At 55.7% G+C, this 70,653-nt stretch overlaps 1 protein-coding gene across 1 annotated transcript; it reads left to right on the forward strand.

Annotated features, from left to right (window-relative positions):
- Window positions 1-31,102: 31,102 nt before the first annotated feature.
- Window positions 31,103-57,626, forward strand: WNT4 (Wnt family member 4). The gene is made up of 5 exons (XM_068969398.1): window positions 31,103-31,179; window positions 46,529-46,764; window positions 56,135-56,266; window positions 56,386-56,528; window positions 57,159-57,626. Exons 1-5 carry the CDS (start codon window positions 31,103-31,105, stop codon window positions 57,624-57,626), a joined length of 1,056 nt encoding a protein of 351 aa, XP_068825499.1.
- Window positions 57,627-70,653: the final 13,027 nt, after the last annotated feature.

The raw sequence follows: 70,653 nt of genomic DNA on the forward strand, positions 1-70,653 counted from the left end.
CTCATCTCCAATCCAACCTCATCATGTCAGGAACACGTTACGCACTCTTGCTTTTCAGAGCCTTCACCTCCAATGCCTTTCCTGCCTTCTCTCCCAGCAAACTCCTATTCATCCTTCATGGCCCTGCTCAAATGCCACCTCCTCTAGGTAACCCTCCTCAGTTTGTCAGGTTGGGTTGAAGTCTTCTTCTTCGCAGTCCCAGAAGCATATTGCTCATCTCCCTATCTGCACACTGAGGCCCAGTCTTCATTCCTTAGGGGTCTGATCCCACTAGACTGGGATCTAACGGGAGGCCTCAAGAGTGAGGTTCTCTCCAGAGCCCCTGAAGCTAGCTTAGGACCTAGTTTCCTGAACTCTCATCCTCTTCATTCACACAGCTTCCCTCCCTTGTGACTCCCCTTTGCACCTCATGGCCTCTCAGCCTCTCTCTCCGTCCTCCAGCTTCAGATCCCTCTCCTGGTTGCCCTGGCCTCTGCTCATCTCAAAGCTCAAGTATGGGATCTGCTCAGGCCAGTTCAGCTCCTCTCATCAAGTCGCAGCGAAAGACTGGCCCTGGATTGGCCGCCTTTGGCTCTGGGTCCATTCTTGTCCAAATCACTGTGGCTGGAGGGTCATGGGGTGAAAACGTGAACTCCGTGAGCAGGGCTGAGGATGGGAGAGCTTCCTCTTCCTGGAGTCACGGACACTGCAGGTGCAGTGATGGCCATGCTGAGTATACATCCCTGCAGGGCATCCGGGTCCCCATCTGCTGACACCCTCAGTGACCCCACTCCCCTCTGCTCTCTTCTCTCCCCCACTTTCAATCTCCCCAGTCGCCTCTCACATTTCCAGGCCCCCCGCCCATCCACTGACAGCTCACCAGCACCATGCCTCTCTCCTCCTCCTCACCTCATGAAAGAATCTGTTCAGAGCAACTTCAGAGGAAGTCTGGGGTAGGTTTGCCAGGTTAAATACAAGATGCTCAGTTAAATTTGAGCTTCAGATACACAACAATTATTTAGTAAAAGTAGGTCCCAAATGGTGCGTCAGTTCAGTTCAGTCATTCAGTCGCGTGCAACTCTTTGCAGCCTCACGAACTGCAGCACACCAGGCCTCCCTGTCCATCACCAACTCCCACAGCTTACTCAAACTCATGTCCATTGAGTCAGGGATGCCATCCAACCATCTCATCCTCTGTCATCTGCTTCTCCTCCCGCCTTCAATCTTTCCCAGCATCAGGGTCTTTTCCAGTGAGTCAGGTCTTCACATCAAGTGGCCAAAGTATTGGAGTTTCAGCTTCAGCATCAGTCCTTCCAATGAATATTCAGGACTGATTTCCTTTAGGATGGACTGGTTGGATCTCCTTGCAGTCCAAGGGACTCTCAAGAGTCTTCTCCAACACCACAGTTCAAAAGCATCAGTTCTTCAGTGCTCAGCTTTCTTTATAGCCCAACTCTCAGATGCATACATGACTACTGGAAAAACCATAGCTTTGACTAGACGGACCTTTGTTGGCAAAGTAATGTCTCTGCTTTTTAATATGCTGTCTAGGTTGGTCATAACTTTTCTTCCAAGGAGCAAGTGTCTTTTAATTTCATGGCTGCAATCACCATCTGCAGTGATTTTGGAGCCCAAAGAAATAAAGTCTGTCACTGTTTCCATTGTTTTCCCATCTATTCGCCATGAAGTGATGGGACCGGATGCCATAATCTTAGTTTTCTGAATGGTGCATGGGATATACTAAAAAAAAGTGGTTGCTGTTAATCTGAAATTCAAACTTAAGGAGCTGTTCTGCATTTTTATGTGTTAAATCTGATAGCTCTAAAATGAGTCCCCTGGGTGAGGAGGGTCCCAGTTGGAATTCTCACTCCTCCAGGAAAGCAAGTCCCTTGATACAGCTCAGTCGAATTACACTGAATGTGCCTTTTTGGAGAAGCTGGTCTCTCTGGGGTGATAGCAACTAGCTGTGTCAGAGTTCCAGAACCACCTCTCCTATGTGTCCATTAGGCCCCTTGAACAGCTTAAGAGAGGGGGAATTCTTTGGCTCCAGTGATTGAGGAATCCACGGATGAGCTGGCTCTATGAGGCCCCAGCAGAGGCTCAAACCCAGTTCTGAGAGCTCCTCTCTCTCCAGCTCAGCTTCCCTCTCCTGAATGCCTGCCCCACTCACATACAAGTTTCCCTTCTGAACACATCACTGCAGACCACTGCGACTTCAAGTTTAAATCCTTCAAGTCATAGTGGGTAGCTCTTTCCCAGACGCCTCAAGGAGATACCCAGTGAATCTCATTGGCTCTAAGGTGGGGGTGGGGGGTCACTGCCATCCCTGAGCCAATCAGTGTTTCCAGGGAAATCCAGTGTTCTGATTGGCCACATCTGAGTCACATGCCATCTCTGGAGTCAGTGGGAGGAGCCAGTCTCCCAGAGCTCTATCAGAGTGCAGTCCTTCAGGAAGAAAAAATGAGGTCAGGAAGGCCAGGTGACCACCAAAGTCCCGCAGTACACAGCCTCTGCTCATCACACCCCCACAACTGCGATTCTAACAGTTTCAAAAAGAGCACGCCACTGCCACGTAAATATTTTTCCAGCTTTTACATTTAGTACTGGTTAGATGATACACCACCTAATGGTTTTTTTAAATGTGATTATACAGAGTGAAGTAAGCCAGAAAGAAAACCACCAATACAGTATACTAACACATATATATGGAATTTAGAAAGATGGTAATGATGACCCTGTATGCGAGACAGCAAAAGAGACACAGATGTGTAGAGCGGACTTTTGGACTCTGAGGGAGAGGGAGAGAGTGGGATGATTTGGGAGAATGGCATTGAAACATGTATACTGTCATGTAAGAAATGAATCGCCAGTCTATGTTTGATGCAGGATACAGGATGCTTGGGGCTGGTGCACGGGGATGATCCAGAGAGATGATATGGGGTGGGAGATGGGAGGGGGGTTCATGTTTGGGAACTCATGTACACCCGTGGTGGATTCATGTCAATGTATGGCAAAACCAATACAGTATTGTAAACTAAAATAAAGTAAAAATAAAAATTAAAAAAAAATGTAAATTCAGAAATGACTTGAAACAAACTTGTATTTTATTAATCATTTCAGCAACATTATCTCCAGTACTCTTGCCTGGAAAATCCCATGGATGGAGAAGCCTGGTAGGCTGCAGTCCATGGGGTCGCTAAGAGTCGGACACGACTGAAGTGACTTAGCAGCAGCAGCACTCAGCCTGCAGACAACGCCTGATGCCTGACAATGCGCTATGACTTTGAGGACACCCTTCACAATTACCAGTGTGCCTTTCCAAGAATGAACCCATACGGCGCATCTACAGAGTCTTGTGGGGACTCACCCAGCTCTGCATTTGACAAGGCTTCTCAATGAATGACAGACACCTCTCCCGCCTTGTTGCCGCCTCTCTGGCAGGTGTATCACTGAGGAGTTTTCGGTGTAGACAGCAGAAATGAATCTTGTTAACTTCAATAAAAGGAAAAAAATATTGGAAGAACAGCTCCTGGGAGCTCATAGCATCCATCGGGGCCAAAGTTCCAGGCTTGGGAACCAAGGATACCGTGGACGTTAGACAGCAAAAGGAACATCACATTCACAACTAGAATACTAAGGAGAGGACCCCAACACAGAGATAGTGGGCCAGCCTTTTCAGCGAAAGATTTGATCTCAGTAAAGGAGCTTGTGTTTAGCCCACCTTTGGCTTGGGAAAAGGTGGGACCCCTGCCGTAATTCCAGGAAAGGAAACCAGAGTGCTGGCCTGCAGGGGAGGAGATGCTGACAGCCAGAAGTGAGGAACACTCCCCCAGGGATGACACACCCTTCAGGTGGCGTGGGTTGGGGTACACCCTCCTCAACCAGGAGTGTGGCAGTCAATTATTTCGCTATTAGAGTTGCCACCACTTTTTTTTTTCTTTTTGGTTATTCTGGAAGCATTCATTTGGATTTTTCCCTGCTCTGGTTTTCTTTATGTTTCCATAATCTTTCGGCTCCTGGGTGGTCTGGTTTCCGACAGGCAGCAGCGTCAGCTGGTTCTCACAGAGTCCATGCGCTCATGGAGGAAGTGTGGCCTGAGCCGATGTCACCACACCCACAGAAAGGAAGTGACAGCTGCACGAGGTGGGGAGATGCATGTGCTGTATCCGTACGGGTGACTTTGGTTACCAGGAACAGAAAACTCAATTCAAACAGCCATAAATAATAAAGGCAATTTATTGGCTCACATTTTTTGAAAAGTCCTTCAGGAAAGGCTTGATCCAGCAGCTTAATAGTGCTAACAAGGACCCAGTTACTTTCTCTTACTCAACTTGCCTTTTTCAAGATTAGCTTCCCTTACAGTCCCAAGACACCTCCCAGCAGTTCTCAAGAAAAAGATTGCCTCATTCGTGATCAGGAGAGTATCAGAGGAGCATCTTTGTTCCAGAATTCCCAGGAAAAGTCCTAAGAGTCACTCTGAAGTGACAGGTCTAGATCACATGCCCAACATTAAACAAGTCACTGAGCCAGGTGTTTGAAATTCACTTATTGACTTAGCCCTGCTCCAGCCTGGCACCAGAAGTGGAATCAGTCTGTGCAATTACATGGCTCCCGAAACCAAAATCAAGGCTATCTGAGAGGGCAGAGGAGTTCTGGGAAAGCCATGCACATGGGCCCACTGCACTGAGCAGCCACATACGTGAAAGTGAGTTGATTAATCATCATAATTGCAGCTCCTGTCATGAACTGCATTAAGCATGCCACACACATGAATTATGTGATTTAACAGATCATCACTGAAGCCTGGGAGGTGGCCTTTTCATTCTATTTTGCAGAGAAGGAAGCAGGTTAAATGAAGTGACTTAAAGCATCATAGCTGTTATGAGTCAGAGACAAGATTGTTGTCGTCGTTGTTGTTGCCGTTGTTCAGTCACTGAGTCATGTCTGACTTTCTGTGACCCCATGAACTGCAGCACACCAGGCTTCCTTGTCCTTCACTATCTCCCAGAGTTTGCTCAAATTCATGTTCACTGAGTCAGTGATGCCATCCTACCATCTCATCTTCCATCGTCCCCTTCTCCTCCTGTCCTCAATCTTTCTCAGCATGAGAGTCTTTTCCAATGAGTCGGTTCTTCCCATCAAATAGCCAAAGTATTGGAGTTTCAGCTTCAGCATCAGTCCTTCCAATGAATACTCAAGATTTATTTTCTTTAGGGTTGAGTGATTTGATCTCCTTGGAGTTCCAGGGACTCTCAAGAGTTTTCTCTAACACCACAGTTCAAAAGCATCAATTTTTCGGCACTCAGCCTTCTTTATGGTCCAACTCTCACATTCGTACATGACTACTGGAAAAATCATAGCTTTGACTAGACGGACCTCTGTCAGCAAAGTGATGTCTCTGCTTTTAAATATGCTATTTGGGTTTGTCATAGCTTTCCTTCCAAAGAGCAAGTGTCTTTTAATTTTATGGCTGCAGTCACTGTCCATAGTGATTTTGAAGCCCAAGAAAATAAAACCTGTCACTGCTTCCACTTTTTCCCCTTCTATTCCACGAAGTGATGGGGCCAGGTGCCATGATCTTAGTTTTCTGAATGTTGAGTTTGAAGCCAGCTTTTCCCTCCCCTCTTTCACTGTCATCAAGAGGCTCTTTAGTTCCTCTTCGCTTTCTTGTATTAGAGTGGTATCATCTGCATATCTGAGGTTATTGATATTTCTCCCAGCTATCTTGATTCCAGTCTGTGCTTCATCCAGCCCAGAGATAAGATATGAACTCAAAAATCTATCTGATCCCAAAATCCATTCTCCTGTACCCCACCCTGCCTTTTAATAATGGTCTGGGCACTTCTGGGGACTCCAAAAAAGGGGTACATTTATTTAACAGGACTTAACTGAGACCTACAATGCATCAGGCATCCTGCCAGACTCTGAGTACTCAGAGGTCAGTGAGGCATGAACCCTACTTTCCTTGTGAGACTCATGGCCTAGAAAGGGACACAGGCACAAACCGATAAACACAACCCAATGAGAAGCACCATATTTTGCTGTGACGAGCACTTCACATACATTATCTCAATGAATCCGTAAATACAGTCTGGGGAAGGTGGTCTTATTGCTTCTGGATTCCTGAGTTAACAGACGGACAGTAAGGTTAAGCCACTCCAGGTCACTCAACTGGCTGGGCAACTCTACCTGGTCTCACTTTCTGGAAGCTGAGGGGTCACCCGCAGAGGTCAGATCAGCAAGAAGACAGCCACATCGGGTACAAGTTCACTGAGAATTCCTGGCCTGGAGGATGGGGGATGTGCTGTGGATTGGGGTGGGCTGGAGAGAAACAAATTTTGCAGAGCAAGGAGAGTCAGGGTACAAACTTGAGGTGTGTGGGCTGGCCACTGGTGCCAGCCACTTCCCCCATGTGCCCTGGGGAGTTGTCTTTGCAATGTTCCTGCCTCAGGGAATCCCCATCCCAGAAACCCAAATAGGAAAGCCTATATGACTCTCTTGATATTGCTCAACCCCCAGGGTTGGCATAAGAATTTTAATAGCAACAGTTTATACCCCTTCTCAGTGCCAAGCCTCCATCTGTCTTCATCTGTCTTGGAATCGCCCTGCAAGGAAGGCATGGGAAGGAGTGTAGACATCATTTTACAAGCAAAGAAACTGAGTCCTAGAGACAGGGCTCAGAAGTCATGGGGGCTGGAATGCAATCCCCAGGCCTGGCTCCAGGGCCCTTGCTCACTCTGAGATCCTGGCAGCCCCCAGGCTGTGCACATCCTGGCTGTCATGGGTGAAGGAGGCTGTGTTCATCCGGAATCGCCTCCTCTAGGCTTCTCTCGGTCTAGCCCTCTGATTTGAGCTCTTGGCTATGGACATTCTAGAAGCGTCAGGCAATTCATTGCAAGTGCTGCACCCGTGGGGAGCTAAGCTCCCCAAGCATCTATAAACCTGCTCCCCATTTCTCAAAACCTTCATGGAAGAGATCATTGCCGAGAAAGACCAGGGAGAAGATGAACACAGGTTTGGAAGACAGGCAGATTTCGAATGCAGGCTTGATAGCTCACGTGCTGTGTGACCTTGGGCAAGTCGTCTTTTTTCTCTGAGCCTCAGTTTCCAGAGCGGTTAAATGAGAGCTGATGATCCCCACTCCAAGGGATTCTGTGTCAGCCAGAAATCTGGAAGCCGTCCTGCAAATGTTTATCTCCTCTCACTCCTCCCCTACTCAGGCGAGTCCCAAACTTTGTTCATCTCCAAAACGTATTGCACATTCATCCTGCCGCCTATGTCGCTTCCTTCATTCGCGCCCCCATCAGCTCCTGCTACAGCCAACCGTCCCCCAGTGCCTGCTTGTCCCCTTCGGTCATTCTCCGCAGTGTAGCCGGAGAGATCTTTACAGAACATGTATTCAGCGATATCACCCCCAGCTAGAACTCTCCAACAGCCTCCTCTTGCTCTCAAGGAAGCACCAAAATTCTCACTGCTGCCTCCATACAGAGGCCGTGTGGGCTGACCCTATCAGCCTACCCTCCCCAGAGCACTCTGCACCCAGCTTCACAGCCTCTTCTCCCTCTGCCTGTGACCCTCTTCCCATTCCCATCTACTTCTGTGTCAAACCCCTATCCAAAGGTTAATTCCTCCGGGGAGCTTTCCTTGGTTTCTCAGACCTGATCAGACTCCCTCCTTTATTGGCCTCACTCTGTACTTCGTGGCACCAATCACCATTACAGCTGAACTGGCCCTTGAATGTCTGTTTTCTCAGTCACGAACAAGGTGTTTCTGCCTCTTCCTTAAGAGAATGCTGCCTCCCCACACACGCCACCAGTGGTCTCAGAAGTGGGCCCAGGAACTTTGCTGGATGCTCAGTGGTTAAGAATCCACCTTCCAATGCAGGGGATGTGGGATCAATCCCTGGTCAGGAAACTAAGGTCCCACGAGCTGCAACTAAAGATCCAGCAGGCCGCAACGAAGATCGCAGGTTCCCTGTGCTGCACCCGGGACCAGGCTCAGCCAGATATATATAGGCTTCCTCTGGGAAGCAGGCCACCGGCCAGGGCAGGGACAGAAGAAACTCGGGTTCCATCCCTGGGTCTGGAAGGTTCCCTGGAGGAGGGCATGGCAACCCACTCCAGTATTCTTGCCTGGAGAATCCCCATGGACAGAGGAGCCTGTCTGGCTACAGTCCATAACGTCGCAAAGAGTCAGACTCGACTGAAGCGGCTTAGCATGCACCCATGCACACACGTGTGTGTGTGTGTGTGAGTGTTAAAAAAGAAAGTGATGTACATAGATAACCAACAAGGGCCTGCTGTGTAGCACAGGAAACTACTCTCAATATATTGTAATTAACCTATAAGGGGAAAGAATCTGAGAACGATTTAAATATATTTATAAAAACTTTATATATGGATATATAAAGTTCCAACTTTATATATATATATATATATGAATCACTGTGCTATCCACCTGAAACTAACACAACATTGTAAATCAACTTGACTTTAATAAAAATTTTTAAAACGAAAAAAGAAAGGTGAGGGTCCTCTTCCTCTCCCATCTCACAGATGCAGCCAGGTTGAGCAGAGAAGCGCCTCCCCGATGTCACAACTCCAGGGCCCTCCTCCCCGGGGGGGGAGACCCTCCCAACCCACTGGGCCAGCCTCTGGGGCAGCAGATTCCCCTTGGGCCCTCCTGCTCGCGCCCGCCCCCTTGCTCTCAGAACCCAAGGCCTCTCACTTCCCTCCTCCAGTTCCCGGAATGTTCCAGAACTGACCTGTCACCCAGGTGCACACCCAAGTAGCCACGGCGACTGTTTACCCTCTGCCCTTAGAAACCATCTCTGGCTTGCGGCAGTGGGCACCCAACACAGCTGCCCTCTGCCCGCAGCCTGGCCGAATAAGCAAAGGTGTTTCCTGCTGAGGTTGGCATTGCCAGGCTGGGTTTCCTATCCATCCACACACCGCCATCCCCCACCCACCACCGCTCCTGCCGCACCAACCCCCCCGCCGGCTCCCCACAGCTCCCAGAGCATCACACACTCAGAGTCTGGCCTGTCTGGGATCCAAGGGGAGAGACAGTCAGAACTCACCTCTTCCTGCTCCTTCGGTCCCACCACCCGAGGCGTCAGCAAACACCAGGCGGACGGCGGAGGCCAAGTCCTTGAGCTCCGGAGGCACAGAGACCTGGGTCCCAATCCTCTCTCCACCTACTGCTCTGTGACCTCGAGCCAGGCGCCCCACCTTCCCAAGCCTCCATTTCTCCCTGTGTAGCACTAGGGTGCTAAGCGCGACCACCCCTTTTGAGCCATTGTGGCAGTGAAATTGGCAAAGTGCCTGGCACGCGACTTAACACTGACGGACTGGAGGGGCCCTGGCCCAGGGCCTCAGCCCTTTCCTGGGGGCACGGTGAGAGTCAGTTCTTTCCTGCAAGGTGGGGGATGCTGTGCTGGGAGAGTCCCGTCTCACCCCGTGGTAAATCCTGCTTCTAGGGGTGGCCACCTAGTTGGAGGAGGGCTTCCCAGGTGGCGCTAGGGGTGAAGAACCTGCCTGCTAGTGCAGGAGACATGAGAGATGCGGGTTCGATCCCTGGGTCGGGAAGATCCCTTGGAGGAGGAAATGGCCACCCACCCCAGTATTCTTGCCTGGAGAACCCCATGGACAGAGGAGCCTGGTGGGCTACAGTCCACAGGGCTACAAAGAGTTGAACACGACTGAAGCGACTTACAACGCATGCACGCACTTGGTTGGAAGGGAACCTGCGAGTTTGAGCTGGAGCCTCATCTGTGTAGCCAGGACCCTGTATTAACTCCACCTGTGTTATCTGGGGGGAGGCTCTGGGACATCAAATGGTGGGATGGGGGTCTGAAGAGCCCCCAGGTTGTCCCAGGACACTGCTGACAGCTGCCTCTGTGACTGGGCCCTGTCCTTGCCCTTTCAGGATCTTCAGAACCATACCCACCTCCTGTCACCACTCCTAAAACACCACACACACACACCCGATTTCCCCAGAGTTCTGCCCTTTCCTAAAAAAATCTGTTCCCCAACCTGTGAACCCTGGCTTTGGAGTCAGCAAGCACGGGTGTTCTACTGTGTGGCCTTGGATGAGTCCCCTCGCCTCTCTGAGCGTCATACGATGGGGAAAACATTACCTAACCCCCTGGACACCCTGAGGATTAAACATGGAAACTTAAAGAAGCTCTGGACACGGCAGGCCCTACATAAACGATGAACATACGTGGCAAGGAAATGACGCATTTTCGTCCCGCCACCCTTCCCTTGCTTGCTGTCTAAGGAGGGTGCAGGCTTAAACCAGAGAAGCCGGGGAGAAGGGAAAAGTGAAGGAAGCAGTGGCCAGGCCCAGAGCAGCCCTGGGACCCAAGTGGGCACAAGATGAAGCGCTGCAACTTGCCCGCCCAGCCTGGCCCCTTCTCTTCCCACCCTGGGCTCAGTGTGGACACCCCAGCCGGTACATCCAAATTCTGCCCACCACTCCCCCCGACCCCGCCACCAGACATCCACTCTGTGGCCATCTCGGCCTAGCAGGGATCATAGCTGCAGTGCAATCCATCCTCGGGAGAACAGGTCCCAGGGAAGGGGCCCCCAGAGACCGCGAGAGCAGGCTCAGGGCTCTTCAAGCCGGGCGGGCATTCCAGCATCGAAAGGACGGTCCACCAAGAGATACAGTATGAGCTCTGAGTGGGCACATTCCCGCTGGTCCCTCGCTCTGTGGGATGGAGTGTGGACGGTAGAGGACCAGAGCAGGGTCCAGGAGCAAGGTCAGGGCTTGGCTAACCTAGGTCTATGGGCGGTTAAAACCTGACTCAAACCCTGCCCTCAGGACACTTATAGTCTAGCAGAGAGAACAGACATTAAGCAAGGAATTATTAGAAAGTGGGATCCGTGGACTTCCCTGGTGGTCCAATGGTTAAGACTCCGTGCTTCCACTGCGAGCGTCACGGGTTCAGTCCCTGGTTGGGGAAGTTCCACGTATTGCATGGAAAAATGCATTGCGGCCAAAAACAAAACAAAAATAAGAAAAGATCCGTGATACAGATGGCTGAGGGGAGAGAGCCTGGCTTCACCTGGAGGGAGAAGGGTCCACCCTCTGCTGCCCCATACTGCTGTGGCTTATTCGCTCAGTCATGTCCGACTCTTTGCGACCCTTTGGACTGTAGCCCACCAGGCTGTTCTGTCCATGGGGATTCTCCAGGCAAGACTACTGGAGTGGGTTGCCATGTCGTTCTCCACGGGATTTTCCCAACCCAGGGATCAAACCAGGTCTCCTGCATTGCAGTCAGATTCTTTACCACTGAGCCATCAGAAAAGCCCCTGCTGCCCATTCTGAGGGTCCAAGGCCGCTCCTGCTACACAGCTGCCTCCCGAGACCGGCCCCCCCCCCCAGGACGGGAAGCACGGGGGGCACACCCACAGCTCAGCACCCATCCTGCCATGCTTTGGGCCCTCTGCTTGGGGCCAGTATTTCCCAAAGCATGGTGCTTCCCAGACCTGCTGCTGCTGCCTGTCCAGACCCACCAAATCCCATTCTCTGGGGCAGGACCCAGGTCATCACGGTGAGGAAGAGCTCTGGAGCTCTGACGCGCCTCGACATTTGGGAACCACTGTTGGGGGGAACACATTCCTACACCGATTCAGAATTCTTTGACAGAGCACCTCCAGGGGGCCCAACACTGCCCTAGGTCCTGAGGATAAATCTGAGAACGGACACAGCCCCTGACCTTGGAGCTGCATCCTGGTGGGAGAGACAGTGAGACGAATCGATGTACGACGAGATCATCCAGATGGTGGCAAATACTGTGAGAACAGTAAAGTGGGCAAGGAAGGCTTCCTGGAGGAGGTGACATCTGCAGTGAGACCTAAAGTCTTTCTGCATCCTCTCCCTCTCCACTTTGCTGCACTGTCTTCCTTGGCTGGTGGGCCTCTCAACTCTGAGAAGCCAGGAAAAGCAAGAACGATGGTGGAAAGAAGAGCACGCTCCACCCCGAGAGACAAACCTTCACAAACTCAGCGTGGAGGGAAGTGGTGATACAATGCCCACCACATATAAATAGGCCCGTCCGCTCCAGAGTCACCCTGGAAACCTGCGGTCAGTTTGGACTTTGCTTAAGGCCGAGCTCGCTTGCCACCAGGAGCCCAAAACGGCTGAACAAACTTCGAGCTTCACATGGGGCCGGCCCCTGGTGAGTTCAAGGCCAGAGCATTTCTCCAAAGTCAAAACCGCAACAGGAAGACACAGAAACGGGCTTCTGAGGAGGCCGGCCTGGCACAAGGGCTCTGGTCAGGTTTCCCAAACGCTGCATGGAGTTACAGAGAGGGCAGCTAGAAAGGTCCCCAAGCCCTAAAGTCTCTGCCCTGCCCAGGTGTGCCACCTTGCCTGAAATCTCACTGTGAGAAGCTGGGGATTTGGGTTAAGCATTGCCCTGCACTCTGACTCCTGGAAGAAGCCGTGCATTTAGCCCCTGAGAGTGAAGGGGGCGGGGGGCAGGGGGGTTACCATGCAAGAGGAGAGGCTTGAGGGTTTAGTTGTGCTGACTCGTGTCTCAGATTTTCCGTGATTATTCTGATGTCATATCATTTGTTCCCATTTTCCATGGGAACTAGCTTGTGATTTGTTCGAATGGTAGGGTCTTCCTGGGGCTTCCCAGGTGGCACAGTGGCAAAGCATCCACCTTCAAATGCAGGGGCCACAAGAGATGCAGGTTCGATCCCTAGGTCAGGAAGATTCCCCTGGGGAAGGAAAAGGCCACCAACTCCAGTATTCTTGCCTCGAAAATCCCGGGGGGTGGCGTGGGGGGAGTTCCACGGGAGGAGGGGCCTGGGCGGGGCTCCTGGAGCCCAGTTCTCTTGACTCGGCCTCTGCCACTGGGGTTAGTCTCTCTTCCTGTCCCTGAGCCTCAGTTTGCTCGCAGTGGGGACCGTGGCCTGAATCAAATGCAGGGGCCCCAGGCTGACTCTCTCCTCTGACCAGGGGGAGGGACATGGGCTCTGGAATGCAGGTGGTGGTGGCCCTGAGCAGAGGGAAGGACCCTGGGAGCAAAGTGTCGGGAAGCAAGAACTGCCCAGCACCACAGCCACCTGCTGCCCAGCCGCCCACTTCCTGTGCCCTTCCTGCCCACAGGCCCTTGGGGAGCTTGACCCAGAGCAGAGCTGAGCCCACATTCCCACCAGGGTGGCCACCAAAGCCAAGCCCCAGGACACGGCAGCCTCCTGTGGGGATAATGAAAGGCTTAGGCAAAGCTGCCAGGGCCATTACATGACCTTGACTGGCAGTGGACAGAGGGACCAGCCCAGAGGCCTGGGTACTGTTTATGCAAGAAGGAGCGCAGGATGGGACTGGGGCTGGAATCGTCTGCCGTCTTCTATTCACTCTGTGGCCTTTACCAGATCTTTGGCCTCAGAGCCTCAGTTGCATCATCTGTAGAGTGGGTCTAGTCCCCTTTAAAGCCCATGCAAGGCTCCCAGGAAGTCAGGCCCCTACTCTGTTTGCCTGGGCGCCCAGCATGCAGGGTGCCTTATTTTCTGGCTGGCGGTGTTGCTCCAGGCGGCTTTCTCTAGTTGCGGCAGGCGGGGCTGCCCTCCAGTTGCGGTGCGCCGGCGTCTCGTTGCAGCGCTTCGCTTGCGGAGCACAGGTTCCGGGCTCTCAGGCTGCAGTAGCTGCAGCTCACAGACTGTCAAGTGCTGACTCAGTAGCTGGGGTTCCTTGGCCTAGTTGCCCTGTGGGATGTGGAATCTTCCTGGACCAGGGATTGAACTCGCATCCCCTGCATTGGCAGGCGGATTCTTAACCACTGGATCACCAGGGAAGTCCAGCAGGAGTTTTAGAAAAGAAACATTCCCTTCTCTTTATAAATAGAAGTTGACTTGTGCCCGTGACCCTGGTCCTTAACATTTAACCCCAGGGACTAAGCTTCCTCCGCAAGAGAAACTGGACTTAGTTCAAAAATACATCGCCACCATCAGCCCCATTTCTGCCAGCAAGGCTCTGCACGTTTGTCACCGAGGAAGGTCCTCTCCGGGCGCCGTCACCAATAGTGACTACCACTTGTGGCCCACCTACCACGTGCCAGGCACTTCCGTCACTGTCCCATCATTTTCAGAACAACCCTTCCCCAAGCCGAGGAAAAGCCCATTTTACAGATGTGAAAGCCTGTTTTATATCTGTTGGATCATAGGAAAAGCAAGCAAATTCAAGGAAAAAACATCTATTTCTGCTTCACTGACTATACTAAAGCCTTTGACTGTGTGGATCACAACAAACTGTGGAAAATTCTTAAAGAGATGGGAATACCAGACCACCTGACCTGATTCCTGAGAAATCTATACGCAGATCAAGAAGCAACAGTTAGACCCAAACATGGAACAACAGACTGGTTCCAAATTTGGAAAGGAGTGCATCAGGATGTATATTGTCACCCTGTGTATTTAACTTACATGAAGAGTACATCATGTGAAATGCCAAGCTGGATGAAGCACAAGCTGGAATCAAGATTGCCGGGAGAAATATCAGTAATCTCAGATATGCAGATGACTCCACCCTTATGGCAGAAAGTGAAGAGGAACTAAAGTGTCTCTTAATGAAGATGAAAGAGGAGAGTGAAAAAGTTGGCTTAAAATTCAACATTCAAAAAACTAAGATCATGGCATCGGGTCCCATCACATCATGGCATATAGATAGGGAAACAATGGAAACAGAAAGACTTTATTTTCTTGGGCTCCAAAATCACTGCAGATGGTGACTGCAGCCATGAAATTAAAAGATGCTTGTTCCTTAGAAGGAAAGCTATGACAAACCTAGACAGCAAATTAGAAAGCAGAGACATTACTTGGCCAACAAAGGTCTGCATACTCAGAGCTGTGGTCTTTTGAGTAGTCATGTATAGATGTGAGAGTTGGACCATAAAGAAGGCTGAGTGCCAAAGAATTGATGGTTTGAACTATGGTATTGGAGAAGACTATTGAGAGTCCTTTGGACTGCAAGGAGATCCAATCAGTCCATCCCAAAGGAGATCAGTCCTGAATATTCATTGGAAGGACTAATGCTGAAGCTGAAACGCCAATACTTTGGCCACCTGATGTGAAGAGCTGACTCATTGGAAAAGACCCTAATACTGGGAAAGATTGAAGGCAGAAGCAGAAGGGGACAATTGAGGATGAGATGGTTGGATGGCATCACCAACCCAATGAACAGGAGTTTGAGCAAGTTCCAGGAGATGGTGAAGGACAGGGCAGCCTGGCGAGCTGCAGTCCACGTCGTCACAAAGAGTCAGATATGACTGAGCGGCTGAACAACAACAACAGATGTGAAAACCGAGGCTCAGAGATGTGACGTTTCTTCTCAGGGACCACAAGGAAAAGGAAAGGAACTCAAATCCCACAGTCCACCTGCAAAGCCCAGGCCTCTACTGCTAGGCTTCTCTGCTTCCCAGGTGGAGGGAAGCCTCCTCTCTCTCATTGCTGCAGCATGAGGAGCTGGGGAAACTCCGCAGGAGACTGCAAGGCCTGAGTGTTTCCCCTAACAAATCAGTGTGTGGCAGTTTCACTAAAAGTCAATTTCTCTCCATCAAGGACTACCCCACACACTTTTTTTTTTTTCCCCTAAAAAATAAAAGGCCTATGTTTCAAGGTGGATCCCAAGCCCACTGAAGCCTGGAGGGGCTGAGAATGGAGCTGTCATGGGGGGCACATTTCTAGAGTGATCACATTTGCCAAATCCAAAATGGACGCAAGCCTGCTGAGGATGGGGGTCCCCCTTCATTCGGGGCCATTGTGGCTCTCGGGGTCCTGGGGCCAGTACAGCCAACTTCCTGGGATGCTTCAGCTGGTCTCTGGGAAAACTCAGTTATGCCTCCAGGCTGCGATTCAGTTGACAACATGTGTGGGCCGGTCATGGTGATCAAGGCCGTGTGGTCACTCCAGCCCCCTGGACACCCTGGCTGGGCCTGGAAGCAGGTCGGGGAAGGCTTATTGGAGGAGGGAGGGTGGACAGAGGATTGGAGCAGGTAGAGAGAAGGGTACATCTCCTCCAAAGGGGCACCCTAGGCCAAAGGACAAGGTCAGTCTTCATGGCCAAGCAGACCTGAGTATCCTTAGATGGACGGATGGACGGGTGAAGGGATGGATGGACTGGATAGACACATGGGTGGATGGATGGGTCGGCGAGTGAACTGGTAGATGGATGGACAGACAGAAGAAGGGCTAGAGAAATAAAGGAAGAAGGACCCATCAGTTCATCTCAAGGCTGCAGTCCCTCGTGCTGTCCCATCGCTTCCCTGCTCCAGAATCCATCCAGCAAGATGCACGGGTTATGTCACGGCAGCAAACAACTCCAAAACATCAGTGACTCCAGACGACGAAGGTTTAGTTCCTGTTCACACTACGTGCTTGTGGGCTGGTGGGAGCTCTGCTCCTTGTGGTCCTCACGCAGGTCGCAAGCCACTTCCGTCCCGCTGGTCGCTGGGGGCTGTCCCATCTCGTTGGCCAAAGCCTGTCACATCATTTTGCCTAACTTTAAAGGAGTGGACAGGGCATTCCCACTACAGATCCAGAAAGAGGGAACCCTGGAGGTTTGTGAACAGCCCTAAGGCCACCACACGTGCCATGCCCTGCTCCAGCTGCCCAGGAACACTGTCCCCAGGGTTAGCGGGATGGAGGCCAGGTAGGGCAGGGGAAAGAGAACAAGGACCCTGGCGGCATCTCCCTGAGCATCTTCATTCCCCAGCCCCTCGGCCCTGCCTACTGTGGGGGGAGACCAGAATCAGCTGTGAGCCCATGTCTGCTTTAGAGGCTGGAGAATAACTCCTTCCTGGTCCAGTTTCAAACAAATGTCCTGGGACCTTAATTCCCAATTATGCCCTTGGGGCCATGGGGCTCCGGGAGAGGGATACAGGGCATCCAAGCTGAAGCTTCAATCCTTTGGCCGCCTGATTCAAAGAGCCAACTCATTGGAAAAGACCCTGATGCTGGGAAAGATAGAAGGTGGGAGGAGAAGGGGTGAGAGAGGATGAGATGGTTGGATGGCATCACCGACTCAATGGACATGAGTTTGAGCAAGCTCCCGGGGATGGTGAAGGACAGGGAAGCTTGGCGTGCTGCCAGATCACAAAAAGTCGGACACAACTGAACAACAAGAAGCTGAAATGTTCCCTGAAAATCAAAGTCAAAGTCACTCAGTCGTGTCCGACCCTTTGTGACCCCATGGACTATAAAGCCCATGAAATTCTCCAGGCCAGAATACTGGAGTGGGTCGCCGTTCCCTTCTCTGGGGGATCTTCCCAATCCAGGGATCAAACCCAGGTCTCCCACATTGCAGGCGGATTCTTTACCAGCTGAGCCGTCGGGGAAGCCCAAGAATACTGGAGTGGGTAGCCTATCCCTTCTCCAGCAGACCATCCCAACCCAGGAATTGAACTGGGGTCTCCTGCATTGCAGGCGGATTCTTTACCAACTGAGCTGCTAGGGAAGCCCTCCTGTTCCCTGGAGGTTATCTAGTCCAACATTTTCATTCACAGAGAGAAACTGAGGCTGAGGGAGGGTGAGCTGGATTCCCATGGCCCAGCATGTAAAGGGAAATGCTGGGTCTCCAGACACTCTCTCCAGAGTTCTCTCCTCCCTCCACCTGCAGGCAGCCATCTTCAAAATGGGATGAAGGAGCAAGGGTGTAATGCCTGCCCTTCCCCAGGTCAGAGTCCCACTGCTGAACTTGCATGCAAACATGGAGTTCAGGCCTCGGAGGGCCTTGAGCCCCCTTCCCATCTGCAAGGAAAGGAACACTGGACTTGAAGCTGGACGGTCCTGGGTTCCAGGTCCTGTGTGGCCACATCTCAAATGAAGGTCCTTGAGCAGGTCCCTTTACCTCCCTGAACCTTCTTTTCCGACTTTGTGAAATGATGAACAGCCCTGCCTAACTCACTGAGCTCTCACAAGTATGGCAATGTCTCTTTCGTCATGACATGTCACACAGATGTGTACAAGGCACTGCTTTCATCCTCACCATCTCCCCAGATGGCCCATCATTCCTGGATCTCCAGCTGCCAGCACAAGTCCTGCCCAGAATAGCGTTCAGGCAACGTTTGCATGAACTGAATTGATTCATTCTTGGTTCGTTTCAGCAGGTACCTGCCGACTCCAGGGCCAGCACTCTGGGTGACTGGACGACAAAGCCCCTCGGTGCTGGGAGGAGTCCAGACACATCCGCTAGAGACGCAGGCGAACAGGAGGGCCCAGGCCATCTCAGATGCTGGAGGCTTATCTGTGCCTCGCTTGTTCACTGATTCACAGCCCATCTCCCCCACCAGGCTCTGAGCTCCATGGACACACAGACCCTCTAAATCTCCAGCACCTCGCATGTGGTTTATCTTTACTGTGTACTGACCAAACAGAGAGGATCTTACGGATCCCAGATCTGTTCCTCCTGGCAGTCTCTTCTCTTGAGCCCCAGGTTCCTCATCTGTAAGATGGGAGTTTGGGGAAACAAACTCAGGAAACATAGACCTTAGTCTGCGAAGTTCCTGCATATCACAAGCCTGCAGTGGGCATGGCTGTTCACATCACCACTATGATTTTTACTAAGGGCTTTACTATGGTGGAGATGAGAGCGATCGCTCCGGGGCTTGGAGGGCTGGGGGGGTGCTCCAGCCCCACGCACGGTTAGCCCTGAGAGACCACTCACGTTGCTGTCTGCTGCTGCACTCACAAGTCCATTTCCACCTCCCAGATCACGGTTATTCTCATCTTTTCAATGAGGCAACAGAGGGCCAGCTCAATGAGAGAATTCTCCTAGGTAGCACCTAAAGAGATCTGGCCCTGGGAGAGGGCATTTCCTGAGGGTCTGCAGGAGGCCGGTCACCGCCAGGAGCAGCGCTTGCCTTTGCCGCGTTTTCTCACCCCATCTTAGCGGGGGAGGAAACGCAGAGGTCCACAGCCAGTGAGCGGCACCTCCCGCCCCTGCGGAGGGCCTCAGCCTCAGCCCTCCACCCGCCCCCTAGGGGACTCGGATCTGAGCCGGGCCCTGGCCACCCTCTGCTGCTCCCGGAAGTGCCCTGTGTCTGCACCTTGATCTCCGCACCCACGATGCCAGGAAACCCCAGTGGGGCGGCCTAGCTGCCGGGTATTTATAGTGGACACGCAGCAGAGCTGCCACCCCCATCTGTTTACCCAACAACGCTCTGCTAGCTGGACACTTTCGGCCCCGCCGGCCACAGACAGACCCTCACCGCCGCCTCATCTATTTTTTGCTCCCCACTTAATTTTGCATCATCCCAGCTTCCAAAATAAACTTCCCCCAAACCAGCCAGGCTCACTCTGGCCCAGAATCCCTCACAGAGAGCCCCCTGCCGCCCCAACCCCCACATCAGCCCTCAGGGCAGAGCCAACCAGACCCAGCCCGGCCCCTCGGCTGCCTCTCTGGCCTTGATTTAGAAGCAGCTGCTCCTGCCCCGGCGGGTTTCCGACTCTCCAGTGCCGGGGTGTCTGCATTTGTAGGGGATGCTGACTGGGCATCCGCGTGCAGGGTTCCTGGCTGGAAGTCACAGGGGCTGCCCCGGCCCCCTTCAACTTCCCCCTTGCAGACTCACACACATACACACACGTGGGTGCCCACAGGCACACACTCACACACGCATAGCACATCCCACAAGCCGCAGTCGCCTCCAGGGCATCCCTCACGTGTAGGGGGGTCTCCTCTTTCAGCTCTCACCCTGACCTACGCTGACCGCCTCCACCTTCCTCGCAGGACCCACTCCTCCACCTCTGCCCACGCGCCATGCTGAGCTGCTTCCATTCTTTAGCCACATCATGCCCTCTCCCCTCCAGACTTCCGCATCCGCTATCCCCTCAGTCTAGAACAGTCATCCTCTCACCCTTGGCTGAGCTAACCTTCCTCGCCCTTCAAGCCTGAACTTAGACATCGTCTCAGCCAGGAGGGGACCAGCGCAGGGGAGCGCACACACAGGCAAACCAGCTCTCTCATCCCCAGGAGAAAAAGTTCCTTCACCTCGGATCTGAGAGAGTCATTTTGTCCAAGCCCTGTGGCAGAAACCAGAGATACCTCAGTCATTACAGAGTTACCATCCAGGGAGTTTTCTGGTGGTCCAGCGGTTCGGACTCCACACTTTCGCTGTCATGGCCTGGGTTCAATTCCTAGTCGAGGTAGTAAAATCCCACGAGCTGCATGGTGGTGGTGAAGTCACTCAGTCATGTCTGACTCTGCAACCACATGAACTGTATGTAACCCACCAGACTCCTCCATCCATGGGATTTTCCAGACAAGAGTACTGGAGTGGGTTGCCATTTCCTTCTCCATGAGATCTTCCTGACCCAGGGATTGAACCCAGGTCTCTTGCATTGCAGAAAGACTCTACCGACTGTACCACCAAGGAATCCTAAGCTGAATAGTAAAGCTGAAAAAAAAAAGAGTACAGAATTACAGTTCCAACTTTATGAAACTGAAGCTGTGGGTTTTTCAGGCAAACAGTTTAAAAGATCATTTATTTCTTCTGAGGTTTTTTTTTTTTTTTTTTTTCATGCCATGAGACCAGAAAAGGAACTGATGTTTGTCTGGTATATCTATTCCCATTTAAAGGGCTTCCCCGGTAGCTCAGTTGGTAAAGAATCTGCCCGCCATGAAGGAGATCCTGGTTTGACTCCTGGGTCTGGAAGATCCACTGGAGAAGGGATAGGCTAGGCTACCCACTCCAGTATTCTTGGGCTTCCCTGGTGGCTCAGATGGTAAAGAATCTGCCTACAATGCAGGAGACCTGGGTTTCCCATTTAAAAGAAAGATAGGGACTTTGCTGATGGTCCAGTGGTTGAGAATCCACCTTGCAATGCAGGGGATGTGGGTTTGAAAAGTAAATAAATAAAAGATATTCATTGGCCCGTTTTTTTTGAATGAAGACACTGAGCCTGGGGGACATGCACTTCATCTATTCATTCAGCACCTACTGACTGAGCTTTCACCATGCGCCAGGCGTACAGTGGCACTAGGAACGTGGCAGGCACGATCCCTATCCTCTTGGAGATCATAATCCGCTGTGAGACACATCACACAGATAATCTTACACAGAACTATTTAATAACCATTGTGATTAGATGGATAGGGCTTCAAAGGAAAAGTCCAAAGGGCTGAGAGAAAATATGTAACCAGGAGACCAAGAAAGCCTTCTCGGACATGACATGTAAGCCGAGACCTGAAAGGAATTAGCCCAGTAACAGGCAAGTTGAGGAGCATTCCAGCCACCAAAATGGCACATGCCACGGCCTGGAGGGGGGATGGAGGGACAGAATAGATGGTTTGCTGGAGGCCACACCGCCAGCAAGGCACAGGCCTAGGTCAGATCCCAGGACGAGTCGGCCCCAGGGCCTTGGCTAATGCCTCCTACAAGCACGAGGGCAGATTGCTGCTGAAGGAAAACAGCACAGGGGCGGCCTCCACCACTGCCTCCTTGTCCAGAACATCAGATTTCAGAGAGAAACATGACAAACAGATTAATATCACTTCTACTACGAGAGACGCTTCCCAGGCGGCACGGTGGTAAAGAGTCCTGCAACGCAGGAGACGCAGTTCCGATCCCTGGATTGGGAAGATCCCTTGGAGGAGGAAATGGCAACCCACTCGCAGTATTCTTACCTAGAAAAGTCCACAGACAGAGCAGCCTGGCGGGCTACCGTCAATAGGGTTGCAAAGGATCAGACACGGCAGAGAGACTGCACACACACACACTTTACTAGAGAAGGTCTGAGAAAATGAAGTCCTCGGTGAAGACATCTTAGCCATCCATTTTGGTCCTAGTGAAAGCAAGCCAGGAAACGTAAACATTCAAGAGCGACTTGGCACCCCATGAAATCATCCTTAGCTGTCGGTGACACCCCGTTACCGTGACCCTAACAGAATGGCTCTTCTAACTTACCTTGGATAATTCTCTACAAATCAGACCTCTTTTTTTCTAAGACTCTACGATTACAGGTGTCAAAGGACTCATTGGTAATCTGAATTGAGAAAAAGTCAAGTTCATATTGCCCACCCCCAAGTTCCCTTCAGGCCAATGAACTGCTTTGAAACTCCACAAGGTGGAAGGGAGGGGTCAGACAGGGCTGTCCCACCCTAGAAGGGTTTGTTTGTTGGGTAGAGTTCTAACAGCAGCTTCCATAACCGGCTCAGATTCAAACTTCTGGCTCAAGGCAGAGTGCTTAACGAAGCTTCCATGTTCCCCAGGTGCCACTTGCTTTCATAAGCGACCAGCATCACTTCTTGCTCATGCCATCTTCCAGAGTCTAGCAGAAGGCTCAGCCACAAGAAGTGTCTTCACCCCAGCCCTGCTCCTGGAAAGAAACAGCAAGCTCCCTGCTGATTCAGTAAGGTGGGGTTGGGGCCCGAAGGAGCAGACCAGAGGTTGAAGGTAGTGAGGAATCAGCTTCCATCAGTCCAGATGGGAAGAGCGGACCAGAGCAAAAGCCCTCCTGGGGACTGGAAACACAACCTAAGGCTGGGCGAGTGGACAGGATCCAAGGTCTACCAGCCAGAGAGTGCAACGGGACCCCAGACTGACGGGCAAAGGAAAACATCCCCTCTCCGGACCCCTGAGGACCCCCTCCTGCAGGTGAGTGGGGAAGGTACGCACAGCTTCTCCTGGGCAGGGGCGGAGGGCACAGCAAAGTTAGAACTGCTCCAGGGTGAAACAACTACCACGTCAGGCATAGGATTTAGATTCCTGGAATCACATGGTGTTTGGGGTTTGTTTTTCTCCTCAGCTTTCAAGAAGATACTTGAGAGCAGAGAGATTAAGAAATTCCAGGGTTCTAAGTAGAGAAAATGGGCCTGACCTAAAGCAGGAGAGACCGCAGTTAGACGTGAGATAGGAATGGCTGACCATCCGAGTGACCCCATCCTGGAATGAACTCCCGACGGCAGTTCTTCACCCCTGAGAGAGGAATGTAGAAAGACCTGCCCAGACCCGTGAGGCCCAATCAGAGGGGCCCAGCTTTCCTGAGTCTGACGACCCCTCCTTCAGAGCCGAAGATTCCATAGTGGGTGTACTCGTCACCTAATTGGTGACAGCAGAGCGAGAAGCTACTATTAATGTTTTAATGCTTTTCCATGACTTTACATTTCATTCATCACAGAATTATCTCTAAAGGATCCACCTGCAATTCAGGAGCCGCAGGAGATGAGGATTCAATCCCTGCATCAGGAAGATCCCCTAGAGGAGGAAATGGCAACCCACTCCAGCATTCTTGCCTGGAGATTTCCATGGACAGAAGAGCCGGGCAGCAGACAGTCCTTAGGGTCACAAAGAGTCAGACACGACTGAAGCAACTTAGCACGCACCATGAATGTTTTAATGCTCTTCTGTGACTTGGCATTTCATTCATCACAAACTTATCTATAAACATCAAACAGTTTATCAAACAGCCCAGCACCATCTATGAAGTCTTCTGGCTTCCTTCCCTCCAAAAGGACAAACGAACCAACCAAAAACTTGAGCTGAATCTCTTAGCACATGAACTGACAGGATATACAGCCAACACAGAATGGGGACCCTCTACAGATCAATCACCCTGATGTCTGTAACAATCAAAGCCATAAAACAAAACCAGAAAACTCAGGTGGGAAATAAAGTGGCAGGCTCTGGACTAAGAAAAATTAAGAAATGTAGCAACTAAATATAGTACATAGAACTTCACTGGTGGAGTACAGTGGCTAAGTACTCCATGCTCCCAACACAGGGTACCTGGATTTGATCTCTGGTCAGAAAAACTAGATCCCACATGTTGCAACTAAGACCCAGTGCAGCCAAATAAATAAATACTTCTAAAAATAATAATAATAAAATAAACATCACAGGTAGATATTTGACCTTGTCTTGAGATGGGGATTGCAGCCATGAAATTAAAAGACGCTTACTCCTTGGAAGGAAAGTTATGACCAACCTAGATAGCATATTAAAAAGCAGAAACATTACTTTGCCAACAAAGGTCCGTCTAGTCAAGGCTATGGTTTTTCCAGTGGTCATGTATGGATGTGAGAGTTGGACTGTGAAGAAAGCTGACTGCCGAAGAATTGATGCTTTTGAACTGTGGTGTTGGAGAAGACTCTTGAGAGTCCATTGGACTGCAAGGAGATCCAACCAGTCCATTCTAAAGGAGATCAGTCCTGGGTATTCTTTGGAAGGAATGATGCTAAAGCTGAAACTCCAGTACTTTGGCCACTTCATGCGAAGAGTTGACTCATTGGAAAAGACTCTGATGCTGGGAGGGATTGGGGGCAGGAGGAGAAGGGGACGACAGAGGATGAGATGGCTGGATGGCATTACCGACTTGATGGCCATGAGTCTGAGTGAACTCCGGGAGTTGGTGATGGACAGGGAGGCCTGGCATGCTGCAATTCATGAGGTCACAAAGAGTTGGACATGAATGAGCGACTGAACTGAACTGAACTGAGTCCTCACTAGATGAACCGTCTGTAAAAAGACATTTTTGAAACTACTGGGGACATGTGGTTAGGATGTGAGTGTTAATTTCATTAGGGAAGATAATAGCGTGGTGATTATGTAAGAAAATGCCTGCGTTGTGTGTTTTCCACAGCGGTATATTGGTACATGTTTAACAACCAACTCCCAGGGGTGGGAGTGAAGGGAACTCTGGTTCATAGCATTTGTCCATTTCCGTGGTGTAAATACTCCTACCCCAGCTGATTTCAAGCAACCAGCTCGACATCACGGAATGCCAAGCCAAGAAGAGGCCACACAATCAGCCAGCCCTCAGCAGCCAGGACCAGCTGGCTCCGACACTCCACTGGTTTTGGAGATCTACGCTGAAGTTATGTGCAGCCTACACGACAAGATATCTGGACTGTGTGTTGAAATAATGCCCTAAAGAAAAAGAGAAAGACAACAGAAAAGAGGGAAACGAAGCAAATGGAACAAAATGTCAACAATGACTGCATCTGGGTGATGGATACGTGGGAGTTTATTCAACTACGACTTTCTTCTACCGTGTATATTTGAATATTATCAAAATAAAACATTTAAAATGAAAGCATCATCTGATATATATATAAGCGAGAGAGCTTTATTCCAAGGCTTCTAGGTATGCACACTGATTCCTGGACTCCTACCCTAACTCCACAGCCCCCAGGGGTCTGAAGATAAAGAATGGGAACCACAGGCATTGACATCACATGCCTAAATCCATCTATCAATCCATCAACAGGTCATAACCAAGATGTCTCCATGGACCCTCGGCTGGGCTGAGGGTGGAAGGGGAGCCCCCGAAAGAGAAGAGTGACAGGGGGTCTGATTGGAAGTCCTGGGTTGTACCATCTGCTGACCGAGTGGGCAACTCATCCCAGCTCTCTGAGCTCCTGCTTCCTCGTTGGCAAAACAAGGGTAGGAATGGCCCATGGCGAGAATTAAATTGCAATTCATAGGCCCAGCTCCTGACACACAGTAGGATGCTCAGGAAATCCTGGCTTCCTCCCTTCCCCCAGGGCTCCGCGGGGCTGCTGCAGGGACACGTGCGAGCCGTTAAAGATGTGTAGAGGTCACTTTCTTTGCCAGAGAATGTGGGTGCCCTATTGCCAAATCTTCCCATTTTTCAAGAGAAGCTGGGGATCCCGCTTCTTATGTGAACTCTCCCGATCTTGAAATGTTGTCAACAAATTCATATATTTAAAAACATTGGGCGGGCCAAGCAAAACACACCTGCAGACCACTGGAGTGTGACTGCTGGTTTAAACCATAGAACAAGCAAAGAGCTAACCTGCATTGACGCTGAGCCCTCTGCGTGTGGAAGAAGGCTTTGCACACAGAAGAGCGCTGACTCCTCGCAGTCTCCCTTACGATCGCCGCTGCACAGATGAGGAAACCGAGGCTCAGACTGGCCAAGAGAGCTGGCAGGGCTGGAAGCAAATACGGGTCTTCTTGAGAACTCAAAGTTCTACTCTCTCCCCCTCTCCAGATTCCTAGAAGTGTCTTTTGGGAACAAATGGCAGATCCAGAGAGAGGCAGGGGGCTGCCCGTGGCCACACAGACACACTGGGCTGGCAGAGACCCAGCAGGCTTCCTGTGGCCTTCTGGAACAGGACCCCAGAGTGCACTGCCCTGGAGAAGGTGACTGTGAGATCCAGGCAGCCAAGCCTGAGACGGTGGCAGAGGAAAGGCACCCTCTCCTTTTTATCTCCTTGAACAATGTATGGATAGGCTTAAGAATGTTCTAGAGCACAAGCCTAAGCCCTCGGTTTCTCCATCTCAAAAATCTGGGAAGTTGGACAGGAGCGCCCGCTCACCAGCTGAGCGTATGCCCTGTTACTCGGTGCATCTAAGACCGGGCTGGAGGTGCAGCCAACCGCATTGCTTTGGACTCATTTACCACGAGCTGGTGATAATTTAGACACACAGTCTGTGATTCTTTCTGATTAAAAACCTGGCCATGTTTCCCATCCTTGGTGAATTTTCACTGTTATGGCAGTGAAGGAGAACTCACTCCAGAAAGGGGGGCCACTCCAGGAGAAAAGGGGACCCTCCTACAGTCTCGGGGGGATTGTAAATCGGTGCAGACACTATGGAAGACAGTATGGAGGTTCCTTTAAAATCTAAAACTAGAGCTACAGTATGATCTGGCAATTCCACCCCTGGGCATATATCTGGAGAAAACTATGATTTGAAAAGATACTCCAATGTTCATAGCAACACTGTGTATAATGGCCAAGACATGGGGCCAACCTAAATGTCCATCGATAGATGAATGGATGAAGAATGGTACATACATACAGTGGAATGCTGCTCAGTATTGTAAAAAAAAAAAAAGAAAGAATGAATGAAATAATGCCATTTGCCGTAACATGGATGGACCTAGAGATGCCCATGCTAAAGTGAAGTGATTCAGAGAGAGGAAGGCAAACATCACAGGAGATGCCTCTATGTGGAATCTAAAATAAACCACAAATGAACTTGTTAACAACGTAGAAACAGACTCCCAGACAGAGAAAGCAAACTCACGGTCACCAAAGGGGAGAGAGGGCAGGGGTAGGATAAATGAGCAGCTTAGCAGATACACACTGCCGTATGTAAAACAGAGACAACAAGGCCCTAACGCACAGCACAGGGAACTATACCCAACAGCCTACAATAAACCATAATCAGAAAAGCAGGAAAAAAGGACGCGCACAGTTACACACATCTGAGTCACCTTGTCATGCAGCAGAAACTAACACACTTTGAATCAACTGCACTTCAATTAAAAGAAGAAAAGAGCACACTCCAAACCTTAAGGAATTGTTTCCTTCAACCAAGGATCAGGAAACAACTAACACTTGTTCAGACTCCGTTAGCGTGGGGCAGTCACCACAGTGGACACAGAGAGGAGATACGGAGGGGGAGACCCCCACCTCAGTCCACGGAGATTTCTAGTAACCGCCAGGAGGAGCCTAGAGAAACCCCATCACCTTCCTCTTCTGGGCCCGGATTTAATCCTTACATGCGGAGGGCTCTTGTCTACTAAACAGTGTAGTGGGTGACTCTGCACCCAGAACAGCTGTGTCCAAACCGTGGCCGTGCTACTTACCTGCAGCGTGAGTTTAAGCAAGCCCTCTGCACCTCAGTTTCTCAGTATGTGAAACAGGAGCAGCAATAGTACCAACGCCAGAGGCTCATGGATCTGCCTCGCAGCACGTTAGAGCAGCACCTGGGTTTCACCGCCTCTAAGTGGGAATAACAGCGGCATCTATGTACTTCCTGGGCTGCCTTAGTGGTTCAGATGGTAAAGAACCCACCTGCAATGCACCTGACCCGGGCTCGATCCTGAGGAAGGGAATGGCCACCCACTCCAGTATTTTTGCCTGGAGAATTTCACAGACAGAGGACCCTGGCGGGTTACAATCCATGGGGTCACAAAGAGTCGGATACGACTCAACAACTAACACACACACACACACACACACTGCCCAGGGCCGTGGCCGGGATGAAATAAGTTCGCGTAAGCAAATCATCTGGACCCGTGGCTGGCACATGGGAAGCCACTCGCGACACAGTTGCCATCACTGTACGTGGTTACAGAGGAGAGAGCTATTGAAGACTGAGCTTTGACTGACTCCTATTTACATCTTCACAGCTGAATCTTGAGAGGTAGCAGAGCATTTTCTCAGGGGCTTTCGCATGAAGACTCTCCACTGGCCCAGGCCGGAGGACTCCTCCCCCGCCCTTACCGCGGCCGGGCGGGCCTTTCTGGCTGGGCCTTTCCCTCCGTCCATCCTCCTGCCCAGCTCACAGGACTCACACCCACCACTTCGTGTGTGTCTTCAGCAGCCCCAGGAGAAGGTGGGCCGGGTAACACTGTCCCCACTTGACGGCCCAGCGGCCCCCCAGACGTCAGGGCCGTGTGCCTCGGTGCAGGAGCCCAGACACCAGAGCCCAGGCCCTGGGCAGCAGCAGCAGGCACCAAGGCTACGGCTCCGCCGTCCCAGGACCACCACTTCTCTTGGGCAAGTCACGCCTCCAACCCTCACGGCCTCATCTGTCAAACGGAAAGAAAAGACCTTCCCAGGTCTCTCGTGAGGAGTGAATGCGTGACAACCCCGAGAACAACACCTAGCACATGAGGGCTCAATACCTCAGCAAAATGAGAGGTGCTAGTTTGCCTAGCACAGTCCTGCTTTATGCCTGACCCCCGGGCAAATCTTCCAGTTGGAGACCCTGGTCACTCTCAAAAATGTCTCAGTTTGGAAAAACATTATATGGCCACTCTAAAATAACTGCCTGTAGCTGTTTAAATTATTATGATTATGATTATTACTATTATTGTTTTCCACCATACCACACTGAGACTCTAAGAATCATATATGTTGACTCAGAACAGTTCAGTAATTCAGTACCTCCCTTGGGTGAACGTGAGCCCTGCCCTGGGGACCTCAAACTGTAGTCCTCCAGCTAAGCTCTCACCGCAGGGAGACGAGACCCTGGGGCCAAGGTGATGTGCCACCTGGAGCCTGTGCCCCCTCTCGATCACTCTGGGTGCCCAGGTGGCCCCAAGCCCAATACCAAGAGGACCTGGGAGGGTCTCTTCTACAGCTCCAACCTCGGAGGTCAGATGGCGCCACTGACATGTCCAGCTCGGGGGCAGAAGGGTGGCCGGGGGCAGCTCTCTCAGGAGTAGAGCAGCGTGCACCCAGCAGGCGTGTGCAGGCTGAGATGTCCACGCACGTGTGCACAGGGACCCCTGCCCTACCAAGCTCCAGCGCAGGCTCTGAGGAGTCCGAGGAGCCCTCATTCAGAGCTGGCCTTCCAGGTTGTTATGAAAGTGTGCTTGTCAAGGTAGGAGAATAGAACATATTTTATTTCACATTTTGTTAGCTTGATTTATAACTTGCAAATATTTAGACATATGGTATGTGAGCCTCCATCTGCACTCTCCCTGGGCCCCACAAATCCCTGCCACCTCCTGCCCACTCTCAACGCCAAATGTTTACTGAGCCCCTCCTCTGCGCTGAGCCCAGGGGACTCCATGGGGTGAAGGGCACCCTCCCGGCACCCAAATGTGACCATCTATGTGGGAGCACACCTGGCAATGCTAAACCAGTGAAGGGCGGCGGGGCGTGGACCTGGTCTATGGCTCTGCCCCAACCCTAGTGAGGCAGGCAGCTTCCTGCCCCTTTCTGGGTCTCAGTCTCCCCGTTTAGACAACAGATTCTATTCGCCCTAAGGGGCCCTGGTACCCAGGCTGAAGCAGGGTGAGGTCGGGCACAGTTAGGTCAGGGGCCTTGGGAGGGCGTGACCTGGCGATGGGCCCCTAACTCTCAGGTTACCAAGGTGTGGAACTGAGCACTTTGCACTAGCAGGTCACAGACCGCAGTCCCTTTCATCTCGTGCATTCACTGCTGGAACACTGCAGCCACCCACGCTGTGCCAGCTAGGGGCTGATCCGCCGGACCTGGGAGGATCAAACAGGCACACAGAAAACCGAAAGGCAAGGCAAGACTGGCGGGTGTGCTGAAAAGAGACCTCCTCTAATCTCCTTCCATAGTCTTCCTCCTCTAATCTCCTTCCACAACCCTCCAGTCTCCTGTCCATTTCTCGGATGAGAAAACGGAGGACCGGAGAGGTAAGGGGCTAGGTCAATACCCTGCAGCTTAGGGCGCGCCCAGATCTTGTGGCCAGCCAGAAGCGAGGTTTCAGATTCCGGCAGTCTCCGGCCACTGTCCCAAGATGCCCGAACCATGCGGAGGCCCCGTCCAGCTCCCGGAAGGCTGGAGGGAGGTGAGGGCAGGGAGGGGCCGGGCCAGAGGACGCGCCGGCCGGGAGGCAGGGAGGGGCCTGGCGGCGGGTGTCGGTGGTGGGGGTAGGGGGGGTGAGTAGGGGTAGTCGGGCGGCACCCACCTCCCGGGTGCGCAGCCTGGGTGCTCGGCCCCGGGCGCCTGGAGCGCCTGCGGCTTAGGTGCGCTCGAGCGACAGCAGCGCTCGGGCGGGTTCGCCGCGGTCGGGCCGGGTCGGGCTCCCAAGCTCCGGCAGAGGGGTGCGGCGGGGGGCGGCGCTGCAGTGCCCGCAGCGACGGGCTGGGGGAGCTGTGCCCGCCTGTCCCCCAGGCTCTGTCGGGGACCGGGCAGCCGGCGCGCCGCTCCCTCGCCCGGCCAAGCCAGGCGACGCGCAGCCAGGCGTGCCTAGAGCGGGCTCCGGCCCCAAGGACTCCCGGGCACCCGGCCGGGGAGGGCCTGGGAGAAGCCAGTCCCGCGGGCCAGGGCGTCCACGGGCGCCGCCGCTCCGGCCCGCCCCCGGGGGTTGGGGGGGGCGGGTGTCCCGGGCCGCTGGGCCCGCCCAGGTAACCCCATCCTCGGCCCGCCCCCGGCCCGCCCCCCCGGCCGCCCGCCTCCGTCGCCGCCGCCGCTGCCGCCGCATCCCGGCTCTGGGGCGGCGCTGACAGTCTGGTCCGCGCCGGGCAGCGGGCGCAGCAGCGGGCAGGGCTGCCGGCAGGCACGGAGGCAGAGCCCCGCCGCGCGCGCCCCGGCCCGCGCCCGGCGCCGCGCCCCAGCCCGCCTGCGGGGCGCCCACCTGCCGCCCGGACGGGAGGCCCCCCCACACCCGCCCCCGCGGCCGCAGCCGCTGCCCGGGGCCGGCGCCCACGGCAGCACCATGAGTCCCCGCTGGTGCCTGCGTTCACTGCGCCTCCTGGTCTTCGCCGTTTTCTCGGCCGCCGCGAGCAACTGGCTGTAAGTCCGGACCCGGCGGGGCCGGGCGGGGGCCGGGGCGGGGCGGGCCCCGGGGGCCGCGGCCGGTGCCAGGCGGCGCGGGGGGCAGCGGGCGCGGGGGCGCCCGGCAGGTGTCTCGGCCGCGGGACGCGAGGCTCGACCGCCCTGTGCGCCGCCGCCGCCACTGCCCCGGCCTCCCTCTGAACACCCCTCTGCCCGTGTCCGGCTCCCAGCTCAGGGGCGGCAGGGGTGGCGGCGACCGCCCGCACCCCGAGGCGGCCTGGGGAGCCCGGGAGCGCAAGGGGCGCGAGCGCGGGACGGCGGCAGGGGCGGGGTGCCGGGTGCGGGGCGCAGCCCCGGCTGGGCTGACAGGTCGCCGAGGAAGCGCATGACGGGCGAGAGCCCTGGCTGCTAATAGCAGGTTAATCCCCCACGACGTCCAGGAGTGAGCTCCCCGCGCCTAGCTGCCCGCGCGGCGCTGCCGGCTGGGCCGGAGGCGTGCAGGGACCTGTCCTGCTTGGGGGCCCAGGAGCCGGGATAGAAGCAGGGAAGAGACCGGCCGGCCTCCGGCAGCTGGCGCTGGCCGGCCTTGGTTCTCCCTGGAGCAGGAAGAAACTCTGTCCAGAGCTTTAAGAAGGCAGCAGCCCCCGGCTCCCTAAGTCTCACCTAAGAAGGGGGGGCAGTGACCACTGGTGACCTGTTTCTCCCTGACTGGGCCTGGCTCCTGGGACTCCCTGGGAAGGGGTCTGAAGGTTCGCTGGGGGCAGTGGGGGATTCTAAAGGGATGAGCTTCCATGAGTGGGTGAACAAGGAAGCAAGAGGGCCCTGGATCCCTTCTTCATCCCCCTTAGTGATGGTTTTCACCCCTGCCCCAGGCTTCACCCTGGTCCCCATTGCTTCTGCCCAGAACTCTGCCCCCATTGGCCGCCGTGGGCAGTCAGTGGGGAGCCAAGCTCCAATATTGATCTGAAAAGCATGAGGTGGGAAGGGGGATAGCCAACAGTGTAGCTGGGGTTTCCATGGAGACAGCGGGAGAGGAAAAAATTCTCTCTGCATCAAGACCAAAGAACAAATATCTCCCATGAAATTGCCCCGAGTGTCCAATGGCTGTTGCTATGAGGTCATTGTGGCCGCTGGGGCCCTGCAGGCTGGAAGGAGTGCGTTTGCTGGGGTCAGAGCCACCCAGGGCTTGGGGGACGGAGGTGATGTGGAATTCTCCCAGCTGTTCTGAGAGCGAGAGTGAGCGACTCCAAGGCAGCCCAAAGTGGCTGCGGAGCTTTTGTTTTTTTTGGAGACTTAATTTGATTAACACTTCAGGGGCAGTGGCAAAGTGTACAGAGACCAGGGTACCACCACCTCTTCCTGCTACCCCTCGGCAGGCCACCCATCCTCCCACCCCGAGTGGGGCCTGGGGGTCACAGAGCCAAGGAGGGGGGCTGATTGGGACTTGGGGAAGTTCATGGTCCCTGGAAAGCATGGGTTCAGAGCCAGGGTCTCCAAAGCTAGCAGGAGTAAGAACTGGGTATGGCCCAGGGCTGAGGGCTACAAAAAGGCAGAAGAAGTGACAGTTCAAGGGTCTGACCCAAGCCTTGGGGAGAGCGAGACATCCACAGTGGAGTTCTTCAAGAGCATCTAGTGTCTGGGCCCATTTTACAGATGAGGAAACTGAGGCCCCAGAAGGGGAAGATACTTGCTCATCTCAGAGCAGAGAACTGATCCCAGATGTTCTGACTTCCAGGCAGTGACATACCTCCTTCCCTGAAGCCGTCCCAAACTTAAGCCAGCATGGCGCAGGTAGTGTCACTACCCACCTTCAGCCACATCCAAGCCCCAAATCCCAACCAGGGAGGCCGCTCCAGCTTTGGGTCATGCAAACCGTGGGGAATTCCAACAGCTCAGTTCTCCTGCTGCGCTGTGGGGGGTGGGGTGAAGAGGGGCGGCCTAGAAGGAGAAGGGAGATTGGCAAACCTGTTCTCTGCAGCCGCGATGGTTCAGGTTGCCACGTAGCAGGTCTCCGGATGACCCAGCTCGCTCCTGCTCCACCCCGGGCTTCAAGCCAAGGGTCTCTCTGCTCGGCCCAAGGCAGGAGAAACAAGGGGCTTCCCAGGACCCCCACCAATCCAGAAAGGTTGTGATGGAGAAGAGATCTCTGAGCATATTCCAAGAATGGGTCCATCACCAGGCAAGGGACTGGGCCAGCTCTGGGGGAAACAGATGTCACAGCCGGGCCTCCAAGGAGCTTGGAGGAAGACGAGGTAAAAGCAGGCCACGGATGCCTGAGAGCGTGAACATGCAGTAGCTGTCGGAGGAAGGAGACGAGTGAGAGCTGGAGCGGTCATGGAGGGGACCTGGCCTGAAGGCTGTAGAGCCCTAACAGTAATCATTAGAATAGATCCTCCTGTGCTGGCTACATCCTGACAGCACCTGAATCCCATTTTACAGAGGAGAAAATTGAGCATCACGGAGGTAACGGCCCCGAGTCACCTGGCTGGTAAATGGCAGAGGCGTCTAACCCAAAAGCTGCCTGTAGAAGGAAAAGTTTCTGGCAGGCAGATGTCCATCCAGGCATGATGGCTGGCACTGTGTCTTTTCCAGCCATGCTGGAGGTCTGGCCCCAAGAGGATGGCTGGCAGCACTCTCAGAGGGGCAAGGCCGGGGTGTCCCTCCCCTTCCAGTACCTAGAATCAGGCTTCAGCCAGGGCCGGCTGGCTGGCCGGTTGCAAGAGCTGATGCTGTCTGTTGTCTCCGTAGGGCGGGTGGCCTGGCGGAGAGGCCAGGTGTCCCGCTGCGTGCAGCTGTTGGGCAGGATGGAGCTTGGAGCTGGGAGGGCTCTGTAGCCTGAGGCCTGGGCAAGCCCAGAGAAGCTAGAAGCTGTTGATTAGACTTGTGTCTGGCACCAGGAGTGAGTTGACAGCTTGTGGCAGCTCCCACCACTGAGGGAGGGAGAGAGGGAGGGATGGATGAAACGGTCCATCAGTGGAAGGCCTGGATCTTCCACAGACCTGGGCTTGTAAATGTCTCTGAGTGTTTCCCCCGGCACTGGGGCCATGCTGGCAGTCAGGAGACTTGGTCCCCAGAGCTGGGTGGCCTGGGATGGCCTCTTTTTCCCTCTGGGCCACAATCCTCAGCAGATTGTTCTGAACCCCAGATGGAAGTATGGGAAGAGTTAGACAGATAAACTAAGATAGAATAGATAAACTAAGGTTTTATCACGGAGGATTTCCTGAAGAAAGGCGGTGACGTGCTGAGCTGGGGCCCCCTCGGAGGCCCAGTAGACACGGCCAGGCGGCCTGTGCTACATTCACAGGTCATCCAGCAGGGTGGCAAGGGCAGATGGCATACAGTTCCATCCCAGGTCTGCCCCTGACCAGAGGGGTGACCTCGGACAAGGTACTTACCTTCTCTGAGCCTCGGGTTCTTCATCTGTGAAATGGGACAGACACGTGAGGGTGCTGAGGCTACAGAGAGCCCGTGCACATGGCATGCTGAGCACAGAGCCAGTGATGGAAAGGGCAGCCGTGGACGAGGCTGCCGGGAATGGTGGCAGCTGTCACTGAGCTATACTCCTGGTTACAGAGACGATGGAGAGAAAGGGCCCTCGGGAAACTGCCATCTACCTCCTGTGACTTTAATCACACAGGGAGGATCCCAGGCTACTGCCTCCCCGGTTTTCAGCCGGGGCCCCTGCAAGAGCCTCACCAAGCCAGGAAGGCCAGCTCGGCTCCTGGGCAAACCCTGCTGGCTGGAGGGGATGCTGCTAGGAGCTCCCTTTGCTGCCCCTGAGGAGGGCATATCACTCCACGCTGGACCCGACTCCTCACAGGCATGCCTCCCCATCGCCCGGCCAAGTTCCCATGGGCCTGCTCACCCAGCAGGCGCTGGAGTGTGGTGCCGCTCCCTTGCCCACGAGTGGAGTGACGCCTGGCGCTCTGGGCCGGGTGCAGCCAGAGCCAGCCAAGATGTGCAGTGCCAGCCCCGCAGCTAAAGGCGTGGTCCGTCTGCCCTAGGAAGTGTCCCCCTAGTCTCTGGCTGAAACCCCCGCTCCCTTCTAAAGAGCAAATGCGCACCCCCGGGGGTCCCCTCCTGCGGCTCTGGGCGTTGGATTACAATCACTGGCACGCCATGGCTCTTCACAGTTTGCACTGGGATTTCTCTCTGTTGGCACTTGGGGCCTGTGCTGTGCGTTGTTGAATGTTTAGCAGCATCCCTGGCCTCTCTGCCCATCAGACACCTGTAGCGCCCTGCCCCCCACCTTCCCCCCACACACACACCCCACCAGCCAGGGAATCACCAGAAATGTGCCCAGACCTTGCCAAATGTCCCTGGAGGGCAGAATCACCCCTGGTTGAGAATCAATGCCTTACGAAGCATTTTCACACCCATTTCCTTATAAGACTTCCCTGGTGGCTCAGATGGTAAAGCGTCTGTCTACAATGCGGGAGACCCGGGTTCGATCCCTGGGTCGGGAAGATTCCCTGGAGAAGGAAATGGCAACCCACTCCAGTACTCTTGCCTGGAAAATCCCATGGACAGAGGAGCCTGGTACAGGCCGGGACCCCTGCGAGTTTGCCAGGAGACGGGGGAGGCAGAGAGGGGCTGGGAGGTGGAGAGGGGGAGCTGGGGGTACAGCTCCTGGTGCAGGCTCCTCTGTCCATGGGGTCGCAAAGCAGACACGACCGAGCGCCTTCCCTTCACTTCCTTATAAGAGCCACATAACCTCTGCCCCTTCCCCTTCAGAGGAGCGAGTCCATGTCCAACCCCACTTCAAAGGCCCAGAGGTGCGGTGGCTTCCCCAAGGGGCATCCTGCATACCAGGAGCAGCATTTGACTCGCTCTCAGATGTCCAGACCTCGTGGTTTTCCATCCTCTCCTTAGAGAACTGTTTCCTATCATATACTGTTGTTGTTTCATCTTTCAGTCGTGTCCCACTCTTTGCAACCCCCATGGACTGTATGTAGGCCACCAGGCTCCTCTGTCCGTGGAATTCTCCAGGCAAGGATATGGGAGTGGGCTGCCATTTCCAAATAACGTGGCTCCTTCTGCAAGGTTAGAAACTTCCAGAGGCCAAGGCTGTGGCATGAACACCTCCCAGCAGCCTCAGTGCCTGGCAGGTGCCGGGCCTGTAGTAGCTTCTCAGTCAACATTTCATGAACAAAGGAAGCACAGGCCTGTTCGCTCCTGAGGGTTTTAAGTTGCTGTCACATCAGGCCCCATCTGATGTGGGCCCTCCCACTCTGAGTGGGAGGGAGGCTCTGCCCTACTGCCCCGAGTCGCAGGTGATGCTCAGGTGTGCCAAAGTGGGTGTCAGGGTACGCGGCTGTCGGCCAGCAGATGCGCGGCTCTAGCCCACCCACAGCTCTGGGCCAGGGCACCCGCTCAGAGCCAGGCTAAGAGCACTTTCTCCCCTCACCCTCCTCTCAGGGCCCTGGGACCAGGCCTGCCTGAGGGGTTTGTTCAAGCAGCAATCATGGCCCAGCTGTCTGCCGTGGCTTGACTTTCTTCCCTCAACCCTGGATTAGCAATTGAGCAACTCAGCATCTGACAAGACAGTGCTCCCCAAACCTGTTGAAACTCGCCCAGCTTGGGCCCTGTGGGTGCCTTGGGAGAGCTGAGCATTTGCACCAAGCCTCATCCTCTTGTCCCCCGCTCTGGGAAGAAGGGCTTGGTCTGAGCCAATCGGGCATGGAGTTGGCCAGGGAGCCACCAATGAGGGGGGCGCGGGGGGTAACATTTGCCCACCCCATCACCCCCACTCCAAACAAGCCTGCAAGAGCCACTCGGTGGACTCAGCTGGGAGGCAGGGCTGTGACCCCATGGTTGCTGTCCAGATTTCCACAGGAGTTGCCAGGTTTTATCTCTGAGTCCTGAGCTGCATCTTCTGTGATCCAGCCAAAGCTGGAAGAAGGCTCGCTCCCTGCCGTGACCCCCAGCTCCCCCTCTCCCCCTCCCAACCCCTCTCTGCCTCCCCCGTCTCCTGGCAAACTCGAAACCAAGCTCCGTTAGTTCCCTGGCCAAGTCAGAACCCCCGCAGCGGAGGGGACCTGGTCTGAGAAAAGAGGCGAAGGGCGGGGGGTGGCGGGGAGTATAAGGAGGGAGGGAACCCCCCCCGACAGCTCTCAGCTCACAAGGGAACTTGGAGAGGCCCCTTAGAAGCAGCATGACACCGCCAATGAGACCAGAGGGGCCTCTTTGCCGCTGTGACTCCAAACGGTCCTCTTAGACCGTTTCTCACTGTGTTCACACACAAGTCACTGTAGACCTGGATCTCAAGAACTCCTCTCCAAGGACTGGAGACCGCACGCAGGGTACCCCCCTTGAGTCAGGGATGCCTGGCTGTCCTGGCACCCCGGGGCTGAGAGGATATCTCAGCCATCAGAGTCAGAGGCTCTTGGAAGTGCTCAAGTCAGCCTCCTCCAGGGACACCGAGCCTCCGAGCAGGAGGGCGAGTGCCTGGCGAGCCCTGTTTGATGACGGCAAGCGCTTCCTTGTCCAGACAGCTTCTCCATCAGGCGCCGTGCTAGGCACCTGGTGGTCACAGGGCACAGCAGTGGTAGACCTGGAACGCCACTCGAGGTCTCTGACTGCTTTCCGGACTTTTCCCTGCAGCAGGTGAAAGCAGGCCTGCAGCCCACCCCCCTTGCCCATCATCCCTGCTGGAGGTGATGAGCGACAAGGGAGGAGCTCAGGTTTTCCCGCCAGCCCTGTTGGGGTGCGAGTGTGGGCTTAGCCGCCAGCTCCCCCAGGCCTGGGCCTTGAGCAAGGGTGCACCAAGGCCAAGGAACTCGCTAGAAACCTAAAGACACAGGGCATGAGCCTCACTCAAGGGAGCCCGCACTGCCCTCTGGACAGCTCAGGCGGCTTCCCCATCCCTCCTGGCACCCCTCCCTAGGACTCCCCCAGCCCAGCTGCGGAGAACCACTCAACAGTTTGATAGCTCCAAGGCAGGCAAGGCACTCCAGGGAGGAGGGTCAGATGGGTCTTTGCAAGGGAGACGCTCTCTGCTGGCAAATTCGGGGGCGAGCCACGGTCAGGAAGTGCCTTAAATTCAACGCCCACTGGGCCCACAGCCACACCTTCCCCCAGAGAGAGAAGGAAACTTCTCCCCGCCTGGCGCAGCTCGGGAAACAGCCAGGTTCAGGTCTGAGCTGCTATTTGCTGGCCCTGAGTCAGCCACCAGCTCCCCCGGGAACAAATCCTGTGAGATGGGAAATAAGAAATGGGGAGTGGGGCGGGATGCCAGGAATGGCAGGTAAGGACGTGGGGGCCACACTGGGCTGGGAGTGAGATGTCGAAATGGAGGAAGAGGCAGACAACTCCGGGACTGTAACACTGCAACGATAACCCATCTTTTGTTCATTGAGGTAGAGGTGAAACATGCACGATACTTCAATGCTGATTCGTCACACATGTTCAGCTAGACCACCCCGTTTTGCGTGCGTGCTATGACCCCTTGCTCAATAGATGTTCTTGAACACATTAAAAAAAATAAGGAGAGAGACAGAAGATCGGGGTGCTGAGGCTACTGAGGATGGGGAGTAAAGGGAGCCAGGGATCCCAGGAGACGGGGAGGGGGGCCGAGCAGACAGCACCCTAGGGTACAAGAGCGGGGCCTTGGGCTGCAGGGAGGCTGTCATTCCGCTCGCAACTGAGGGAAAGCGCTTGGGGCAGAGAGAGCTTGACGTGGGCACTGAGAGCTCTATGGAGCCGCGCTCCGTCTGGGGGAAGAGTGGCATGCAGGCAGCGCCCACCGCCCCGCGGCCCCTGCGGGCATCTCCAGGGCCAGCCCCTCCTCGCTGGCTACCCCTGCAGGGCTTTCCGGCCAACGGCCACAACTCCTCCCACTGCCTGAGAAGCTGCAGAGGTCACGGACTCAGACACTGTCCAGGCGGCCACGTAACCTCCAAGCCATCATCCTCTCCAGCACCCCTCACCCCTGAAAGACGCCTTCACTGTTGGGCAGGAAAGACACAGGGTCTCTAGAAAGAGAATGGAAGAATAAGACTGCCTTCCTCAGACCGGTGCCCACTGATGCCAAACCACCAAGTCCTTTGTGCCCTGGGCCATCGCTGGAGCCTGATGAGCCAGCCCAGGTTGAGAAGCCAGAAGGACCTGTTTTCAAGTCTTGACCACCCCTGAATGGCTGCACAGCCTTGAACACACACCTCTCTGAACCTCGGTTTCCTCATCTGTAAAACAGAGGGGATGATACCCACCTGGAGAATCCTGCATGAATTTATGGCTCTATATCCATGTAAGGTGGCTTACCCGGTGGCTCAGTGGTAAAGAACCCACCTGCAATGCAGGAGCCACAGGCTTGATCCCTGCATCGGGAAGATGCCCTGGACGAGAGCATGGTAACCCTCTGCCGTGTTCTTGCCTGGAGAATCCCATGGACAGAGGAGCCTGGCGGGCTACGGTCCACGGGGTCACAAAGAGTCGGACATGACTTAGCACACACGTGTCCGTGTAAGGATATAGTGGAGCACGCGACTGCTGTTTGAGGAGCAAAGTGACAAGGGGTGTAAGGTCCCTCTTCCTGCCATCTAGTCCCAAGAATGGTTCCCAGGTGTCCTGGGCACACCACTATCCCTGCCACCCTCACGGTGGGGTCCCCAGCTCCGAATCTCTTAACAGCACCATCCCCCGAGTCCCCAGACCACCCGTTCCTAGAGGACCCACCTAACGGGCCAGACCCACTGGGAACACCCCCTCTCTCTCTGAGGACTCCATCAGGAGACTCCGTCAACCATCCACAGTTGGGATCAAGGCTGAAGTGATCCACTGTCCCCAAAGGGCACGTGTCCTGCCCTCTGGGATGCTCAGTTGAAAGAAGGGCTGGGAACCCAGGTGGAAGGGAGCGGATGGAGCCAAGCCAAAGACAAACGAGCTGAACCAGCCTGGGGTCCCCCGGAAGAGGGGGCAGCTCAGGGGACTAAGGAGAGGCTTTGGGAGGGCACGGATCCTGACGCTGCTGATGAACATGCTAATGGTACGGAATAGCGATAATATAATCGTGTTGCCAGCAGGAGAGGAGTGCCTGCTGTGGGCCTGTTTAACCCACCTCAGCCTCCGGAGATCGAATGCTTCTTCGCCCCATCCTAGAGGGGAGGACACGGCCCCTCTCTTGCCGCCAGTAACACGGAGACAGGATGCTGACCCAGTCTGTCCCTCTCTCTTGGGCAGTGCCTCGCACCACCTGCCACGGGAAGGGATGAGAGTCTTGGGACAGGGCCACCAAGGCGACTGAAACTGCGGGTACAGAAGCCCCCCCGAGGCCTGAAAACCGCTGGGGATGTGGACGGCTCCTGGGAAACCACGGACTCCCCACCCGCCAGAAGTGCCGGGGGGCCCCAGATGGGTCGCAGACCCTCTCTCCCTCACCCGGCCGCATCTCCCTGGGCAGGCAGCTCTCTGATCAGCAGGCACCCGGTTCCTTCGGGCTCCTCCTCCCAGTCTCTTGGCCTCCTTCCTTCCTGGTGTCGCCCAGCAGGCATGACCGCTCCTCGGGAGGCTCTAAATGCGGCCTGGGCAGCAGGGAGGCCCGAGGGAGGAGGGGGCAGAGAGAGGCTCAGGCCGGCCTCCCAGCCCCCGCCTGCCCGCCACGGGCCGGGACCCAGGGCACTGACCCGCCCGGCCTCCCAAACGCTCCAGCAATTTCCCGTCCCCGGTCCTCCTGACTGCGCAGAGCCAGAGCCGGGGCAGGAGGCGGAGAGGTGCGGATTTTCCTCTAGGAATTTGTGTGTGTGTGTGTATATATATATATATATATATATTTTTTTTTTTTTTTTTAAGCCAACAAACCTGGAAAAGCTTGGGACAAGCCCAGCTAATTTTAGTTTCTAATGAAAACAGCAGGTGGCTGAGAGGATCTGATCTCCCTGGCAGGGCCAACAGCCCTCCGGCCTCGCAGGCGGCAAGCACGGGCCACAGGGAGGGCCTCCTGGGAGGAGCCTGGCAGACCCCGAGCCCCTGCGGGAGGAGACGGGCACGCGCTGGCTGGCAGTGGGGCAGCCCGGGGTGGGGAGGTGGGGGGGTAACCTGATCGATGGCACGGCTGTGGCTGGAGTCCTAGGTGGCCCTGGGCAGTGGGTGGCAAATGGCTAAGCCTGTGCTCAGCAGCAGCCGGAAGCAGCCTAAACAGGGGCAATGTAACCCCAATGAGGGAAGAGGCAGGGGTGGCCGAGGCCCTCCGCCGGCTGGCCCCACGCTCCGCGTCTTCCCCAGGAATGGCCTGTGCGCTTGACATCTGAGCCAGGCCCAGCCCCAGGTCAGAGAGCAGCACACATGTCTCTGGGGGAAAGGTTGAGCCACCTGAGGGTGTGGGGAGGGCATTCCTGAGGCCCCTGGGGCCAACTGGGCCTTGCCCCCTGGGCTCTCTAAGTCCTCTGCAGGCCCAATGGCCAAGGAGCCCCCAGGTTCTTCAATCACCCCTGCCCTCCCCTCTCCTGAGCACTTTGCAGGAGGGGAGCTGAAGGGACCTCGTGAGCACAGGGCCCTCCATCTATGTCGCAAGCATTCACTGAGCACCTTCTATGGTCACAGCCTGTGCTGGACGTTGGGGAGGCCACAGGCTGGACACACACCGAGCGGGGCGTGACGCCCTGCAGCTGTCAAGCGAGACAGGTCCACAACCGGGGTGCAGGGGAGAAAAGGTCCCAGTGTGAGCTGGGTTTGCATTCCAGCGTTGCTGCTCACTAGCTTTGTGACCCTGGGATGTCACACCCCCCTCTGGGCCCCAGTTTGCTCATCTGTAAAACGAAGCTAGGCATCCTAACTGAAGAAGCAGTGCGGGCCAGGGCCCACGAGGCTTGGGGTCCTAAGCCCCCCGCCCCTTCTCCAGTCCCAGTCCCATTTCCAGTTCTGACTTCCCACCCTTTCCAGGCAAGAGAGAATCGGAGGGGGTTAGGGCTGTGTGGCGTCCCCATGGGAGGGGTCAGCTGAGGGGCCAGACGAAAGCAGGGGCCGAGGGTGGTGGGCATTGGTGCCAGCCTTGGGGGGCAGGGACACTCCTCAGCGGAAGAGCTTTCTCAGCTTCTTCCTGGAAGCCGTCCCAGTGACTCACAGCCGTGGCAGGCCGGCAGCTCACCCCTAAATCCCTTCTACTGTTATTTCAGCCTGTGTCCCTCATTGAGTTCTGAGCGGGGCAGGCGGAGGGCGGGCAGAGGGTAGGGGGCTCCGCTGGTCCATGTCCCCCGCCTTCAATGGCAGGGCCTCCATCTATCAGCCTACATGGGATGGGGCCAGAGGCCTCTGCGGCTTAAACCCCTCCATCCCCGCGGGCTCTGGCCCTTTCGCCTGCAGTAGTACCTTGAAGAGACAGGCTCCAACAGGGCGGGGACTGGTCCAAGGTCGCACTGTAGGTGGGTGGCTCCGCCAGGCCTCCCCTGCTTGCTCGCCCTGCCCAGAGAACCCCCACCTTGGACACAGAAGCCAAGCTTCCGCACCACCTGCCCTCCCCTTCCCCCAGCCCCTCAGCAAGACACGAGAAGCGGGCAGAGCGGAGGCGGGGGCCGGCCAGCTCTGTGCCCCCATGTCACCACCCCCCGACCTTCTCCTAGAAGCCAGCTCTGGCATCTGAGCAGGAAAGGATCCAACTTGTAGACCCAACTCCTAGTCCCCCATCACTGGGTGGCCTCCCAACATGGACCTGGCCCATGGCCAGTAGCCAGGCTCTTGGCGCCCCCTGCAGGCCAAGAGTGCCAAGCAGTGCCAGCTCCACAGCTGGGCCGGGGGTACCGTGGACCCAGACAGAGCCCCCTCCCCTTGCAGAGGCACCGTCCTGCGGACCCTCAGCCATCTTTCCACCCCTGTCTCCCTTCTGAGATGCTCAGGCATCTTGCCCAGGCCTCACAGGGATGCTACCAAGCCTCTGTGCCTCCTCTGGGCAGGACCCAGTAGCAAAGACTGGGAGCCTCCCGGGAGGCAGGCAATGGGGGGTGGGTGGGGGCGGGGGGGAACTGCCTCTCCCCAAGACCACCCACCTCCACCTCCCGAGCTGCCAGGGAAGGGCGAGAGCCTCAGCGTCGCGGCGCATCCAAAAATCAGCTGAGGGCAAGACGCAGCAGCCGCATCGCACCAGCAGCCTGGGGATCAAAATCATCACCTCCACTTCCCGGAACAGGAAAGCCAGATGCAGGGAGGCCCGGCAAGCAGGGGGCCGGTGCAGCCGTGAGGAGAGAGGGCGCCAGAATCAGGTTCCTGGGGGACTGGGGAGGGAACACCACCAGTGGTCACCCATGGGCTTCCCCTAAAACCCCTCCAGCCTGGCTTCACTGCTGCTGCGGGGAATGTGTTCCAAAGCCCACATACCCACCAAGCCCCGCCTGGAGTGGGGCCCAGACACCCACGCTTTCGGCAAAGCCCGCAAATGTTTTGCTGCACAGTCAGATTTGAGAACCATCACTCTGGTCCAGCCCCCACGCCCAACAAAAAGAATCCGGCTGCTGATGGTTTACTGCCAGTGGGGAGAGCTCGGCAACCCACAGGTAGCCCACTGTCTATCTACACCTTGGTCCGTGTCTTTAGGTCCAATGAACCCAGCTCCCAGCAGCCTCTGCCCACCGGTGACATTCAAGTCCTTGAGTCACTTAAAAGAACATCGTCTCTACCAAAGGCTTTGAAGTCAGGCAAAACCAGGGGCAAGTCCTGGCTCTGCCTCTTACTTGCTGTGTGACACTGCACACAAGGCAAAGTAACTGTGCCTCAGTTTTAACCTCTGTAAAATGGGAGCTCATTGGCTTGCTGAGGATTAAATGCAATCACGTAAGTGAAGCGTTAGGCTTTACTGATTAAGGGCCATTGCTGTTGTTGTTTAGTCGCTAAGTCGTGTCTCTTTGCGACCCCAGCAATTTAGGCTTCCCTGTGCTTCACTATCTCTCAGAGTTGGCTCAAACTCATGTCCATTGAGTCGGCGATGCCATCCAACCATCTCATCCTCTGTTGCCCCCTTCTCCTCCTGCCTTCAATCTTTTCCAGCATCAGGGTCTTTTCCAATGAGTCGGCTGTTCGCATCAGGTGGCTAAAGTATTGGAGCTTCGGCTTCAGCATCAGTCCTTCCAATGAATATTCAGGGTTGATTTTCTTTACGATGGACTGGTTTGATCTTCTTGCAGTCCCAGAGACTCTCAAGAGTCTTCTCCAGCACCACCATTCAAAATCATCCATTCTTCGGCACTCACCCTTCAAATCGGTTATTCTTATTGCCATTGTCATAAAAATCTCCCTTGTCTCACTAGGATTTCGGTGTGATTTTCTGTCTGGGTACCGTGCATTTATTCATTCCTTCACTGGGCAAACAGGTGTCAAGCTCACACCCCATCGTCTGAGGCCTGGCTCAGACCATCTTTCACACACAGGATCCCTGTAGTGGCCTGACAACGGTTCCTTGACTTGGCCACAACTGGTGGTCACCCCCTCACCTTACAGGTGGGAAAACTGAGTCCCAGAGCAGTGGCCTTCCCCTTTATCTTTCTTCTGATAGAAGTCTGTCCAGCTTCCCTTTTGAGACGCACCAGCATCTTCACCTCCACCCCGGAGAGCCACCGCTCCTGCCTCAAGGAGGCCTGGGTTGCCGGGCTGGTTCACTGTAGAGTCTGGTGCAGCGGGACACCTCCTCTCTTTATATGCAGAGCCCCTGATCTGTGAGGTTGGGGCTGAGGCTGAGGGTAGGTAGAGCTGGGGTCTGAGTCTCCTGTGGGAAGTTGGTGGGAAGGTCCCTTTCCTTCCCTGAGCTGACCAGTAAGATAAGGAGTCTGGACCAGACCAGCTGTCTCATTCCTGAAGGCTGTGATTCTGTGCGCTCTGTTGTATCTCCAAGAACCTGGGAGGCAGCGCCTGGCAGCCCTGCCCTAAGCGGTGGCGGGGGCACCTCCCAGTGAAGAGGCAGAAAGGGAGGCAGGGGAGGAAAAGGAGACCTTCCAGAGTCACTGCTCAGCTCTCCTTCCACCATCAGGCTGCTACTTGTGCGCCTACTACGTGCACTGGCCTCAGCCAAGGATGCTGGGATGGGTGGGTGGGGACAGGTTCAGGGGCAGAGTTTGGAGCACAAGCCTCGGGGTCATCCAGACCCAGATGCAATGTAGGGCTGCTCTTCCTTACAAATTGGGTGACTCCGATGGCCACCTCCCTGCTTTGAAATACGACCTGACACGTAGCAGGTGTTCAGTGAATGCACACTCTTCCCTTGAGAGAGAAACCCCTTTTCTTCCTCACAGGGTCTTTCCCCAGCTCTGCTCCCACCCCAGTGAGCGTCCTCGTATCTTGCTCCGGGGCCCCTTACATCCAGGCCCACATCACAAAGCCATCGTCATCAGACAGGGCAGAGCCCTCTGGGGTCCTTATGGAGGAGGACAGGCAGGGGAAAGGCCCATGGGGTCAGAGGAGTCTGAAGCTCGGCTCTGTCACTTGCTACCTGGATCCCCGTGGGCATGTCACCCTCTTAGCTTTTATGTTGGAGTCCATGAAATGGGCACAATATTTGTCAACTCATAGATTGGGGGTGAAGTGGGTTTGATCCCTGGTTGGGGAACTAAGATCCTACATCCCATGTGGTGTGGTCAAAAGATTACAAAGTCAAACAGTCATGCTCTGTCTGTTGAAATGGATGCAATGAAGCCCCCTCTCACATGCGCCTGATTGCAGAGTGCCTTGACAGAAAGCTGTGTTATCTGGCCTGGGATCCCCTTCCAACACTGTGAGGTGGGGCAAGTGCTGGTGCCTCATTCCCGGGTGGTAAAGAATCCAGAGGCTGAGCGGGGAGCCCGGCACACTTTGTTTTCAAAGCTCACACTCCTTCATCGCCGTCCCCAGCCCCGAGTCCTCACTGCACGCACTGTCCTAAGTGCCACCACTGTGATGCTGGTCTCTGCCTGGGGGTCTGGGAAATGGCTGGCAATGAGGATATTGGCCGTTGGTTAGCCAGAAGGTGGGCTTAGGTTGCAGGGGTGCCTGCCTGGGGATGAGGGAAAGAGACACAGCAGACCAGACAGTGGCTCCAAGGCTTCCAGACAGAGGGCATCTCGACATGCAGGGACAATATCTGGTGTAACATCAGGGCCCAGATGCCCATGGCCCAGGGGGCCCCCAGGCGGGGAGGCATCCCACGGAGGCTGTCAGCGGCTCTCCTAGGGCTTCCTTTAACTCCAGCCGAGATGGAGGCCTTGTACAAGACAGCCCTTCCCCACTTGCACCCCCCACCGCCCAGGCAGGAGGGCTGTCCCTGGACCCAGAGAGAAGCCAGGGCCTCATCGCTGGGGCACCTGGCTCCCAGAGCCCTGGACAGGGCGGGGGGCCTCCACCTGGGCGTGGAAGGAGGGGGGCAGGCGCTCTGCCTGGCGTCCCACCCCACCCCACCCCACCCCGCTCTCCGCAGGTACCTGGCCAAGCTGTCGTCGGTGGGAAGCATCTCCGAGGAGGAGACCTGCGAGAAGCTCAAGGGCCTGATCCAGAGGCAGGTGCAGATGTGCAAGCGGAACCTGGAGGTGATGGACTCGGTGCGCCGCGGCGCCCAGCTCGCCATTGAGGAGTGCCAGTACCAGTTCCGGAACCGGCGCTGGAACTGCTCCACGCTTGACTCGCTGCCGGTCTTCGGCAAGGTGGTGACGCAAGGTGAGGGCGGGGCTCATGCGGGTGCCGTCTCCTCGGGGGGCCGGAAGGGGAGTCATGTGCTTGGGAGTGGCTTGACCGGTCCATCACTCATCACAGGATGGCAGGTGGAGGCCCGGGAGTGAGCAGGATGCAGCGGAGGCAGGGGTCGGAGGTAGGAGGGCCTTCCTTCACCGACACTAGCGCAATACCCCGGGCAGCATCTTCAATCCCGGGGTCATCATCCTGTTTCAGAGTCAGAATCCAAGACTCGGGCAGGGGAAAGGATGGAGCTGCCTGGAGCTCCTCAGAGGGTGAACAGCAGAATCAGAAATGAGATCCGGGGCCTCCAGACCTCCAGCCCCATGCCGTTCTTACCTTAGCGCTCAGCCTGCCGCGTAGGCAAGACTGCCTCCTTTGTCCGTACCTTTGACAAACCCTATTGGGAACCTGACCATGCCTGGCTCTGAGACCCTGGGAAGACCACTTGGATCCTGTCCTCCCAGGCTCACGGTCAAGGTCAATACTGACAGTCCAGCTGGGGCAGTGGCCCTCACACCCATAGCACCGGCAAGGGACCAACTGTTGAAGTGTTTTAAGTGATACGAACGCATCTGGCCCCTTGAGACAGGCTTCCATCTTGCAAATGAAGAAACTGCAGCACCCAGAGGCTAAGGCACTTGCCTACGGTCACAGAACTAAAAGCTGAGCCAGGCCTTGAGCCCACAAGGTCCAGCTCCAGGTCATGTTCTGTCTTACCCACGGTGAGGGGACACAGGAGCCTCGGGAGCCCAGGGTGGAGCTTGCCCCAGCCAGGGCAGGTGCTCAGGGGGAAAGCTCCCCCAAGGAGGTAGGCCCTCAGCTGACACCAGGAGTATGAGAAGGCCTTCAAGCCAGAGGAAGGTGGGCCAGGGCATAGAGGACGCTCCAGGCAACTGGAAGGCTCCCCAGGAGGGCACCGGGTCAAGCTGCTGTCCTCCAGGGCGCGCTGTGAACCAGCTTCCTCTTTTTCTACTACTTCCTGAGTGTGAAACTGACACTCTGGGCCACCGACTGTCCACGGGCCCCGTGATGTGCCTGGGCAGCAGGAGGGCGATCCTGGGCCAACCTTTGTCTTGGCACCTGTGATCCTGGAAGGCTGCGACTGCCGGGCTTGTGGCAAACCATTTAGATGTTGTTGGAAACCAACTGCGATAGAAATTTGGAAGCCTTTCTCCTGAGAGCTGGCAGGGGCCAAAGAAGGCACGATTGTGCTTGGCCCAGCTGAATGTTGCTGCTTCGTGGAAGAAGCAGAGCCCCAGGGTGCAGCCGGGGAGCTGAGGCCCTCCTAGGACCCGAGTGTCTGTCTGTCTGCTGAGGCCCAGATCCTAGGCTCAGCAGCAGACCCTGGGCCTAGGAAGCCCCTGGCACACAACAGGTGTTCTGGGTTTCAGGTGGGTTGGTGAATAGATGGGCAGGGTTTCACGCGCCAGGTGCTCTCATACCCCCATGCCTTTGCACGTGCTGTTTCCTCCACCCAGACACCCAGTCCTCTTTCTCCGCCAGTCTTTCTCTTTCTCCCTCCTCCAATCTTCTCAGCTCCTGCAGGCAGCGGGGTTGCTTTGTTCCTCGGGGCTCCAGAGCTCTTTGTTCATGCTGGGGTTTTTCCCCCCCTTTTTTGGTAATTGTTTTTTTTTATATAATTTTGAACTTAGAGAAAATTTGCAACAATAGTACAAGGAATTCTCATATACTCTTTTTTTTTAACGACTTTTTTCTGTTATGGGCCATTTTTTAAGTCTTCACTGAATTTATTACAATACTGCTTCTGTTTGGATCTTGGGCTGCCCTGAGGCGTCGGGGATCTTAGCTCTCCGATCAAGGATCGAACCCATGACCCCTGCACTGGAAGCTGAAGCCTTAACCACTGGACCACCAGGGAAGTCCCCCCATGTGCTCTTTATAAAAAGAGGATATGACGGGTTTATTCAGTCAGCTCTCATCTTCCTTTTTTTTTTAAACTGAGGAATAATTGACATGCATTATATTAGTTTCAGGGTATAATATAATGAGCCAATAACGTGTATATATTACAAAGTGATCACTACAGAAAGTCTAGTTAACATCCATCACTACACAGATGTAGACATTTTTTTCTTGTGGCGAAAACTTCTAAGATCTCCTTTCTTATCCACTTTTAAACATGAAGTACAGTATTACTATCTATAGTCACTACGCCGGACAGCACGTCCTCCTGATGCATTTGTTTTTATAACTAGAAGTTGGCACTTTTTGGCCCCCTTTACCCACCCCCTGCTTCTGCCTCTGGCGCCACCAATTTGTTCTCTGAATGTATGAGTTCTGTTTTTCCTATGAAGAATTGCCGTAACCTCTTTACCTAGATTCACCAGCTATTTACATTTTAACCCACTTGACTCATCAAATTCTCTCCCTCTCTCACTCCCTTAACACACACACACACACACACACACTTTTGTCTCAACCTTGTGTGCCCACGTGGCTTTCAGTGCACCTTTCACACTGACCTGTGCTGGCTTTCTCCCCCACCCCACCCCACCCCCACCTCCATCCCTAAACCTTGAACTCTTTCAAGGCAAGACAGATGTCTCATTTACCGGCTTCCCAGCACATGGCCGAGCCTGGCATGGAGGATAAAGTCGATGGATGCCATCCAATGGCAGAGAGCAAGTCAGGGCACGGACTCAAGGGGCAGAGGAGGGGAGGCGCGGATCGGTGCAGCCCGAAGCTGGTGAGGGACCCTGCTGAGAAGTGCTTTCCTCGCCTGTGTCTGCGCCAGGAACCAGGGAGGGGGCTCAGCCCTCCCAAGCAAGCTCAGGGAGACGCCGAGACTCCGACCAGGTTTGGCTGGAGCCTGCTCGGGATTAAAAGTCCAAGTGACTCAGTCAAGCGTCCAGTCTCCTCGGGGCTGAGTCAGGGTGGGCATTCACCGGGCAGCCACACCAGGCCATCACACTGGGCAGCCACACCAGGCCATCACACCAGGCAGCCACACTGGGCCATCACACCGGGCGGCCACACTGGGCAGCCACACCAGGCCATCACACTGGGCCATCACACTGGGCAGTCACACCAGGCAGCCACACCAGGTCATCACACCAGGCAGCCACACTGGGCCATCACATCGGGCGGCCACACCAAGCCATCACACTGGGCGGCCACACCAGGCCATCACACAGGGTGGCCACATTGGGCTACCACACCGGGCCATCACACCAGCTGGCCACACCAGGCCATCACACCAGGCCATCACACCGGCCAGCCACACCAGGCCATCACACCAGGCCGCCACACCGGGCCGCCACACCAGGGCGTCACACCAGGGCGTCACACCAGTGCATCACACCGGGCCATCATACCGGGCAGCCACACCGGGCAGCCACACCGGGCCAGGGCCGTCATGTTCTGGAGGAGTCTGAGCTCTTCCCACCCATCCATCTCCTCACTGTTGCATTTTCCATTTTCTTCCCTAGTAAAATGCCTCCTGGGAAAGCCTTACTGAACAAGAGAAGGGACTCGTCCCTCTCAGGGTGGCTGAGACGCTGGGGAAAGAGCGTGGGCAGTGTGGCCTTGGGGTAGGGACCACCCTCCCAGCCTCGGTGTCCTCACCTGCCAGTGGGACCCTCCCCTGCGCTCACTCATAGCGTCGTCACCAGATACTGTGATTTGGGGCAGCAACTGGCCTGGGCAGGCCTCTCTCACAACTCCCAGGTTTTGGGGTCAGGAGGCTTGGCCGGTTCCCAGATTCATGAGCTGCCTGGCTGGGGTCATGACCTCAGACCTGGAAAGGTAATAGGTCACAGATCCCTCCAGGAGCCAGGCCATTCTTGGAGGAAAAAAATAGCCCCATTTGTGGAGGGCACTGCCTCGCGTCCAACCACCCTCATGACAACTCCAAGTATGTAGTATTATTCCCATGTTACAGCTGAGAAAAGTGGTGCCGCAGGCCAAGGGTGTAACCCACCCAGATCCAGACCTGATCCAGGCAGAGACCCGGGCAAAGTCCATCCCGTGTCCAAGCTTCCGCGGCATATCCCTTGGAAAGGTGGCTAGGGGGCAATCCTTGTCCCCGCATCAGGATTCAGAGATGATGTCTCCAGACCCCTGAATGACTCCCAGAGGTGGGGTCGGCTCTCTTACCGCCAGCGCTGCCCGAGGCAGCACGGCTCTAACCCTGCACCCCCGCTACCCCCCGGGCAGTGGACCCCCTCCGCTCCTGGCCTACAGAGGCAAGACAGACAGTGACCCATGAAGACAGTGTGTAAGTCTGGGCCAAGGCATGTGCTCTGGGCTGAGACTATGCCAGGAGTTTGGTGAAGTCGGCAGGGGGCGGGGGGCGGCAGGAATGGGGCAGGCGGAGGTTCTTGGCGGGGCAGGCGCTCAGGGCCAGATGCGGGATGGCCTCTGTGCGGTCTGGTCACTGCCGGATCCCTGCGCCTGGGGCAGCATCGGCGCACGTAACTGATAAACATTTGTGGAAGGAATGACGAATGACCAGGGCTTGAGCAGGGAGGGAGAGGTCGTGCGGTCCAGTGAAAGTTCAGGGTCACCGTGAACAGGATGGGCGGGGGTCTCTGAGCGGGGCTAGTCCGAGCAGGATGTGGAAAGGTGGGGAAGACACCAGCCCCTCGGGTCCCCGCTCCTTCCCTCTGTGCAGGATGCTGGGGCCCCCCTGCCTCTTCACACCCCACTCTGTGAGCTCCACCCCACCCCTGTCCCGAGAGAGCGGCCTCCCTGAGCTCTGAGGCCCCATCAGGCCCTGCCTGCCACCTGGACAGGACAGGTGATGAGTCGCAGCCAAGTGAAGATTCAGCCCAGGCTGTCTTTCTAGTCCCCGAGTTCGAACATCAGGGCATCTTTTTTTTTTTTTTTGGTTGTGCTAGGTCTTAGCTGCATCACGTGGGATCTAATTCCCTGACCAGGGGTCAAACCCACACTCCCTGCATTGGGAGCTCAGAGTCTTAGCCACTGGACCACCAGGGAAGTCCCGGTGCCTCTTCCTGGTGGCAGCATCAGGCTGGAGGTGGGGAGCAGATGCTTCTCTGGGCTGCGACTCCCTGACACCTGTGCTCTCACCTTCGTCCTCGATGTTGACATCACGTTGGACCAGAGAAGGGGGCCTCTCGAGCCAGCCTTTGGTGCCATCAGATAAGTCACAGGAGGCCTAGGGAGGGGGTACCCCGGAGATACTCCACACTAGGGGTTCCTTGAGGACAGGTTCCTCTGGGCCTCCCTGGTGCTGGCACAGGGCCTGGCTCACAGCAGGTAACCCTCTGGTGAAGGAGGTGTCTCCACCCTAAGGAAGCTTTCAGCCCAATGGACAATATGCGGACAAGCGGCCCTCAGGGTATAACTGCCCTACCAATATTTGTTAGGGAATGAATAAAATGGCATTAATTTCACCCAACAGTAACATTCACAGCAGCGATTGTCTCAAGCTCCTACTCTGGGCCAGTGACTAAACATTTCCTGTGTTTGACGTCAGTAGATTTCCAGACCCACCTGAAGAGGTCAGGACGATGTCAGCCCCATTCTTTGGACACAGAAACCGAAATCTCACATCTAGGAAGTGACCAAGCCGGGACCAGACTGCAGGCCTGCCTGGCTGAGCATCCCCGCTCCTCCCGATAACCTTTCCATTTCCAGGGAGCTGGGAAAGGCCCGTCACTGCCAGCTCTGTCCTGGGAGGAGGTGAGGGATAGCGTGGCCCCTGGAGCTTCCCGTCTGGCTGCAGACCAGCCACACAAGACACTTAGAAGACGAAACAGTCAGAGTAGACAGCCAGCCGGGGAGGGGACCCAGGGTCCCGGGGATCCGTGATGGAGGGTGGGAGGAACTGTCAGGGCCTGGCCTCCCGGGGCAGCGTTATCTTCCCCATGTTAGAACTGGAAAAAGGCACAACACAGCTTTGTCCAGCTCCAGCGCCTTTACTCTTTCCCCTGTCCTACGTTGTGTTGTAAATCCAAAGAGGCTTCCTGGAGAAGGTTTCAAGAAAAACAAACTAACAGCTTTTGCCGACAAGATAGCAAAGGAAACTGGACAGTCAAGCGAGGGGCAGGGATGGGGAGAGACCAAGGTCAGGACTCTCTCAGAGGCCAGCCTGTCCTGCCCCTCCTCCTAGGACTCCTGCTGGGCCCGCTTTGGAAACATGAGCTATGCTCGGAATGCCAGTGCCACCAGGACACCTGCCTGGTGCCCCAGGGCATCCCCGTGCCCACGGTTTCCTTTCCAGCCCAACTCAGCCTTTCTTCCAAACACTCCCTCCTGCTTAAACGCCCTTCCTTCCAACATCTGGGGAGACAGTGCGTGTGATGTGCTCGGGACAGCACAGGCCCCGGTTCCTGCTCGTCCACTGGCTGACTGAGGGACCCTAGGCGAGCCACCAGCCTCATTTTCCCTCCAGGAGCAGAGCTGGAGAGAGCTGGGTGGCTCAGGTCATCATGAGCACGTGGACAGGCCCTGGCATGTGGGAGGCCCTCAGAAAGGGTAGTTATCCCTGGATCCCGAGGACGACTCTGAATTTCCCAGCTGCAGGCAGCCTTCGCACCTTGGAAAAGAGGACAGTGAGGTGGGACCCAGAGGACGCTCAGGATTTAGACCCTTGGAGCCAGGGAAGGAGGTACAGAAAAGAGCAGGAAGGGGCTGGATGTGGAATGGAGCAAATGGCTTTATGGAAACGGCAGGAGCTGCGAGCAGCTGCTAGCACTCTCAAGTGCTCTGCCTTCCCCTCGCTGGCTCTGCCGTCCCAGGAGGACAAAGCCAGGACTGTCCTCCCCCTGCAGCTGGCATGCACAAACCCTGAGACAAGGGAGCCGTCATCTACCAGGCCGCTGGGGAACTCCACTCCGCGGCCCTCACCGCTGCACCGCAGTCCTTTTTCTGGGTCTCAGCGGTCTCTGCCCGGTGTCCCACTGGTGAGAAGCCTCCAGCCGGGACACAGGGGAGAAGCTGGGAGGAGCCACAGAGCTGGAGTCAAGGGATGGGGACTCAGGGCTGCTCAGAAAAGGCCGCCGCCGCTGCCATCAGCTCTCAGCACAGAGGGGCTTGGTCACATTCTCCAGGCCTGGGGGCGGGGGCAGTGGTGGGGGGGGCGCTCCCATGCTGAGCACTGCTCACCATCCCCACAGAAAGAACCCATAAAAGGAACTGGACAGGTCCCACAGCTCAGGGCTTCGTACACAGAGGTGAGAAGAGATGGGCTGTTTATTCCTGGGGACTCTGGGCTCCGGGGGGCAGGACTGTGTCAAGGTTGAAACGCTGGAGCCAGGCTGACCAAGTCTGATTCTGCCTCCCCCGCTTCCTGGCTGGATGTCCTTGGGCCAGTCGCTTCACCCTTCGGTGCCTCAGTTTCCTCATCTGTAAAATGGGGAGTAAAAGTCTCTACTTCACAGGGATGTTGTGTTCAGACACTGCATGACACAGAGTGAGCTCTAAGCTTCAGCTCATGCTATTATCTTCATTCCAGAACCTCTTCTGTTCCACCCAAGCAGAGAGAACCATAGTGCCCTTGCTCCCAAGGCTGCAACAGGGGGGCCTGAAGTTCTGGCAGATGGGTGTTGGCTGGGGATGAGGCGGAGGTCTCCCTGAGCACCTCACGGGGCACCCTGCACCCAAGGCGACCAGCACACAGGGGAGGAGGTAGGCCCGGAGCTTGGGGCAGGCTGGGGGCCGCCTGAGGGCCCAGAGAAGCAGAGGAGCCGGGACTGCGCCCGGCCAGGAGCTAGGGCCATCCTGCCGGTCCCTTCCACCCTATCTCCTGCCATCCCTTCCCCCTTGGTCTTTGGGGCAAAGATTTGTGCTGGTTCAGGCCTGGAAATACCAGGAATACCAGAAACTAAAGTCGTCTCTCTTTGGGCGGCCACAGCACGAAACCAACCAACATGATCCTGCTATTAACCTCGATTAACTTGGAGAGGATTCCGCCTCAGGCTGTCAGCCCCCGCGGCTCTGGCCAAGCCCCTCACGCCGGCCCAGAGTGGCCAGGCCACGGTAGAGGGCAGGCCGCGGGGAGTGGGCGGCGGGCAGGATCCCTCGCTCGAGGGCCGGACCGAGAACAGGGCGTCTTGAGCCACGGGGGCCAGGGCTGCCCCCCACCCCTGCCCACAGACGCGGGCACACAGGAGGTGATTGTTTCCGCCTGACCACGGCGACTGCTCCCCAGGGCAGCCGGGAGCACAGACCTGGGTGTCGCAGAGGTAATTGCCAACCGCGAGGCCAAAGCCTGCCCCCTCCGCTCCTGCGGACACGGACACTCCAACAAGAGACAGAGGGACAGTCACGGGCACACAGAGGCCCTCACAGGGCCCAGGAGAGGTGCAGGGCCCATCCAGTCACACACCCAGCCAGCCGTGCGCACACGCACTACACACACACAGACACACACACACACACACACACAAACATACCCCCTCCCACCATCCACATCCCCAGAAAGAGCCTACACAGCAGCTACACCCCCCGAGGCACAGTTCCTAGGAGGATAAAAACACCCATTCAGGCGAGAGACCGGGCAGACACCAAAATAGAACCACCAAGAAGTCAGGGGGCGGAAGGGAAGAGACAGGGAGCAGAGGCGGACTGACCGGAGCTCGGGTCCTGGTTCTGTCACTTCCTGACGGGCGACTGGGACCCACTTCCCCTGCCCAGACCCGCACCGGGCCGCCTGTGAAATGGTCAGCTCCCCAGAGGTAGAGGGCGCCCCCTCACTGGCAGTGGCCCTGCCTGGTAAGTGGTGGGGCCGTTGCTACTGCCATTTACCCTGAAAGGTCTAAGGAACCAAGGTGGTCTCAGAAATGGGTCCAGCCTCAGCGAGGAGGGGCTAGGGCAGCTTGACAGGGCGAGGGACCCCCTCAGAGACTTCAGAAAAGGCAAGAAGAGCCAGGCAGACAGGCCCGCCCCGGGACTCCTGCAGTCTCGGCACGTTAATGCACCTCTCCCTGCCTGCCCTGTCGCTCACAAAAGGACGCTAGCATCACTCATCTCCCGGAGAGGCCGTGAGAGCAGGATCTGGGGGTAGCTCAGAGCACTGAAGCTGGACCGGCGCCACTCAGCTACGAGCCACGTGGCCTGGGACGAGCTGGCTCATCTCTCTGAAAATGGGGATGACAGTTGTACTTACTGATGGGTGTGGGGCGGACAAATGCCTGGCACGTGTGAAGACTGCGGGGCAGTGCCTGGCGGGTGTCGCTGTGTCCGGTTGTTGGTGTGCTGAGAGTGTCAGCTCAGCATAACCCATGGCTCCACAGAGTCGCTGTCTCGCTGTCTCTCTCCCTGGCCGCCATCGTCCAGGAGGGTCCCATCGACCCCCCTCTATAAAAGAGGGTGCCAGGGGGCAGAAGCGCTGGGACCCAGCCCTGCCCCCCTCTGCCTCCCACAGGGACTCGGGAGGCGGCCTTCGTGTACGCCATCTCTTCGGCAGGTGTGGCTTTTGCGGTGACGCGGGCGTGCAGCAGCGGGGAGCTGGAGAAGTGCGGCTGTGACCGGACTGTACACGGGGTCAGCCCGCAGGGTGAGTGGGGGCGCTGGGGAGGGCGTGAGTGGGTGGCCGGGGGTGCATGGGTGGGGCACCTGGGCCAAGCCCTCACTCACCCGTGGTCTCGGGTGCCCCCCGCCCTGCCACCCACCCAGGCTTCCAGTGGTCAGGATGCTCGGATAACATCGCCTATGGGGTGGCCTTCTCCCAGTCATTCGTGGACGTCCGAGAGAGGAGCAAGGGGGCCTCATCCAGCCGGGCCCTCATGAACCTCCACAACAATGAGGCCGGCAGGAAGGTAGCGTGGGCCCCCCTCCCCGCCGGGAAAGGGCAGGCTCGGCAAGGGCCCCAAACCCTCCCTGCCAGGCCCCTCCTGTGGGGCGGGGTGTGTGGCAAGAGGGCAGACAGGTGAGCAGGCCTCACGGAGTGTGAATGGCCATCCACATGCGTGTGTGCACACAGCTGTGTGTCTCCATCCCTCCGTCACACACACACCACCCACCCCTTGCTCTGCGTCCCTGCTAGGACCGTGGCCTTGACTGTGACACCGTCTGCCATCTCAATACCCACTCCTCGAGGGTCCTTGAGTGGCAGGTGCAATGCAGCCCTGTCCTTCCCCTCACATCAGCTGTCACTGGTTCCAATGACACTGCCCTCTGAAGGGTCCCTCCTCCATCAACCCTGCGCAGCCCCGACACCAAGGACAGTATCTTGGACTGTTCCCCACATAGCTGAGCAGCTCCTGTGGCATACAGAAGGGGCTTAAGACAGAGGAAGCGCCACCCTTTCTCCCATCCTGCGGCATCCCAACCTCGCCCGCCCCCTTCCGTGGTCCACCCCCAACCCCGGCGGCCCCTCCCCAGCCCCGCCCCCCCCGCGCCCCCACCCACAGCTCCTGACGCCCCTCTCACCTCCCCCTCCCCCGCAGGCCATCCTGACACACATGCGGGTGGAGTGCAAGTGCCACGGGGTGTCGGGCTCCTGCGAGGTAAAAACGTGCTGGCGAGCCGTGCCGCCCTTCCGCCAGGTGGGCCACGCCCTGAAGGAGAAGTTCGACGGCGCCACGGAGGTGGAGCCCCGCCGCGTGGGCTCCTCCAGGGCCCTGGTGCCGCGCAACGCGCAGTTCAAGCCGCACACGGATGAGGACCTGGTGTACCTGGAACCCAGCCCGGACTTCTGCGAGCAGGACGTGCGCAGCGGCGTGCTGGGCACGCGGGGCCGCACGTGCAACAAGACGTCCAAGGCCATCGACGGCTGCGAGCTGCTGTGCTGCGGCCGGGGCTTCCACACGGCCCAGGTGGAGCTGGCCGAGCGCTGCAGCTGCAAGTTCCACTGGTGCTGCTTCGTCAAATGCCGGCAGTGCCAGCGGCTGGTGGAGCTGCACACGTGCCGGTGACCGCTGCCCGGCCGGCGCCCAGCGACCACCTCGTGGCCCCCGGGAAGGCCGATAATTTAAACAGTGCCCCCAGCCAGCCACCACGGCCCCAAAAGATACTGGTTATTTTTTGTTTTGGTTTGGTTTTTGGGTCCCTTGTGTTATTTATTGCCCGGACCGGGTGGGCGGTCCCAAGGGCACTGACCGTGGGGCCGCCCTGAAGCCAGGGCCTTTGTGGCTGCCTCTGACCAAAGGGACTTTGCTTGCGCCTCTGGCTGTCCACATGTGGCCGCCGCTGACCACTCACTTCTTGTCTGTACCCGTTTTTCTACTTGCGGACTTCAGGTGGGTAACGGAGAGTGTCCCAGCCACCCATGCCGACTGACCCTGCCGTTCAGGGAGAGGGGTGGCTGGGGAACAGTGCAGTCTTGATGGCAGCCTCGCCCTGATACTTACGCGGGGGCCCCTGGCAGCTTCAGCCTCATCACCCCTCAAGCCCCCTGGAAAAGGAGTGGGTAGACACACCAGGTCTCCATGGGCAGCCAGCGGTTCAATCTCTGCAGGACCCTTTAGGCAAGAGCAGCAGATGAGGCCAGGACCAGCGCAGGCTGCAGCACCCCGACCCTCAGAGAGGGAGACGCGCCCCTTCCCCCAGTTCCCGGTCCCGCCCAGGCAGGAGTGCAGCTGCAGCCTGGATCAGAGACCCCCGCTCAGCCTTCACCGTGACTCTTCACAGGGCTGCTCCTCCGTGAAACTAAGAATGCTAACGTCATACGCGGGAAAGGGCCATGTGCAAAAGCCCTCACCTGACTTTCATTTCACCCTCTTAACCAAATCTGTTGAGCAAACACTGTTCTAGGCCCTGTCCTGGGCCGTCTCACTGGATGACTGCGGCAGTCCTGGGAGGCCAACCAGACAGGGACGCACACTTGCGCTCGTTTCACAGGACAAAGGGCAAAGCTCGGCTGGGTCCAGGACCCATAGATGCCGACACGGAGCCACAAGAGCTCTCCAGCCAAGCCTCCTCTTGGGAGCCTGTTCCCAAAGTCCCAGAGACTGTAGGGCCCCCTTGGGTCGGAGCCTCAGGGACGGGACTCCAGCAGCAGGAGCCGCAGACCACAGGCCGAGCTGGAGCCCACGTGGTTCCCCAACGAGGGCAGAGCCGGCTTGGAGGAAAGCGGGGGCCAGCAGCCAGGCTGACAAAGCGAGGTCTCAGCATGGAGGCACCCCTGCCCCCAGGTACCGTGGGGCCTGAAGCAGCGCCCCCAGAGCCAGCCCCACAGCCTAGGCCTGGCCCTGTGCACCCTTCAGACCATCAGGAGCCCAGCCCAGACATCTGTGGGCAGGACCTGTACACAGCAAGCCCCGGCCTGACCCAGCTGCTTCTCAGGTGGGCTCCTGACCCCCCGGGGACCTCACTCCCAGCCCACTCTCCAAGCTGCCCCAACTTTGAGGCTTTCTCCTCCTGGTTTGAGGTCTTGAGGTTCAGGATCCCCCCTTGCAGGTTCTCAGGACTCCCGGTTGTTGCCTCCAAGATTCAGTATCTGAATTCAAAGCCCCAGATCCACAATACAGGCTCTGGCCTGTTAGACTCGCTTCTCCGGGCCTTGAGGTTTGTACCTCCTGGTGTTGGCTCCCTCACGAAGACAGGGTCAACACCCTTGGCCCCTAGCCAAGCTCTCTGCTCAGTGTCCATCCGAAAAGAAGGCCAAAACCAAGTGAGATGCTGGACCCACATTCAAACGTAGGGATAATCTTGGGGCAGGCAAGCTCTGATGTGGATGAAAGCTGAGCCGATTGAGTGTCCCCACGGTTAGCTGCCCAGCTGGGCTCACTGCTCCTCTGGCGGGCTCTGTTCAGCTGTCTTCTCAGCGCCAGGGAAAAACATTATCCCTCACTGGCATGGGCCAGACCCACACAAAGGAAGCGGTGGAGACCCCTCCCCCACCCCAGGTCCTGTCCCCAGAGGTAGGGGAATAGATTCCGGCTGGATGCTGGTATGATATGGGCACCGCCCCAGGGAGAAGTCAGAGGGCCTGTGCTTGTTCACAGGCTTCATCTTTCCACCTACCAGGGGGCTCCTCAAAGCTGATCCTCCTGTGGCTCTGGAAGGGTGTAGCCTCAGTAAAGCAGACTCGATTCTAGCAACTTCTGCCCAGCCCTACCACTGCTGGGGTGCCACCAGCACCCCAAAGGGCTCCACAGCTGCAGGAAAATGACTGACGCAGTCACCCACTCTGGAGGCTGGCCAGAGGGCCCAAGCCCTGCCCGAAACCCTCCCCACTAGTCTGATCACAAGGCAAGGTGTCCTCTGAGGCCTCGGGCTGGACTAGTCCCAGCTCTGGATGCTGCTACCCCCTGCTGCCCCCACCCCATGCCCTGACTTTTATACTAGGCTCCTTGCCTTTGTGACATCCTCATGAAATAGTCTGGTGCACAATAAAATGATTATTTCTTAATCTTGCAATTATGGCAGTGATTTTTTTTTTTTAGAAGAGGGAGCAGAGACTTGGTGAAGGACGTGGGAAAAGCAGATACACAGTAGCCAATTCTAGATATGGGGACCCTCTTTGCTCCCTCTCCTGGGTAAGTGGTTGGATGGCTCTAAGGACCTACCTGCCTGCTATCTGGAATTTTTAACATCCAGAGGCTGTATCTGCATTTCACTGAGCCACAATCGACTGTTCAAACCTTGGCCTGATCCAAGGTATCAGAACCCTTCTTGGGCATTGATGTGAAAAGGAGGGACAGATACGAGGGTCAGAGGAGGGTTTGGTGAAGTGGTGGGGACTGAGGAGGTGGGGGACAAATGGAAAAAAAGTTAGTTCCTGCCTAAGGACACAAGTATTCAAGGCCTGTGGCTAAAAGTAAATTCCAAGATTGGAGCCCAGTCAGGGTGAGGAGTCTGGATGGAAAACTCCACAGAACTCTGTCACAGCTATGGGCGAGGCCCAAGGTGGCCTCTCAGGAACCTGAGTCCAGTGGATGAAGTCTTCATCCTTCCCAAGGGGGCCATGGTCCCCCACCCCCACCCCCACCCTGGACTTGGGCAGCAAATCCACACCAGCCTGGAAAACAGTGAGGCTGCTATGTGCTTGGCTTTCCAAACATCTAGTGGGGTATAAAAGGGCCAAAGTCAAGTGCTTTCAGGATGGCAGGGCTACACACAAATTGGGGAAGGACTGGGGGAAGGGACTGGGCCCAGAACAGGACACATCCTCAAATCAGGGTGAAATCCTTGGTGATACAGAGGGTCCAAGACGGTGGAGCAGAGCGGTGGAGATGTCCCTGCCCAACCACTCTCCAGAAGCGGGAAAAGGACCCAGGCTTTGCCATCCAAGTGACCTGGGTTGGAATCCCAGCACTGCCACTTTTTCACTACATGGAGCCTTGAGCAACGCATTGCCCCTCTCTGGAACTCATTTTCTTCATTTGTGATATGGGGCTGTTCCCCTGCCCCAACTTCATTCATCATATAGGATGAAATAATGATAGAATCTATTTACTGGGGATGTCCAATAAACCATGTAAAGTTCAACAAATGGCAGTGACTACCATAAATCTTGCTCCCTTCTCAGGAATGCCATGGGCAGTTAAGGCAGCTCTAAGATTGAGGGTCAGACAGAGGATGAGACGACGACGAGAGCAGACTGTGGGCTAGGCCCGGCGCTGAAGGCAGGCGTCCCAGGGTCCTGGTCCTGCTTTGACCCTGCCCCTCAGAGCTCAGAAGCCGGCTCAGGGCAGAGATCCCCAGGAAGGAAAGCAGGATCGAGACAGCCTGGAGCAGTCAAGCAGTGGTAAAGCTGCCCCTGGGCCCCAGGAGGAGAGGCTAAACTGAGGTCCCAACGAGGGTGAGAAGCGGGACTAGAACAGGGAGGAGGGTGGAGGAGGGCGGTCAGGAGTGGAGGGGGCCACGCCGGAGCTGCAGGAAGCTTAGGCAGTGGGGCCCAGCAGCTCAGCCTCTGAGGATGGAAGGTTTCCAGGACTCCTAGGCCCGGTCAGCTCACAGAGAGGCCATGTCCAGATCCATCCTTGATGACATCCTCAGACTCAGGCCTGAAGGGTTCTGGAAAGCGTGTGATTAAAGCAGACTTCCTTCTCAGCTCTTTCTCGACAGCCAGTGGCCCAAGGAAGTCTTGGAGAGACCAGAGGCAGGGTTTAAAGTGGATCTTGGGTCAAGAAAGAGGCAGAGAACACAGGGAAATGAAGAGGAGAAGGAAGGATACAGTTCTGAGCAACTGAGAGGAGCTGAGGAAGGCTGAGTGAGGAAAAGGCAGAGGGTGGGCGGGCAGACACGGAAACAGAAGACACCAGGAGACAGGAAGACGCTGAGGGACCAGAAGGCATGGGCAGAGGAGTCCGGCAGCTTCCTAAGAGAAGAAAATGCTGAGCTTCAGGAGAAGGCGTCGGACTCAAGAAGGTCTACGGGATGCGGGGGGCCCGGCCTGGCCCAGGCGATGACTTCATAGGCATCTCCCCCAGCCCTTCCTGAGCCGCCAGCCCTGCTGACCCCCTGCCCACCTCTCAAGAGTCCAGGCCAAGCAGGCGCTGACAGGGGAGAGAAGGGGGCCCTTCTGGGCCAGGCCCCCAGGCCTGGCATCATGCCTGCTGGGGAGGAGGGGCGTGGAGGCCCAGCCCTTGTCAGCATCCCGCCCGGCACTTCGGAGGCAATTAGCAGCCCAGCTGAGCTAATCCCCCGCCTGGCGAGGCCAACACAAACAGGCCCAGGCCGGGTGCACACTCGCCTCCCTGTTTGCTGAGGGGCCCGGTGGTCCGCCAAGAACAACACCAATAACCCGGGGCCTTCTCTAGGTTAAGAGGAGGACTGGGGCTTGCTGAAGAGCTGACAGTGCCCGACAGAGCACACTCTGGCCAGGTGCCCCAGCTGCCCCAGAAAGGCAGCCACTGTTCCCAAGCCTTGGGCCAGCCAGGAAGAGGAAGCTGGACACAAGGAGCCATATACTCTGATTCGGCACCCACCCCCACTCCCACCCATGCCACCTGTGAGGGAGGAGGGCCAACTCTGCCAGCCCAACAACTGAGGCCAGCAGGGGCTGGGCCCTATGGTCAGGACACAAGGATTACAGGCTCCACACTGGACGTGGGAACCCAGAGACAATTCACACCTGGACCCTGCCCTCAAGGGACTCCCAGTCTGCATGTGACCTTGGAGCAGGGCCAGTCTCCAGCCCCGTCGGCCACTCCCCAAGCCCGGCAAGGCCATGGCAAAACCCCACAGCTGAAAAGATAAATAGGGACCCAGAAGAAGCCACCTGCGGCCCAGAGATTGATAGATGGGGAGATGGCACCAAGAGAGGCAGGAGGGATACAGAACAAGCTTTGGCACAGACTGGTCCTGGTTGAAGCCGGCAGCCACTGGGCGAGCCTGAAGACAAGGCCCTACTCCTGCAGCCTCACTTCTTCCCAGCCCAGTTCCACCTTCACCAGCCCGCGGCCTGGGAGCGTCTCCTTTCTGAGCTAAACCCTCTATCCTCATTTTGGTTCTGCATCCTCCAGGTACCCAGGGACTTTGTAGCATCAGGAAAGCACAGCCTCCTCGGAGCTTGGGGAAGTGACATGGCTTCCCGCCTGGCCCAGGCCCCTTGGGACGCTCTGCTTATCACCAATACCCAACACCATCGCCACGGACTGAACACTGACTGGCTGCAGAGTCAGGCCCCCACTAGCACAGTCTACCAGTGCTATCGTGTGCCACGGTCACAAGCGAATAATGGAACAGGAATACCTCCTGTCGGATAAACCAGCTGGGAGGCAAGTGCAGGACTTATCCCCATTTTACAAACAAGGACACTGAGGCCCACAGAAGGGAAGACTTGCCCACAGCCAGAGCCAGACCTCCAGGCTCCCGGGCAGGATATGTGTCACCGGGACCCCCTCCAGTTCCCCCCGCAAGACTCTTCATCTTTCCTCAATCCCATTGCTGGCCTAGACCCACCTTTGGTGCTTCCTGTGCCAAACAGCCTCAGTCTTGGGCTGACCCCTCCCCACTAACAGCACTATCCATCTCTAGCTGGGCTCAGCTCAACTCTGCCCCTCTGCTGGGAAGCTACACTTTGCTCTGTAGACAGCTTTCTCTGGGTCAGAGAATGGGGAAGCTGTCACTATGGGGACAGAATGGTGTCACTCTGCTAGGGCTGACAAAGCCACAGCTGGAAACGGCAGCCTGGCCCACTACCCACTGCCCTGGCTTGCATGGCAGAAGACTTTAGGCCTGGCTCCAAGCCTGTCAGAGAGGCTGTCAGCATCCTGCCCACCATAAACAGCGCTAAACTCTTTGGGTTGCTCCAATACCTGGCTCTAGAGCTTCTAGCCTGGACCAAGGTATAGATGAAAAGATGAGTCCCTTCAGTTCACCCAAAAAGGGAGGTATTTTTCAGGAAGATCTTCTACTAGGAAACGGAAGGAAAACAAACAGATTCCTAAACAGGACTTTAACCAGCACCGAACCAGAGTCCTATGGATGCTCCTTCTCCCTTCTGGTCTTGTGAAGCCCCTTCTAGACCCCAGGACATGGAGCTCTCATTCCAGCTCCACGGCTGGCTGCCTGTGGCATCTGAAGCAAGTTAGTAACCTCTCCTCCTCACCTGTAGCAGAGAGCAGGACTAACTCATGGCTAACTCCAAAGCCTCTTTCCTGTACAGCCCCCCACCCCCTGCCCCCACCACCGTGGCTCTCAGGAAGCAGTGAGTGGGGAAGCGCTTTGTGGACTGGGAAGGGCAGCAAAGGACGCTGAGGGTCTTCCTCGGCCAGCACCCTGCCTGTTTCAAGAATGAGGCAGGGTGTTCGCTGGGGTGCAGGGGACGGCACTGTGGGTTCCTGGTGCCATCAGGTTCAGATGACACAAGAATCCTCTGGGAGTCTCCCCATCCCTCCTCCTCCCGCCTTTCAGCACCTCCTGCAGCCCGGGCCTCCTCCCGTTCCTTCTTGGGACTGTGGCTGGAGCCACCTGGGAAGTTTCAGGGATAGCTGATGGCTATCACAGCCAGGACAGGGTGCACTGCTGCGCCTCTGATTCATCACAGAACTGGACTGGGTCCAGGTCCAGAGAAGTGACCAGGAGGATGCAGGGCTGCTGCGATGAACTGAGGCTGCTTCAGTCCGGGAGGCGGGGGGCAGAGCGCTCATTAGAATCAGAAGGGGGTAAGGAATGGTGACTTTAAAATCATGCTTCGAGAGAACAGGCACCGCACAGTGGACAGGGCCTGAGCTGAAGCCACACGGGCCTGGGACTGACCGTCTTTGGGTCCTCTCACTAGCTGGGCAGCCTCAGAGACACTAGCCCCAGAGTCTCAGCTTCCCCATCGGTGCCGTCTCAGAGCCTACTGAACTGGACCATGATGGCGGTGGGGGTCCAGTGAGTGAGCTCTCTGCCACACTCCCTTCACTGTGACCTGGGATGCTTGTTCTGCCCTTCCCATCTGGCCAGGTACCAAAGCAACATGGTTGATGGTGTCATCGCAACCCCCCCCCCCGCCCCCGCCTGCCCACACCCACACCCACACACTCAGCCCTGTCCTCTCAGCACCAGGGGAAGCTCAATACGGAACATGATTCCTGGGCTCCAGGCTGCTCAGGCACCCGTCTGCAAGCCTGACAGGCTTCACGTGATAGCAGGACCCTAGCATGGTGAGGGGAAAGGCAGGTGACTCCCCTCCAGCTTGCCCTCAAGGGTAAGAGCTCTGTCCAGTTCACCCAGGAGAGGGCTCAGCTCATTAGCAAGAAAGGGGTTCCCAACCTTTAACCTATGCCCCCTGCCTTTGAGTGACAAAACACCCTTGCTTTGTTAGTTCTATCTGACATTTCAAAATAAATCTTGTGACTTAAATAAGCACTTCACATTACATACACCATTTGTCCCCTGGCTATTCTAATACTTCCTCTCCAGGGGAGTCTAATGGTCAAAAGCTCTGGAGTCAAATAAATCCCAGCTCCACCGTGTCCCACCGTGTCGCTTGCGTGGGTTGTTCCAACTGGTTCCTCAGGGATCCACAGAGCCACTGGGAAGGTAGAGCACATAAGGCCCTTGGCATGATGCCCACCACACAACACAGCGGGTACTCAGCCAGGGGCCATCAAGACTGCTGCTAACGGCAGAGAATGCTCGCCAGGCGGAGACTTGCGGGGCGGGGTGCATCGGGGTGCACACCCCAGACTTCAGCTGGCAAGGGACGCATGCAGTAGAGAACGGGTGGGGGCCCCTTTCGCAGGTCCACTGTGTCACACATGCTGTTGCTTCGAACGCTCACACTCTCCCCCTCGGACTCTCCCGATTCAGGCCGAGATCTGATCTATTTTACGTGGTAAGGGGCAGGAGGGTTTCAGAAAGCACTGAATAAACGTCAAGTGACCCGAGGCATGCATTCCTGAATGAAATGCAACGCAGACATCTGCCAAGCCCTAGACAGCCGCACAGTGGGCTGCCAGCCTGATAAAGGGCAGCAGAGCAGTGGGTTCGAACCCTCGGAAGCTCTGAAAAGCTACAGCTTTATGGCTGTTCCTCTCGGTTCCTTCTCCAGCACAAAGGAGTCGAGAGTAGATTAAAGCATCTCCATCCACCAGTACCCAGGACTGCAGGAGCCCACTCCCCTTTCAGGGCCCCCGAGAAAAGCCCCGACCTGGGCCCCCCAAGCCCTGGTTCTTGCACAAGGCCTCCCGAAGGGCCAGCCCACGTGGCTTTGTTATAAATGATGCCCTGACGGCCATCTGTCCCACTGTCTCCTGGTCTGCTCAGCTCCAAGTTCCCGAAGCCTCAGCCAAACACAACAGTGAGGACTCTTTCTTCAGGGCCCAGAGTGCAAGGCTCCTCAACACCTGGGAGCAGCTGGAAGCTGGAACTCAAGGACTCATCACTGCTGGTCTCCCCAGCCCGTGCCAAATGCATCTGTAAACAAGCCTTCTCAGTGGCTCCCTACAGCTGCTGCCCAGGGGTCAAAAGGGAGAGAAGCGGGCTAGAATCAGGGCAGCCCAGAGCTTACAAGTGAGGACTGAGCCAGGCGGGGCCTGGCCTGAAAGACTGTCCCTGGGTACGGCCAGGCCTGCACTGCTGGCCCTGTGCCCAGAGCCTTAGATGGCTTCACCGTTGCCCAGGACTGCTGCCCTGTACCAGGCTGCTGGGGCCCCAAGAGGCATGGGGCCTGTGTCACACTGCTGTAGGTCCCACTGTTTTACAAGCTGGCGGAGAGAAAGAACTTGCTGGGGCGGAGATGCCTGGATGCTGGGCTGTTGTGCGTGATCTTGTTTGCTATAAAACAGCCAGACATTCCGAGAACCTGGAATTGCGCCGAGGCCATGCAGCTAGCCTTCCTAGCCATATATCTCCAGGCGGGGGACAGGCCTGAGACATCTGAGATAATAAAGACATGATTGTCTCAGCCCTGGGGCTTGTCTCCCCTTTGTCCCAGGGCCCAGCAGCCAGAAAGAAGTTTAAAGACATCCTCCCCCTTCTCCTGGGAAAGGGCAAATGCATCAGATTCTATAGCCGCTGGGGTGAGCTTCCCAAGAACCAGGCCTGGGATTCCTGCTCCCAGCTCCCCAGAGCAGAAGACAACCCAGGACCCACCCCGGGGCAGCATGCAGGCCGTTCCCCGTGCCCCATCTCCGATCTTCCCCAACCCTCTAACAAGGGCACTGGTCAATTTTAAGGAAGAAGCTGAAGCTGAGAGGGGCCTAATGGGCTTGTCCAAAGTCACAAGTGTTCAGTAGCAGATGGTTTGAAACCTAGATCTGTTTTACTCCAATGCCTACAGCCTCCATGTTAATTTTAAAACCACCCTGCAACCCTTTTAATGCTCCTTCTTTCCTAACGTCCAGTTTCCCAGTCTCAAAGCAAGGTTGTTTACCCTTTAACATCTGAAGGGAAAAAACTCATGAAGGAAGCAAAACCCAGACTGCTGAATCTGGAAGCCAAAACAGCAGTTGTCAGCCTGGTTTCCCCTGAGTCATTTCTACCTCAATCTGACCCAGTGACAACCACCACCTAACCCAGGGGAAGGCGGCTTCACGAGGGAAAAGGGACGTGAGAGGTGCTGAGGATGAGCCCCATCCACTGTGTGCATCAGTGGACCGCCACCCCTAGCTTTCCTGACCGCAGGAGCCACTGAGTGGAGAGGGGCCATCGTCTACGCGGACGTGGGGGCTTGAGGAGAGCGCGCACGGGACTCAGAGCCAGAAGGCTCTGACTCGGCCTGTCAGTCTCACAGAAGCCCAACCCTACGCCAGTTTTCTCATTTTGTGAAGTAAATACCTGGTCTGCTTGCCTCACAAGCTTTTCTGAAGATGAACATGAAAGTATTTTACCAACAGCTTTACAAATAGATGACATTATGACCCCATACATGTTTCTTCCCCTGCTGGTTTCTTGTGCATTCCTGGCTCCCCTTTCCTCTCCCTGACTTTCTTCTGTTCAAACATCTGAACACACTATGTGCTTGACACCACGCTGGATACAAGGAGAGGCTCACACACAGGTTAAGAAAAGGTGACAGAGACGTAAGATCGACACTGTGAGAGCCAACTGGCTTCTAGGGAGCCGAAGGGCCAGGCCTGATGAGAAATGGCCAGGATCTGACTAAGCCTCAGGCCTGCCCAAGACCCTCTCGCCCCGGCTGTAGGGGCCCCAGGACTAGTTCAGCTTCCCTCTAATTCAGACATTCATAGGCCCGTATGCAAGGATATGGATATAACCTTTCAAGACTACTTCCAGCCCCAGGATCCCACCAACCTGCCACTAACTCCTTGATTTTTCCATCTTCTACTCGTGAGCACTGCCAAAATGAAGAACCTCAACTCCGCTAGATATAAACTTCCTTCCTTGGGAGGAAAAGGTCACTAGGAGAAAACAAGCAGTAGGAAATCTTTCTGAATGCCCCAGGGAAAAGTTGAACACTCCCATTACCCACCCATTCCGGCCATCCAGGCTCAGAACCCGAAGAGGATGTGGAGGTCATCTCATCTAATAGTCTCATTACACAGCCTTAAGGAGTTCTCTGCTTACACATACTCCAGCCAACCCCCAAAGGCCTGAAATAAACCAGTTCCCTCCAGCTCCCGTTTCACTCCTCTCTGGCAGATCAAATCTGATGCTGCTGCAGGTACGGACAGAGCATGTCTACACAGAACATTTCTATCTACACACGTCTGCAAGGTCCCCAAAGACAGAGCCTGCATGAAGGCTTGGTTCATGATTCAATTTTAAGAAAGGAAAAAAACGGGGCGGGGCATGGAGAAGACTGATGCTTGGCTGAAGGTTAACTGAAAGATACTCAGTTATTTTGAGATATGAGAAGCAAGATCACTAGCTCTGGAGGGCAATAATGGGTCTTAGAATTGAAGCACAGGCTGCAGGTATAGGTGGCAAGACACTGTGGGCAGTGGGCTCTGTTCTCAGCAGCTCGAGACTTTGTACTCTCTTCCCACCCAAGACACCTTGCTAAGTCTCAGCTGCCGTCACCAACCAAACTTTTCTTGCTGTTTCTCTGCCATCTAGTGGCTGCTCTGGAGCACTACAGGTCCCCCTTGTGGCCATTTTCCTCAGCCCTTCCAGTATCTTCCTAAATAATGGTACCACTTCAGACACCCAGGAATTATGCTGACACTTTATCTATACTGCTGTTCTTAACACAGCAAGATGAGAATTGATTCTACTTTTCAAACAGGAAAACGCAGGCTTACAGAAATCAATCATTTGTCCAGAGTTACAGTGAGGGTCCGGAGAAGGCAATGGCACCCCACTCCAGTACTCGCCTGGAAAATCCCATGGATGGAGGAGCCTGGTAGGCTGCAGTCCATGGGGTCACGAGGTCGGACATGACTGAGCGACTTCACTTTCACTTTTCACTTTCATGCATTGGAGAAGGAAATGGCAACCCACTCCAGTGTTCTTGCCTGGAGAATCCCAGAGACAGGGTAGCCTGGTGGGCTGCCGTCTATGGGGTCGCACAGAGTCGGACATGACTGAAGCGACTTAGCAGCAGCAGCAGCAGCAGCACACTGAGGGTCAGTGAAAAGTATCATGCCACTTTATAGTCCACCTGAAGGGAGGAACAGAAGGCCGTAAAAGTAATCTCAATTCTTCCATAAATCCCTATATATGCTCCAGTTCAGTTCAATCGCTCAGTCATGTCCGACTCTTGGCGACCCCATGAATCGCAGTACGCCAGGCCTCCCTGTCATCACCAACTCCTGGAGTTCACTCAAACTCACGTCCACCGAGTAGGTGATGCCATCCAGCCATCTCATCCTCTGTTGTCCCCTTCTCCTCCTGCTCCCAATCCCTCCCAGCATCAGTCTTTTCCAGTGAGTCAACTCTTCACATGAGGTGGCCAATGTCCTGGGAGTTTCAGCTTCAGCACCAGTGCTTCCAAAGAACACCCAGGACTGATCTCCTTCAGAATGGACTGGTTGGACCTTCCTGTAGTCCAGGGGACTCTCAGGAGTCTTCTCCAACAGCACAGTTCAGGAGCATCAATTCTTCGGCACTCAGCTTTCTTCACAGTCCAACTCTCACATCCATACATGACCACTGGAAAAACCATAGCCTTGACTAGATGGACCTTGTTCCTCACAATTAATTACCATCCTAGTCAAGTGGATGGTACTGCAGCCTCCTCCAGCCACAGAACACACTGGGCAAAGCACTGGCAATTGAGCAAATCACCCGACTCAATCTCTCTGTCTGAAAATTGAGAGGCCACACAAAACATCTACACAAACACTCACAAAATCATTATATATAATAGCGAAAAGGTGGAAACAAGAGTCCATCAGGTGATAAATTATACAAAATGTTGTCCATATAGCAGAATATTGGCCATAAAAGAGAACGCATTTCTGATATAAGCTAAAATATGGATGAACCTTGGAAACATGACGTTAAATTGATGAAACCAATCAAATAAGAACACACAAAACTGTGCGATTCCATTTATATGCAAAGTCCAGAATAGACACATCTATAGGAAGAGAAAGTAGAATCAGTGGTTGCTTAGAAATGGAGGCAGTGGGGGCAGGAGGAGGGCTTAGGCGGCGA

Source organism: Capricornis sumatraensis, chromosome 3 (assembly GCF_032405125.1).
Source record: "Capricornis sumatraensis isolate serow.1 chromosome 3, serow.2, whole genome shotgun sequence".
Classification (NCBI taxonomy): domain Eukaryota; kingdom Metazoa; phylum Chordata; class Mammalia; order Artiodactyla; family Bovidae; genus Capricornis; species Capricornis sumatraensis.

Excerpts from the sequence above, each read along its gene's own strand:
- WNT4 (XM_068969398.1), top strand. The coding sequence starts at position 31,103 with ATGAGTCCCCGCTGGTGCCTGCGTTCACTGCGCCTCCTGGTCTTCGCC. Across the intron at positions 31,180-46,528 it reads GCCGCCGCGAGCAACTGGCT|GTACCTGGCCAAGCTGTCGT; the intron begins GTAAGTCCGGAC and ends CGCTCTCCGCAG. Across the intron at positions 56,267-56,385 it reads ACACGGGGTCAGCCCGCAGG|GCTTCCAGTGGTCAGGATGC; the intron begins GTGAGTGGGGGC and ends CCACCCACCCAG.